This window comes from Canis lupus, chromosome 31 (genome assembly GCF_011100685.1).
Source record: "Canis lupus familiaris isolate Mischka breed German Shepherd chromosome 31, alternate assembly UU_Cfam_GSD_1.0, whole genome shotgun sequence".
NCBI classification, from domain to species: Eukaryota; Metazoa; Chordata; class Mammalia; order Carnivora; family Canidae; genus Canis; species Canis lupus.
Genome location: NC_049252.1, coordinates 18,998,213 through 19,070,301, shown reverse-complemented (window position 1 = coordinate 19,070,301; position 72,089 = coordinate 18,998,213). Strand labels below are relative to the sequence as shown.

Genomic DNA, 72,089 nt, shown 5'->3' with positions numbered 1-72,089 from the left:
ATGCATTGAGGCCTGTGCCTATGGAGTTACTGGTCTTACTATGATTCCTATCACTCTGAAACAAATAATTCGGTAGAAGAGTGGAATGTCCTTTCAAAGATTCATTAAGCATGGCATCTGGGTGACAAAATTTTGTTAGACTCGTGGAATGTTGAATTTGGTCTTGTATGCATTTATATATGGGTTCTAAGTATACACATATATGAGAACAGTGATAAGTGGAATGTTGTAAATACTTTTTTAAATATTTATTTATTTATCTATTTATTTATTTATTTATTCATTAAAGAGAGAGAGAGAGAGAGAGAGAGAGAAGCAGAAACACAAATGGACAAGCAGGCTCCATGCATCCATGCAGGGAGCCCGACCTGGGACACAATCCTGGGTCTCCAGGATCAGGCTCCAGGCTGAAGGCAGGCGCTAAACCACTGAGCTACCTTGGCTGCCCTGTAAATACTTTTTGAGGAAGGGGTTGCCATGAAAACATGGCATTGCGTATGTCTTTGTTGAGAAATTGAATATAGTTAAAGGATTGACTATGAATACTGAGTTCTTACCTTTGTACCATCACTCAGCTCTTCAACTGGATAAATTCTCTAAATCCCATTTCTATATAACCCAGGTTAGATTTTTGTCAATAAATTGACAAAAGCAGAAAGGACCAATATCCTTAGAAGTTTATGGATGATGAGGCTGGGTGGCTCAGTCAGTTAAGCATCTGCATTTCGCTCAGGTCATGATCCTGGGGTCCTGGGATCAAGCCCTACATCAAGCTCTCTGATCTGCAGATCCCTACGTTGATACTAGCTTGCTTTCTCTTTCATGCTCGCTTTCCTCTCTCCCAAATAAATAACTAAAATCTTAACAAAAAAAGGGAAGGGAGAGAAAGAAGAGAAGAGAAGAGAAAGAAGAGGAGAGGAGAGGAGAGGAGAGGAGAGGAGAGGAGAGGAGAGGAGAGGAGAGGAGAAAGAAGAAGAGAAGAGAAGAGAAGAGAAGAGAAGAGGAGAGGAGAGGAGAGGAGAGGAGAGGAGAGGAGAGGAGAGGAGAGGAGAGGAGAGGAGAGGAGAGAGAAGAGAAGAGAAGAGAAGAGAAGAGAAGAGAAGAGAAGAGAAGAGAAGAGAGAGAAGAGAAGAGAAGAAGAGAAGAAGAGAAGAGAAAGAAGAGAAGAGAAGAAAGAAAAGAAGAAAAGATGAGGCTGTAGAGACAGCCAGCTGGCATGTAGCTCCCAACATATCCTTGCTTTCTTCCCTTTCATACTATGTTAGGGTCCCAGAAGTGGCAGCTCAGCAGAAGCATTGGCTTCCACAGAATTCTCCATGAGTCCCCTCCCACCTTTGTAGTGCTATGTCATGACACACTTAATGTCTCTTGAAGTTTTCCATGTACTCTTAATTGCCCATCTGTTCCAGGGCTTCAGGCTTTCTTGGTTGTATTTTCTGATCTTCTCTTTCGAGTGTTTACTTCCTAAACACTAATATACATTTTAACCCCCTCATTCACATAATGCTTGGAGACACCCTCTCTTATCTGTACAGAAGAAATGATTGTTTTTAATAATAATATTGGCATATTATTATTTTGTGCTACTTACACTGTATTCTGTCAATTTGTTTTACCTTTGTAACTGGCTTACGAACTTACTAAACAACCAGACAAAATGTCTCTTAGTCCCCAAACTGAAACATTATATTCATTGTTTTATATTGTCATGCAATTACTTGATTTCAAATAACATTAATATGTAGAATATTCAGAAATCTTTTCTCAAGCTCAATTTCCCTGAACTGCACAAGAATACATTTGATTTGACATCTCCAGTAATATAACACATGGGCATCTTAAAGTTAACATAGCCAAAGGTGATCTTCTCTGAAGACTTCTGCAGCCATTTTCCTCATGTCCTTTGAAGGCATACCCATTCTTTTAATCATTCAGGCCAAAATCTTTGGTGATTTCAATAAAGCTGTCTTTCTCTCATCTTATAAAAAGTCTGTTTGAAAATTCTATCCAATTGACTTAGAAGATATCTGGGCTTTAGGCACTTCTCTAGAGGATATCTAGCATTTAGGCACATCTCTTCAGCCCTATCCCACAGTTCTGGTCCTTTTCAAGTCCTTAAAGTAGTAACATCTTATCTGGCCTCCTAGTCTTTCCTTCTAGTGCTCTTCAGTCTGTTCTCAACAAAGCAGTCTTCAGGATTGCTGTTAACACGTAGCTGAGCATGACACATCTCTGCTAAGAACCTGTTTCTCATTCCACTTTGAGAAGAGTAGGTTCCTTATCCTCTTGACATTTTCTACTTGTCTCCTGCTCAGGAAGCAACACTTCCATGACGTTGACCTCATTACTATTCTTTGACCAGAAACACTGCTGTCTCAGGGCATTTGTGCTTACTCTCCCTCCAGATACATGCAGGGATAGAACTGTCATTATTTTTTAGGTCTTTACCAAAAAATTCACCTCTAATATTAACTCTTCTCATAACCCAATGCAAAATTTTTAATATTTACATGGCAAAAATCCCATGTAAAAAACATACACTCTATAACATGTATTACTATCTAGTATAACATATATTTTACATAGTAATCTTATTTATTTGTTACCCTCCCTCTAAAATGTAAGCTCCCTAAAGCAAAGATTTGTCTTTTTTGTTTGCTGATAACTTCCAACACCTAGAACAGTCCTGGATACACAGTAATTATTTGATTTATTATTAAATATATTGTTAAATATGCATTTTTAAATATATAATAAATTGATTAACACTATTATTTAAGAAATAAAATCTAATCTGAATTAGGTAATCTGTTTAAGAAAAAATGAATTTTAGATTTGTCTGAAATCAAATAGAAACTTAAAATGTAAAAAAAAAAAATAGATCTTTCTTCAAATGTTTTATGTAAACTTGACTCTTTTTTCAAAGGTTTTTCTTCTTACCTTTGGCCTCCTATAAGTATATACTTAATATGGGCCAAGTAGTTTTTAATAGTTCTTTTTAAAAAAGATATCAGTAAGGCAGATAAAGGCTCTGCTCAAACTGAAATAAGTCCTTTATCATAGTACTACTTGACATCTCTTAGGAAAGCAATTTAATAATTTGAACCTTAAAAAATAACTTCAGAAAAGTCTGTGATATTTACTCACTACTCACATTAAAGTATTCTGAATAGGGATCCCTGGGTGGCGCAGCGGTTTGGCGCCTGCCTTTGGCCCAGGGCACGATCCTGGAGACCCAGGATCGAATCCCACATTGGGCTCCTGGTGCATGGAGCCTGCTTCTCCCTCTGCCTGTGTCTCTGCCTCTCTCTCTCTCTGTAACTATCATAAAAAAATAAAAAAAAAATAAAAAAAAGTATTCTGAATATATTCAATAAAATGTGGCACAAAATTATTATATCTTATATTTAAGTTATTCCATGAGTTTTAAACTATTAATTTACAATATTGTCATTTTTAATACAATTAACACCTGATTTATACTAAGATCTTTTGTTTATGATATTTTATAGCACACTTGTGGTATTGCATCTCACTAAAGTTGGGTGTGTTTTGTCTTTGTTTTTTGTTCTTTGAAATTTGCCAAAATAAGGAAGAAAAGTCTACAAGTGACAAATACACATGTGAAAAAATGCTTATCATCATTTATCATCAAGGAAATTCAAAAAAATAATTGAGATATCACTATATGACCATTTAAATGACCAGAATAAAAAACTTGACATATCAATTATTGGTGTGGATGTGGAACAATAAAAATATTCATTGCAGATAAGAATTTAAATGGTATACCTATTTCATAAGACAATGAAAGTTTTTTTTATAAAACTAGTCCTACAGGGATCTCTGGGTGGCGCAGCAGTTTGGCGCCTGCCTTTGGCCCAGGGCGTGATCCTGAAGACCCAGGATCGAATCCCACATCGGGCTTCCGGTGCATGGAGCCTGCTTCTCCCTCTGCCTGTGTCTCTGCCTCTCTTTCTCTCTCTCTCTCTGTGACTATCATAAATAAATAAAAATATATTAAAAAAAACTAGTCCTACAATGTAACTCATAAACTGTGCTGCTAGATACTTATTCAACTGATTTGAAATCTCATGTACACACACACACACACACATACACACACCAATTAGTCCACAAGTGTATATAGTATCTTTATTTATAATTGTCCAAAACTGGGGAAAAATATATACAAACTGTTCCCAGAAAGGAATGAAAACTCAAAGTAATCAAACCATGTTACTAATCAAACCATGTTACTAATACTTGAACAAAATAACTGCAGGAGGTTAGTGAAAAAGGTACTGACCTAAGAAACTTTGGAAATGAGTTGGGTCTGACAAACGAATGTTAAAAGGAGCTGTACATTAATACTATACTGTGGTTGATAAAGTTTTGATGGCAGCACAGGTTAACAATTCTAATAACAGTATAGATATACACTGGGATTAAAAAGTTAAGTAAATGGAAGCTAAATTGTGAAACCCAGGATTCTCAGTGTTGATATAGGAGATTACAGAAAACAAGGGGGAGAAGCTAGAATGACTCATGTGGTAATGGAGAAGACGTGGGAACACCATTGTGAACTCACATTTAGCTTAATATACATAAAAATTGATGGAGAGAGAGAGATCTATGTACACAGAGATCTACATATATAGATAATTGATCTATCTATCTATCTATCTATCTATCTATCTATCATCTATCTGACACATGCATGATGAGCTTCTACCAAACAATAGACTATTCAGAAGAGGAAAAAGCAAAAGTTTTAAGGCAAGAAACCTAAAAAACACTGTAGCAGCCAAGTAATTGAGGTTAATATCAAGAGTTATTAAGTGAGGTCTAATATTATGTAGCCTTATGACAGGATTAAAAAGCACTTTTCTTGGGGTACCAGGCTGGCTCAGTCAGTAGTGCATGCAACCCTCAATATCAGAGTCCTTAGTTCTATCCCCATGTTGGGCATGGAGCCTACTAAAAAAAAAAAAAAAAAATCCCAAACCCCCCCAAAAAACACTTTTATTTTGTGGTCTTTCTCTACAAAACCTATGAACAAGTATAATTGTGAGAAAAAAAATCATATAAATCCTTTTGAGGGACATATTTCAAAATATGTGATCAGTAGGACTTAAAATCATCAAGGTCCTTATAAACAAGGAAAGTCTATGAAACTGTCACAGCCAAGGGGAGGAATCTAGGTCAACATGACTAAATGTACTACAGTTTTTTGGGTAAATGCCTGGAATAGAAAAAAAAAAAAAAAAACACTACATAGAAACTGAGTAAATATGAATATATATGGACTTGTCTTAATAATTTTTTAAAATTAACAAAAATGTCAAAAACTGAATCTAGAGGAGGTGTCAACAAATGTGGAAAAGGAAAATATTTCCCAAGAAGCATTAAGAAATAAAATAAAGGGGCAGCCTAGCCTCAGCCTCAGTGGCTCAGTGGTTTGGTGCCACCTTCGGCCTAGGGCAGGATACTGGAGACCCAGGATTGAGTCCCATGTCAGGCTTCCTGCATGGAGCCTGCTTCTCCCTCTGCCTGTGTCTCTACTTTTCTCTCTCTATGTCTCTCATGAATAAATAAATAAAATTTTTAAAAAAAGTTTTTAAGAAATAAAATAAAGGTGTTAATATTGCATAGTCTTTTAAATTTGTCATACTCCATAATTTTATTAAGATTTTTATGCATCATTGATTAATATGTAATTAATGGAAACTATTGTGATAGAATGGAAATCACAAGGCTACCTTATAATTTCCATCTTTTTAAAATTTTTTGGAAAGTCGCAAAATCCATTACTGTACCATCAGTCAAAGAAGGGGCATAAATTTTAGCAGTTCAGGAGGGACACATTGAATCCCCTTACCAGAAGAGAAGAACATTTATGGGTCATATTCCTTTGTAAATGCAATCTTTATGTTTTCTGAAACTGGCTATAACAAACTATTTAAAAGCTTCTACATGACAATATATAATCTTTTGTGACAATTCATTTAAAAAATAAAGGAAAATTAAAAGAAAATCTATAGATTTTCTTAGAAAGTAAAATATTGCATGTATCCAAAGAACTGCAATTTACATGTTTAATTCACTGCAGATCAATAAGGCTTTATGAAGTAATAACCAATGTCATTAGAGATTTAAAATTTTGTAATGGGGGATCCCTGGGTGGCTCAGCCTTTGGCCCAGAGAATGATCCTGAAGTCCTGGGATCAAGTCCCACATCAGGCTCCCTGCATGGGGCCTGCTTCTCCCTCTGCCTGTGCCTCTGCCTCTCTCTTTCTCTGTGTGTGTCTCTCAAGAATAAATAAATAAAATAAAATTTTATAATTCATAAGCTTCAAAACATATCAGAATATTTATATAACTGTTGCAAAGTTTGGATCCACGTTTTGCCATGTAAATAAATACCTTCTTAACCAGAGGGTGTAAGCTCTGCAAAATATAGACAGAAATAAAATGATACATAGTAAACCAAGCACATGCAAACTATTATATACGCCATAATTAGAGAACTAATTACGCAATGGTAATTTTAATAAGCAAAGGCAACTGCAACATACTGATTATATTCTTGCGGAAAGTATATGGTTAGTAATGTCGGAGATAAAATCGTTCAATAATCATAAGAATTAATTTGGTGACACCTGGATGGCTCAGTCAGTTAAACATCTGACTCTTGATTACGGCCCAGGTCATGATCTCAGGATTTTGAGATAGAATCTGGAGTCCAGCTCCCACTCAGCACTGGGTTTGCTTGAGATTCCCTCTCCCTACACCTCTACCTTTGCCCCTCCTGCTATTCATAAATAAATAAATAAATAAATAAATAAATAAATAAATAAATAAAATATTTTTTAAAAGAATTAATTTGAATCATAATTATGCTTGACAGATCATATTCAGTGTCATTTAAGAAAATCATATTATGTTTAAGATGAGCTGAAAATAAAATATCTATTATAACTTACTTTTCTCACCTTTGATTTTTCCTTTCTGTTTTAATAGGTATTCATAAAGGTTGGCAATAGCATCATCCAATAATTAGTATGGCTGAAGATGTTATCTGATTCTCTTTCTTGTGGGTGGCTCAAAACTGCCTCTTATTTGTTATACTTATTACTTTGTAGCAATTTTATAAAGAACTTTAAAACCTCTCATTTAGTAATAGCATCCTAGCACAAAATTTCCCACTGACAAAGTTCACAATGTATTTATTAGTCAAAGTTCTCATCCCTACCAAATGTGTAAAATCTCTTGAAGTTTTCACAATGTTTTGTTAATAGTTCTATAAAACATCTAAAGCAATGTAGACTTTTCAGATTCATTTTGTTCATAAGAGAAATATTTTACTCCTTTGTATCTATTGCCGCATATAGTTGTGCTTTAAGTAAAACATCTTGGAGATCCCTGGGTGGCTCAGCGGTTTGGTGCCAGGGAATGATCCTGGAGTCTCGGGATCCAGTCCCACATCGGGCTCTATGCATGGAGCCTGCTTCTCCCTCTGCCTGTGTTTCTGCCTCTCTCTCTGTGTGTCTCTCATGAATAAATAAATATAAACCTTAAAAAAAAAATCTTGTAGAGTTCATGAACCTAACAATGAATACATTCAGGAACAGTGCAATCTCAGAATTACTGTGGGTTCATAGAGGGTCTTCACTCAGCTCTGTGATATTCTTTTAATAATTTTTTAAGAAATTGAAGATTGTAAATAGGGTTTTCAATTTAATGTCTATGCAGATAATCATAGATTAGGTAGGAAATCTCTTGAAAATGCAAGGACCACTTCCAAACATATCTGGCAAATCACTCTCCTACAAAAAAAGAAATATTTTCAATTACTTCATTAAATCATTTTCAGGTTCCCTGGTAATTAATTTGGTTATTGTCCAATTCCATTCTAATTTGTTCTGCTTTAGCACTACTCTGCTGAAGCATGATTATCATTTTGTGTGCTGAAGAGGAGACAAATGATGTGGATCTTTATGGATGAAAGACCAATAAAACCCACATTTTGAAGTTTACCCCACTGTGGGTGTCTAAAAGAGTCTTGTAAGGGCTTTTCTAGATCTTCTTGGTTCAAAGCTTCCTTCAGTTTTGATTACTAAAATTATGCAAGGTCAAAGAAATCATAATCCATTACCCTAGAGAATGTAAGTCTCCCCTGAAAGAAGAGTACACACGCACAAATAAGCTCTCTAAAAAGGGGTAACAATGCAAGCCAAAGTGACTTTTACTATTGTGTATAAGGTAGAAGTGCCTGTAACAGTACAAAAATATATCTGATGTTGAAGTGCATACAGCAGAAAAAAAATATATCTGATTTTGTACCATCACATAAAATATATGTGACACAATGTATCATAACACAGAATATTGAGATAAAAATGCTTTCTCTCTTTACACATAAGTTTTGGGATAAAACCAAAGAGAAAGCCAATCTATGTAACTTCAACATGAGAAGAATTTTTGGAAGCATGTGATGAATGCTTGCAAAATGTCCAGGGAATGAGTGAGCTCTAACATGCATCAAGTTTTAAACATCAAGATATCTCTGGTTGGGATGTTACTGCTGTCATCACTGCTGTTATCATTGGACACTTGCTTCCCTGACCATTTCCTCCTCCTGCCTCTGAAATCTCAGGTCAACCAATAAAACGATGAACTATTAGTCTCCCAACTGACCTTGAATTTTTATTACTTTCTCAATAATCATCTATCAGTTGGAGTATCCACTGCCTAAGCCTCAGGCTCAGGCCTATAGGTTAAGTTCCTAGAGAAGGAGGGAAGTCAATATACATTTTCATTTAACATATATTGTTGGAAGATTTTCCTCCAATAGTAAGGGTGTTTATAGGTTGTTTGACCAGATATTTCTGATTAACACAATAGTCTGCTACTTTGGGAGCTCAAGAAATGCATGCATGTGTTCCACCACAAATACACTTAGAGAAACTGATGTTGACATCATTCTCAATGCAAATGTCTTAGAAGATGTTCCACAGAAAATAATTTTATTATTTTGAGTATATCAATTTATTTCAAGGGAAATACTTTTCCTTGAATTTGGTCAAATCATAAGTTAATTTAATCATTTATTGAACTTTCACTACAAAATTAATCCTCCAAGACACTTAAATCATCATTCATTATTTTCTTAAATCTGGTATTGATCAAACTAACTATTTGGACATTTAAATTTATACTAATATAGGGCAGCCTGGGTGGCTCAGCAGTTTAGCACCTGCCTTCAGCCCAGTGTGTGATCCTAGAGACCCAGGATCTAGTCCCACATCAGGCTCCTTGTATGGAGCCTGCTTCTCCCTCTGCCTGTGTTTCTGCCTCTCTCTCTGTGTCTCTCATGAATAAATAAATAAAATCTTTTTAAAAATAAATTTATACCAATATAAAATCAGATTAATTATGAGAATGAGATTAATAATAACAGAATATGTTATTCTTATAAAATTTTGTATTTTAATGTTAGCTTTTGTTCAGTCAGTATATGATGTTTCTTTTTTCATAATCAGAAAAGAGTTCACATCATAGTTAGAGGTATTCCATTTGTATTATTGGACTAGATGATTTCTGAAAGATTTCTTGAATGCTGTACTGCAGCTCTTATTTTAAACTTTAGCTGATTGTCAGTTATCATTGATAGAATAAATATCCTCAGAAATTCCATGAAGAGAAGAAATAAACAATATTCAAAATTCACTTGAATTAGGGCAGCCAGGGTGGCTTGGCGGTTTCACACCTGCCTTCAGCTAGGGGCATGATCCTGGAGACCCAGGATCGAGTCCCATGTCAGGCTCCCAGGATGGAGCCTGCTTCTCCCTCTGCCTGTATCTCTGACTCTCTCTCTCTCGCTCAAGAATAAATATATAAAAATAAAACAAAACAAAACAAAATTCACTTGAATTCAAGAAGTAAGTTAAACAAATCTGTCTACAATCTACATTATAGAGTATATTCCTGTTACAAAAATTCCACAATGTAATAAAGTGGATTTTCTTTAAATTCATAAAACACAAATGCACACTTTCTATAGCCATTCTAAAGCAAATAGTCATGTAACTAAGGCAAAAGAATATTGTCAGAGTCCTGAAGGGCTCATATGCCTCTTACCACAGTTCCCTCTACTCTAAAGTGAGCCATATCCTAATTTTTTTATGGTGAGTCCTTTCTTGCTTTTGTTTTATGTTTTATGCCATGTAGTGTGTATATTATAAATCCAGCATTTAGTATGAAGTGAGTTAAGTAAAGACTTTGGGCAGCCTGGGAGGCTCAGCAGTTTAGCGCTGACTTTGGACCAGGGTATAATCCTGGAGACCCGGAATTGAGTCCCACCTCTGGCTCTCTGTATGGAGCCTGCTTCTCCCTCTCTTGTCTCTGCCTCTCTCTCTTTCTGTGTCTTTCATGAATAAATAAATAATTTTTTAAGAAAAAAAAAACCTTTTATGTAAATGCAATTAAAAATAATAGAAAGAAAATAAGAAATGCACTGAAGAAATTAACAAAGTTGTTGTGAAGAATGATATGAAGTTCAGAGTTCTACCTGGGACTTTAACGAAAATTCCTCATTAGCAGGTGAAAAACAGCAGAAGATTGCAGGTTTCATCCTTCTTACTCTCAGTTGTTAGGGCCAGAGTGGGAGCATTTGTTTTGCTCATTTCCTTCATTTGAGAGTAAACTTTGTGCTCAACTTTAAACTATACTGAGCATAGTCTAATATTTTAAGCTATATTCAACCTAAAGTAGCTAAAATATTCATGAGTCTGGAGACAAGAATGGATGGTTATCTGAGAAAATGAGATAAAAGGAGAATAGAACTAAAAATGTACATATCTCACAAGCACTTAAATATTGGTTGCATTAAACTTGTAATAGTAAACAATGTGCTTTATCTTTCATGTCTTTATTGGCTTTGACCTCTGGTGTAGAATGTGGAATACAATGGATTTCATTGTGTGCTCAAGTAGCCTGGCTAGTTAGCAATTCATCTCTAACTTGACCTCTAAGACTGGAGAATATTTAGCCAGCTTGTCTATTTCTTCTTCCCACACTATTGCAGAGATTCAGTGATTGGAAATTTGCTCTCTGAAATCTCAGCTTAGATTCTGACATGTTTAACTTTCCCATTTCTTGTCCTCATATTGAAAGGGGAGTTCTTGCTCTCTTGTTTAATTTCAAGGTGGTATGATAAACTCAGATTTATGACTTTAATCTGCTCTCACTGAAATTGTGAGATCCCATATCAACCATTTTGAAAAATTGAATTAATAAAAACATTTGTTTATATAGCCCTTTGGCCTCCTGATCTGATAGACCTTTAAAAGTGTTACTTGAAGGGATATGTGAGCTTTAGATAATCTTTCCAGAGAGCATTATGCAATGATTAAAATTCAATAAATGCTTGCAACAGAGCTGGTATTCTTCTTTCTCCTCCTTGAAGGGCAAAAAGGAAAGCTATGAAATCAAACAAGAGGAAATAAACAACATAGAACACAATGTTTCTGTTATATTTAAGGATCTTTGGCCCAGCAAGTAGAAATGCCAACTCCTGGTGCACCTTAGTGGCTCAGTTGGTTGAGTAAGGCCATTCGTTTCAGCTCAGATCATAATCTCCTGGTTATGGTCTCAGGGTCAAGGGATAGAGCTCTGCTTGAGGCTCCATGCTCAGTGGGGAGCCTGCTTGAGATTCTTTCTCTCTTCCTCCACCCCTGTTCATATGTGAATACGTTCTCTCTTTCTAAAATAAATAAATAAATCTTTAAAAAATTTTAAAATTAAAAGAAATGGAGGATTCCTGGATGGCTCAGCGGTTTAGTGCCTGCCTTTGGCCCAATGCATGGTCCTGGAGTCCCAGGATCAAGTCCCATGTCGGGCTCCCCGCATGGAGCCTGTTTCTCTCTCTGCCTATGTCTCTGCCTCTCTCTCTAGCTGTGTCTCTACTGAATAAATAGATAAAATCTTAAAAAAAAATAAAAGAAATGTCAACTTCTCTTTAAAACTAATAACCTGGCTTTGTTGAACCTGGCATGCTCCCCATGGTAACTTGACTGTCTTCATAAGGAGCATTACGGTAGCTGCTGGAACTAGGCAGACTTATTTAGCATGTACACTCTGGATATGTACTACCCATTTATACTTATAAAATAAGATTAAATCACTCTTTCCACCCAAAAGAAAAGTGACCTCTCTCACCACTACAGGTTAAATAGAGTTAGATATCCTGTCTTATTAGACTCTTATTTAGTATTTGCAAGAGTTCATTTGGGGTTTAGAGGTTAACAGGGGGCAGGTCTTCATTACAGACTTGTGCTTCATGTATTTAAATATATAAAATATATAAAGCTAGCAATTATTATAACAAATCACATTCTGCCCAGCTATCTTGATAAATATGTCAAGCCTTCATAAGGATTGTAATGCTAAGTTAAAGTTTTGAATTTTTGATGTCTCAAAGGTCTGGCCCATGGCTTATAGTCTAGCTGTTTTCTCTCCCCATACTGGAGTGCTCTAGTGTGCATAGGTGTGGGTGAGCAGCCAGCCTGAAAATCCACCTCTGTCTATGCCATTTAGAAATAGTTGCCTTTCAGCCACTGCCCAGGACTTGTAGGTATATTTTACCCTTAGGAGAATTGATACAAATAGAGGATTATGTATATCTTGTATATGTCCTCCATGCTATTTTTTTTTTTTTTGTCCTCCATGCTATTGAGCAAAAAGTTCTGGAATCAAAAATACTCAGAGAATGGGCTAGAAGGGAGGATGTTAGCAGAGCATACCTTGTTGGCCTACTAAGCCCCTCACTATGGGGGTGGGATACTGCCAAAGGAGAGCCAGAGTCAGTAACATCAAGCTTATCTTGCCTAGGTCTAAAGACAGTAGGCCATACTGTTTTTAACCTGACAGCAGAGGTTGTGTGTTATGTAACATATATCCTGCTTGTTATCTGATGTTCAATAAGTTTGTTTTGTTTTCATTATTATTATTGAATGAGAAGTTCAAACATAATTGTGACTAAGGCTATCTAAAGTACTGAATATCAAAAAGAGAATTCAAATTCTGACTTTAAAATCAGAGTCTTCTGGTTTCAAACTCCTTAGTTATTGTTTCATCTCAATTCCTTTACAGTAAAGCATGTAAAAGAAGAATCATAAGGCATGTTAAATGACCAGAGGCCATATATGTCACAGGATCCCAAATGAAGGGAATATTAGAATAGCATGTGATAATGAGGTATAATTTTATGGAGGAAGTATGATTGCTCTGAGTTTTTCTAGTCTGTATATAATTTAGATAAGAATGTAGAGAGAAGGGACGCCTGGGTGGATCAGTCATTGAGCAACTGCCTTTATCTCAGGGGATGATTCCTGGGTCCTGGGATTGAGTCCTGCATCAGGCTCCCCTCAGAGAGCCTGCTTCTTCCTCTGCCTATCTATGTCTCTGCTTCATGAATAAATATATTTTTTAAAAGGATGTAGAGAGAATTCTTAAGGGGAGAAGAATGACCAGCTCCTTATTTTATTTCCTTCATTTATCCAATATGTAAAAGTAAGATGTATTTAAAGTAAATCCCAACTCAAAAGAAAAGGAGTCAATGTTTGAGATAATAAAAAAGTCACAAAATTTTCTTAATTAATTTCTATCTCCACAGCTTTCTCAACAATAGGAATATATTTAAATTGAAATGTTTATGTATTATTTTGAAGACAAAGTCTAAGGTGAATCTATTTAAATTAGTACATTTAAAATATATTCCCACTCCCCCCCCCCCCACACACATACACACAAAATACCCAATCTAACAAAAGAATCTTTTTTATTTTATCTTCATGTTTAGGAAAATACTTGAGAAGGATATCCACTTGTATGTAGTGGGGGTTAAAAACTCTCTTTTTCTTTCTCTCTCTTGTGTAGTTGGATAAAGGTGATAAACAAATTGTGGTGCCAACCACAGAACTTTTTTTTTTTTTCCAAATTATTGTGAAAAAATCCCATTTCTGTGGAGACATGGGGTTTGCTTAAGTGTTTAACAGAACAGGACTTAATGGGGGACAGAAGGGATGATTCTTCTGTATTGTGATAACAAGTCCTATTTGTCCCAACTTACAGCAGCAGGGGAGGGAAAGATGTCCCTAATATGCAAATAAACGATCCAGGTGCAGAATGTGCATGAAAAAAGATAAGGAGGGTAGTGACTGAGTAATTACAGTAATTCAGAACATGTAAATATATCCTGTGGTCCAAAGAAACACAAATAAGTATAATAGAAATGGCACAATTAAGAAAATATTCCTTTAGGTTAAATAGCAGTACACATTCTAAACAAAAGACTCAGTTGCTTACAGGACAAAATCAAGGATAATGTGCTCATTTGAATAACAGCTTCTTAACATATTTCCAAGTCAGGTGTAAACCAAAGCCAAGTTAGGTGTAGCTGTTTATTTAAGGTGGAGAATTATATAATGCTCCATTCTAAGAATGCCTTTTTATGGGCAATTTATGCAATTGTATATTTCCTTTAATTTCTTTGGGAAATAGTTATGAATCTCTCAAGCAGACCTGATGGAAATAAATTTTATCAATGATGGAGTAAAGTAGAAAAGCATCTCATTTTCAGAAACACCATAACATAATGTCAATTAGTAAGCTACTTCTGAAGGGTTAATGTTAAGGTAGCAGAGTATACAGACAATTAGGGCTCCTGTTTTTCCAAACATCTTTAGTTCTGTGACAAATTCTGAAGAGTATTGGCAGTTATTAGAATACATTTGATTATTTAAAAAGTTGCTACTTAAGCCAAATGCATGCTCTATTGTGGATTCCCTAGAAATACTACTATTTCAGGTTTTAATGAAATTTATGTTAAGTTTTTTCAAAGTAGAACCTCAAAATAACTCACATTCAGATTTCCCTCACATATGAAATAATATGTTATACTCACAGAGCACTCTAATCTAGGGTCTTGCAAACAAGGGCAAATGCCCAAATAATATTACCTCAAGCCTTCTGGAGTAGTACACATAAGAGAAACTCATATAGAGACAATCAACAGCATATGTTCAGAGTTCCTTTTGCTCCCTTACACAGGGATCATATACAGTGATAATGCAAGGCAGGACCTCCGAATCAAGGAAAAAGAGCACAGCCATGAGTTTGTGGGATAGTTAAGCTGAATTATTATCAGAACAGTAGTGTCTTTCCTGCTAGAATTAGTGGCTAGGTTGTAACAGTACTACTTAGGGACACCTGTAGAAGCTACTACATACAAACCTTCTTTTCTCAGTTTATTATCTGAGGTCAGGAAAGCATCAGCTCCTCTCCTGAAATAATCAATGAGTGTATTGATATCTTATCCTGGTTGTGGACTAGAATTGATTATTGTAAACACTGGGGCTGTAGTCAGCTTCTACAAAGTCTTTCAGGGTGACTTACCTGATCAGTCTGTATATTATCAGTCTTGAGTAAGTAAACCCTTACTTACTCTCATATGGTCATTAACACCAACAGCATTTGTGTGCTGCACCTCTCTGCATGTATAGTAGTATGATGATAGGGGGAAAATGCAAAAAAAAAAAAAAATCAAGTATATGGTCATTTCCTTCAGAGGGCATTCAATATTGTATAGAAATGAGATATATAGAAAAAAAAATTACCACGGACAGTTATAACATTTTGGAGGAATAAACAATAGAAAAATAAAATGTGAACATCTCTAAGGTTATGTGTAGTAGCTATGTGTAATTAATTACAAATTAATAAATATCAATTACCATAATCTCTTTTTTCTATAGGAAGAGTAAAAGCAGTGGTGTGCTACAGTCAGCTCATGTAGGCCTAAGGGAGCTAATTATTAAATTTTCAGGTAGCTTAAAATGAGCTATGATGAGAGTATTTATATCATGAAAATCAACAAATCCTAAAAGTCAGTTTCCCCTATATATCCCAGAGGTCTAATTGTTAATTATTTAATGATTCATTCATGAGTACAAGTCAGAGAGGGAATAGTCTGAAGTTGACACTGGAATTGGTCATTTTTTCCTTAATTCTCAATCTTTATTTAAGTAAATGAGGAAGTTTATTTAAATGACCTATGTAAATTCAATGGAATGTAATAGAATGAGGAGTAGTTTCCTTCAATAAGTCTACGATATTCTTTGATTAGAATTTACATATATCCCAAACTGTAAGATAAAACACGATGTTCATATGGAATGAAAATATCATACCTTTGGCAAAGCACAGTATACTAGACTATTATGATTTTTAACATAAATACTTATCATCATTAGCAGGATACTTATTGACATCTTTTGGTAGTAATGGTATGTGATATGCTTTCCGGCTAAAACAGAGTGTTGAAAATTTGTAATAGATCAAATACCACATATAACTTAACTGAACTGCTTTTATTCTTTCTTAATTTTCCTTAAAATTCTCTGAACATTCCCAGTCCAAACATGATGGATGGAAACAAACACTAAAATGTTATACTTATCATATTACTTAATTTTACCATCCCACCAGACAAGCCAGAATGAGAGTGATAGCCTAGTTGCAGATGTTGTTGCTGTCAAGTGGCACATCCATCCGCTGACTCATGAGAAAATGGTGGGCTGAGTCTGCAGTTGTCAGACATCTGGTATCCTCCGCTGGGCAGGACAGAGGTTGAGGCAGCAGAGACTAACAAGTTTTGCCTGACCTTTGTAGTTTAGGCTTCTCAAATGTGGAAAGTGAACTTGTATTTAATTGACCATGATTTCCTTAACAGGACTTTTAGAATTTTGTCTACTTTCAACAAATTTCCCAAGGTCATTTCATAAAGTTTTATAGTACTGACTACATTGTCTATTTAATATTCATGATGATCATATTTTGAGCTAATAGCTACAAACTGGGTAATTCTGATGGACAATAATCTAGTTCATATGTAAATGATGATAAACAAAGAGAAATAATTTGTGTTTAAAGTCCACTAAGAGGGGCAGCCCCAGTGGCTCGGCGGTTTAGCGCCTGCCTTCAGCCCAGGGCCTGATCTTGGAGACCCGGGATCGAGTCCCGCGTTGGCTCCCTGTGTGGAGCCTGCTTATCCCTCTGCCTGTGTCTCTGCTGCTCTCTCTCTCTCCTGGGTCTCTCAAAATAAATAAATAAGTAAGTAAGTAAATAAATAAATAAATATTTAAAAAAATAAATAAAAAAAGTCCACTAAGAGTTTGTGGTGTTTTACTAATTTATATTAAGATATAGATAATAAATAAAGTTATGATAAATAGGCAATTTAATATTTTTTATTGTAATATATCATTTGGGTCTATTTACACAATCTAGTATTAATTACTCCATTTAAAAATCATTTTTAGTGATTAATTGTACAACAGAGGCAAAATATAGGGAGCACTATCCCTATAGGTCCATAAAAATTCTTATTTTTCTTCAGCTTCAAGTTGAAACTCTTAATTCCTCAGTTTGTTTAGCCCTTTTAGAATCTGCTTAGTTAATATTTATGGACCAATAAATTGTGAACTCTGTGCTCTGCTAAGTCACAGAGGTTTATGCATTGGGTTATCATGCATCTGGGTTTTCTTTGACAGTCCAGTATATGCCTTATTTCCTGACATGATGATGAATAGGCACCTTTTCACTCTCACCCCATTTTAACTCATAAATTATACCATCACTCATATATAAGGGACTTTTTCACTTCATGTGGCTGTACATTTCAGATTTTTTTTTTTCCTAATCCAGTTGTAAGCCAGGAGGGTTTTTTGTTTGTTTGTTTTTGTTGTTGTTTTTTGGGTTTTTGGTTTTTGTTTTTGTTTGTTTGTTTATAGATTTTTATTTATTTATTCATGAGAGACACAGAAAGAGAGAGAGAAGCACAGACTCAGGCAGAGGGAGAAGCAGGCTCCATGCAGGGAGCCTGATGTGGGACTCAATCCAGGACCGCAGGATCATTCCCTGAGCCAAAGGCAGACACTCAACCGCTGAGCCAACCAGGTGTCCCTAAGCCAGGAGTTTTAAAGCAAATGCTCAGCAATGTATGAAGTATCATATATGTTTACTTATAAAATAGTAAATAATAATAATTGAGATAGAACTCATAATTCCTTATGCAAACAGAACAAAATAATATTCTTTTAGGAATTTAAAAAAATTCAAGGAGAAAATGTTGATCTAAAACATACTATTACATTAGTAAAACACACACACGTTATATCTTTAAAATTAATTTCGTTATTGCTTCCCAGCTGCTGATTTTAGAAACTGTTTTAAATTCATATGTAATTGCAAAAATATTCAAGCAAAATTTCACAAAGCAGTGTTTGTACTTATACATTGACTTAATTTTATATGTAGGAATGAATATCCTCTTTATTTCAAGTCATCTGTTCCAGATATTGATTTTTGTTAGCTTCAATAACAATTTACTTTGGCGTTAAATGAGCTGACCTTTAACTGGCCTTTAGCTGGCCTCTTGGAGTGTCCCAGGCTCTTAAATCCTCAGACCCTTGCTTCTCCCTACTATCTTGGCTGCTCTAGTCCTGGTTCTTTACTAGTTTTAATATTCAACTTTTGTCTTCACCTCCATTACATTGCTAACAGCTGTACTGGTTTCTCTGCCTCTGATTTGCAATCATCTGTTTAGATTTTCAGTGTTTTCCGACCAAGTTTGAAAATGCTCCAAGGGAAAGAGGAAGCCAATGCAAAGTCTGCTCCCTACTCCTCAGTAACTAACCTCCTAAGTTCCTGGTTACCTAGGCAGCTATCTTATTTTTCTAAACAGACTTATTTTTGTATTTTTATCTAGGTTTTCTACTTGTTCTTGATCCCCCTGCATGCTACTCCATTTTATCCACATTTAGAATCCGAAATAGTTTTTTCAAGAAGCAGACTTTTGTAATTTTGCGATAAAAACTCACTGGAGAAGAGAGTGAACAAATCTTTCAGTCAATTGCAAAAATCTATGTTATGAATGTATGAGTACAAATGTTAGGAATATTTTATTGCACACTATTTTCTTACCTAGTGTATTCAATGCCTAAAGGAGTATATTTAATCAAGTATAATAGAAATATAAGCTACAGGGATGGCTGGATGACTCGGTTAAGTGAATGATTGTTGACTTTGGCTCAGGTCAGGATTTCAGGGTCATGAGATTGAGCCCCATGTTGGGCTTGGCATTGGTGTGGAGCCTGCTTATGATCTTTCTCTTTAACCTCTCCCTGCACCCTTCCCCAGTGCTTTTTCTTTCTCCAAATCCATTTCCTAAGATAGTATGATGGAAAAATAAAATGCTCTATTTTATTTTTCTTCAAATTTATCTGATTGAGTGACGCTATATAAGTTACTCTATAAATTATCTTTCAACAAAATGGAAGCTGAAAAGATATGCCTATGTTATTTGAAAAATATTTTTATATGATTCTAGGACAATAAACACTGTCTCTTTATTTTTACCTTTTCTTTTTCTTTACTAATCAAACTTGGATATTAAGTATTAGATTATTTTTTCTAATTAGCATTACTTTCATAATTCTACACTCAAAATTATTTTTTGATTTTTAATTTTCACTTTATAGATTGGCCCTTTCAAAGTGCACATGTATGGGATACCTGGATGGATGTTCAGTGTGGTTGAGTGTCTGCCTTCAACTCAGGATAAGATCCCAAATTCAGGGATTGAGTCCCGCATTGGGTTCCCTGCAACAAGCCTGCTTCTCTCTCTGTCTATGTCTCTGCCTCTCTTTCTGTGTCTCTCATGAATAAATAAAATAAAAAAAAAAATGTACATGTATGTCTTGATATAATTAGTTTTCTCTTTTAAACCCAGGGAAACAGAAAGTTTAATATTTAACCTCCACATAGTAATTAAGACAGTATTTAGCATATAATAAGTGGTTAGGAACTATCATTTTAGGAAAAGATTAATGACATTCTCCAATTTCAGTCTCCCCATCCTATCTATATACATTCTGACTGGACACCAATTACTTTTCTCTCAAAAAAAAATCTCACAATGTAATATTTTGTAACTATATTAATTAATGTAACCTTAAGTTCTGTTTTTCAAAATTAATCTCCATTTGACATATTTTTCTTAATGGAACATGTTATGAAATTTTTAGAAGCTTGCTTAATTTTGTTCATATTACAAATGTGCTTTGATAAATGACTAAGTAAATCAAAGAAGTTATTATGATTCAATTAGACACATCTTATTAACAAGAATATATAGCTAGCTGATTTGTTACATAAACTAACAAGAAAAAAAAAGCCCTGAATTTTTTCTCCAGGGCTTGATATTCTAATGTAATTACAGGTGTTGATGTTTCAATAATATATTCCTACATCTCTAGTAATGTGAGTTTTTGAGTGAGATATTACCCCTAGGTATGTAGGAAAAATCGCACTTGAAAAAAACAGACACTAAGTATTAAGAAAAATAGAGTTTAATACTATCCTGTGTAATAAATGATATGAAAAAGCTTTGTACAATCATTGAAGAGTTGTTTATCTTTCTCCCAAAGAAGGGAAAACATATTGATTTATTTATTAGATTAATCTAGTGTCTTCCTTACGAGATCAATTATATTTATTTTATTATAAGTGTAGAAAGGTATGTGAGATATTTGGATCTCTACATCCCAGAGAGCTGCAATTTCATTTAACTGTCAGGTACACATGTAACTTACAGGGTAAATTATTTTTTTAAAGATTTTATTTATGTATTCATGAGAGACACAGAGAGAGGCAGAGACATAGGCAGAGAGAGATGCAGGCTCTCTGCCGGGAGCCCGATGTAAGACTCAATCCCAGGACCCTGGGATCATGCTCTGAGCCAAAGGCAGACACTCAACCACTAAGCCACCCAGGTGCCCCTTACAGAGTAAATTAAACCAGAGAATTTCCAGTTACTCAATTGATGAATTTAACCTGCTTTTCTTCCCTTCTGGAAGTTTAACTTTGAATGGATAGAATGAATTCAATTAAATAATAAAAGCAAAACTAAATATTAACAAGTTTGATAAATTATGTTTCATAATTTGACAAAATAATTTGTTTAAAATTTAATAATTAAATGTGTGGATTTAGAACTCATGGCAATATGTTATCATTCCAATTAATACTTTTACCAGCATCTATTCATTCATGTATTTATTTAGCTTTTATTCATTTCCACATATACTAACTACTTATCATGTGCACAGAACGCTTTAAAATTTTCCAATTTGTGTGGTAAATTAGTAAATCAATACAAAACAGGGACTTTGGTAAACTCTCACATAATATATCATTTGGCATTCATAAACTTCTGTTATTACCTTTGTCTTTTCATACTTGCAACCTTTTTACCAATATTAATAGTATTATTTATAAGATGAAATCTGTCTAGTTCTATGCATTTAAAATATAAAAAGTATTTCCTATTCACATATGATCCGTTTTCTACTATTTTAAATTTAATGTTTTGTCTGATGAAATTTTCAGTAAATCACTCATTGTGACAACAAAACAACAAAAGTGTTTTGAAATAAGGTGTTGCAAAAATTTTATACTGGTGTTATTTTTGTTTGAGAGTGAATTTGTGTCAAAATGTAAATAAATGTAGGCAATGCTTAAAGATATGGACATGAAGTCCATAGAAGGCATCCATGCCTTAAATGAAAAAAATATTTCTTGAAAAATTATTTCAACATGTGTTAAAATACAATCTTTAAAACTTTCTTTAAAAATGTAGTGTCTGAAGTTTATAAAACTGTGTAAAATATAAGTTCCTATCTTTATTGATAACTTTTGTGAGTACAGGGTTAATGATTTTTAAAGTAATTCATATATAAGTGTAATGAGCTGCATGGACACTATTTTGGGACATATTTGTGAAGTGAATTTATAGTTTCTTTTAACAAATTTGTTCTGATCTTCTATTTGCACTCACTTAAGTTTGTCAAATTTAGAGAAATAAAAGTGTGGTAGCCCTTTTTTTACATTCCATTTTAAATGCACACAACTGTATATAGTGGCAGTCTGGCTGTAATTTAATGACTTAGAGTAATGTAAGTTTATGAGTGAGTAAGTCAAGTTATTTTGGCAAATATTTGCTATTGTGTTTTAGATACATTTCAATTGGTAATAATATTACTGTATCAGAAAGTGAATCTCAGTCCTATGAATACCAAAAGGGATAAAATAGAGTAGAAATAATCCTGTGATGCTCCAAACAGCATCCCAACTAAATAAGTTTATCTAAATTTTGAAGATGAATATAATTTTCTCATATTTGTTTCTTTTCCTCCTCAATCTGGTCAGTCTGAATGTGGCTCTCTATGTCTCTATCTGAAGATGATATCCATAAATAGGAATGCAATCTATCTGTTATCCCCTAGGGAATGATAGCATCCACATTAGGGTTCTTTGAATTACAACAAATTTTGAATGGACAGGTAATGCAAGTCTATTCTGGAAAAGAGAACTATTCCCTTAGAACAACATCAAACCACCTTGGTGTCCTTTAGACATATTATGGCCAAAGTTTTCTTGTATGAACTTAAAAATTTTGAAAATGCCAAATGTGTGTATGTCTGATATCATGAGCCTTTAATCTATTTGCTTTGAAACCCGGGGTCAAAACTGTTGTCACTGTGCATTTTTGTCTTCTGCAGAAGGGAAAATTAACCCCTTTTCATTGAGAAGTACCTCATGTTAATTTAACTTGGCATCAGGTACTTGATGACTTTTCATTGACAACTAGTAGAGTAGTATATGTATGTCACTATGTTGTCATTTTCACACATTTATTTCTGTTTTCTTATTAGCATTCCCTTTCCATATCTAGGTACTGAGGAGAGTGTGCCTGCTAAAACATAAAACTCAAAATAAGTGAGATAATCTACATGATGATAAAAACAAAGCTTACACAATGATAAAGGCCATATAATTTCAAGCCCTGAAGATTTTTCATAGTTGTTTTAATGAGCAACTATAAAATATTTCTACATTTTGAAAATAATTTTTAGTATATAAGTCAACATGATTTATGAAATAAATTACACTAAATGTACAATCAGTAATCATCAATATTTTCTAATTATTTTTAATTACATATGAATAATATTGTTTTGAAAATATGACTAAAATAAAAAGATAACATCTACATAGAAAATTATCATCACATGCTTTAGTTATACGAAATATTTTTTAAGGATTTGAATAAAAAGATAAAGAGAAAATTAGGAAAATACAAACCCATAAAAGACAGTAAAAAGAAGGTATGTAGTGCAGATTACTGTGTTGTGTCTATATTTCAACTATATATTGAATATCTATATTTGCTTGGATTGGCTATAGCAGGGAGAGGTAGGGAGTAGGTGTCAGTCATTTTGGATCATTTTGGAGTTTCACTGTAAATTATTAATAATTATTGATATTTATTTATTTATTTATTTATTTATTTGTTTATTTTTATTTTTGTGGCTCCTGCTTGCTTTACTTGGTCCCCACGCCCAGCACCTCCCCCTATCGATGTCTTTTTTTTTTTTTTTCAATTTTTATTTATTTATGATAGTCACAGAGAGAGAGAGAGAGAGAGAGAGAGAGGCAGAGGGAGAAGCAGGCTCCATGCACTGGGAGCCTGATGTGGGATTCGATCCCGGGTCTCCAGGATCGCGCCCTGGGCCAAAGGCAGGCGCCAAACCGCTGCGCCACCCAGGGATCCCCCTATCGATGTCTTTAAAGCTAATTAGCTCCCCAATGTTGGAAAATCTTCATATAAATTTACATTAAAATCTTTTTTAGGGACACCTGGGTGACTTAGTCAGTTAAGCATCTGACTCTTGATTTCAGCTCAGGTTATGTCTCAGGGTTTGTGGGATCAAGTCTTGAGTTGGGCTCTGCACTCAGAAGGGAGTCTGTTTATCCCTCTCCCTTTGTCCCTCCCCTCACTCTCTTTCTCTCTCTTTCAAATAAATAAAAAATTTTAAGCCTTTTTAATTGTTTGTTTTGTTTTGTTTTGTTTTGTTTTGTTTTGGAGAGAGCTGGGGTGGGGGCAGAGAAGAAGGAGAGAGGAAAAAGGGGAGGGAGAGAGTATCTTAAGCAGGGTCCTGCCCAGCACAGAGCCTGATATGGGGCTTGATCTCACAACCCTGAGATCAAGATTGGAGCCGAAATAAAAAATTACATGCTTAACTGGCTGAGCCACTCAAGCGCCCCTATATTAAAATTTTCAGTAGCTATTTTGAAAAGAATAACTTCTCCAGGAAAATTATCTGGACTCTATGAATATATCAAAACAAAATCATACAGGGACTTTGGAATTGTGGTCTGAAATCAAGAGAATTAATCACTTGGCATATTCCATAATAAACAGGTGATGCAAATTACCTCGATTTGCTTTCATTACCTGTGCATTCATGTCTGGGTTTTAGTATCTGAAAGTAGAAGATTGACAACCTTCAATTACTCTCTGATGTCTACTTGATAATCCTAACATCCCAGGAATTTTCTTTCTGTTTTCCCCAAATTGAGTCTGTATCTTGTACTTTTCGTGTTGATATTTAACGTTCACCTATCTAACCTTATTACATCAAGGAAAATACTATCTGTTGAAAGAACTTGCATTTTAATGCTTTCATATTTTAATAATTGTTAAATTGTCCCTTTGCATCCATCCACCCATCCATTGAACCATCCATCCATCCATTAATCCATCCATTCATCTATTCAAACATTTACTAACTATACATATAGCATATCTTGATCATAAAAAAATAAGACACTACCACTCCTCACAGAACTACGCCTCCTCACATCCTCTTTACCTGAAAAATTGTTTCCCAATGATTCAGCTTCATGTTTGATAAAGTCCTCATGCACAGGTGCAACTCAAAGATATTTTTTCCGAGTTTACTGCATGTAAAATATATACTTTCCACATATTAGGAATAAATCATGTAATATACTTTTACTATTGTATTTTGGTAGGGTTTTAATTAGATATTCATATCTTTTTGTTTGATCTCCCCGTATAAATCACAAGTTATTGAGATCAAGAATTATATATTATAACTCCTTGAAATCTAAGAGCCATTATGTGCCTATATCTCGCCCATAGAAGATTATCAGTGCTGCTAGTCTGTTACAAAGGAATTTTAGTTGCAAGCAATAGAATTCTTTCTTATTAAAGCATAAACATAATTTTAATAAAAGAATATTGGATGGGTTAATACTTTGGTAGGTAACTTGAAACTAAAATTTAGAAATAGTCTAAAAAATGATAAAGAACTGAAGTTAAACTGCATCTCAAGTATCACCCTCAGCACCAGACAACACAACTAAACCTACACTTAATAAATAGATGTTGAGTGCTAACAGTAGCATGTATTATGCAGCCACAGTTTGGGGGTACCTGAAGGAAAGCTCCAGGGGTTTAATTTTAGGAAGTAGGCATGCTAATGGCACTGGGCATAGGATAGCAACACTGATACCATAGCCACTGCTGCTCTTATAAATTGGATGTTGCTGTTGTAATTAGTGTCACTACTGTCCACATCTTATTTAAAAAAAGGTAAAATTTCCATTATGCATACTATTTTGTGATAGTAGCTCTGAATTGGAAGTAGGAGTTGTGTTCATTGGCTGCCTGAGCCTTAATCCAGCTCCAACATCCCAGGACAAGACAACTCAAGAAAGTAAATGCTTAGATTTTCAAAATTTCTATGGTGAGTTGTGGTCTCTTTCACTGACCAAGACTCACAAGACTGGAATATATCCAAACACAGTAAAGAGATCTTGATTCAGGGAAAGATAATCAATATCCATTAGTGTTGTGGATCACACTAATGTCTCCTTCTTTCTTTCTTGAAAATACATTCCTAAACAGAATTATCTCGAATAATTTGTGCTATGTGGTACCAAAACAAAACAAAACAAAACAAAATGAAACAAAACAAACAAAATTGTGTACCAAAACTTGTTAACTTGAAGCTATCTCCATTGTGATGAGATGTAAGTACTGCATTCATTAGCTTGATAAGCCTAAATTAAAAGTTAGTCTTTTAAAATTTATTCTAATAGGGATAAACTTACTCAACTTGGTAAAGAACCTCTACTAAAACTTATAGCTAACCTCATACTTAATGAGGAGAAACTAGATGCTTTCCCACTAAGCTCAGGAACAAGGCAAGGACATCCTTTCTCACCACTCAATTTCAACACTGTACTAACAAATGCAGTTAAGACAAGAAAGGTATTAAAATCTACAGATTGAGAAGGAAGAAAATATCTTTGTTTGCAGATGAAATGATTGTCTACACGAAAAAAATTGCAGAAGATCAGCCATAAAAAAAAAACTCATGAGAACTAACAGGCAATTATATTAAGGTTACAGAATATAGGATTAGTATACTAAAGTCAATTGCTTTCCCATACAACAGCAATGAATAATTGGAGTTCAAAATTAAAAACATAATACCATATGCATCAGTATTAAAACATTGAAATATGTATAAATATATACACTATTTATTATCTACAATTTTATTATACCAACAAAATACATTCAAGATTTATATGAGGAAATCTACCAAGTCTGATGAAGCAAATCAAAGAAGATCTAAATAAATGGAGAGATATTTCATGTTCATTGATAGATCCAATATTGTCAAAATGGCTGCCCTTCTCAACTTGTTTTTAGATTCAACAGAATCCATATCAAAATCTCAGCAACTTATTTTGTACATTTCAACAAACTTATCCAAGCTTATATGAAAAAGCAAAATATCAAAATATCCAACAGAATACTGAAGAATAACAAGGTCAGAGTATGTACTTAAAGATATACTAAAATCTTATAATAATCAAGACAGTGTGCTATATTTTGTATATTTGTATGTATGCACTTTTTAAATAAATATATTTTAACATTACCTCAAGATAATTAAAATGGTTATTATTCTTCCAATAATTTGTTTCTACAGTTCTGTGGTATTGAATGTTTCCATAGATTTCTGTGTTTCCTTTATGCAACAAAAATAATAAACATTTAAATAGCAAATTCATCTATTAAAGATAAACAAATTCACACAAGAAAATCTTCCCCCTATTTAATCTACTGCATTAGTAGTTCATTTGTCTTAGCTTTTCCTAAAATTCTTCTACCTAATATTTTCAAATCATATTAGATAGACTAACATTTTTCTTTATGGATAGGTAGGGGACTTGATCATTTTCCTTTTCTGATATTTACTTTCTCTAGTTTCTCCATAAATTCTTGGAAGAAGTCAGTTATTCATTTTCTTGTGAGCTGGTATTCTGTACTTTTAACCTGATTATATGAAGATTTGTAAAGGGCAGAATTTGAAAATTCCAAATAATATTTTACATCATATATTTCAAATCAATTTACTAACAGTTACTTCTACTTTTCACCAAAGAATGAGTGGCCTTCATCTATATAGAACAATCATCATATATGAGAGAAATCCAAGTGGAAAAGAGCAAACATACAAAGTTTCATAGAAGCCCTTCATACCTGGATGATCACTGGGGTTATGGTTGTAGAACCTACTCAATCTGAATTCTGGGACATATTTACACTAATCTCGTGGCTGAGCAGAATAAACCCTGAATGGCAAATCTGATTGTTATCCATATTTGCTAGCTGACTATTGCAATATCACGGCTGTCTCAGGTTTTATGAATGTGGGAATGGTTCCTAGCATTCCCAGACTCACATTCAATGCTAACATATCTGAAATTCCTTAAGTGCTATTATTTTTTTTTATTTTAATAAAAGCCAGCATTAGGTAAGAATTACTAGGTAGAATAAAATTAAATTTAGAAATCATTTGAACAAAGTGAAAACAAGGCCAGTACAGAAACAGAGAGTACTCTGTTTTTCAGTACAGAGTACAGAAAAACAACAACAACAACAACAACAACAACAACAACAGCAACAAAAAACAAGATGTCATTTATCTTTTGGGTTCTTTTTGGCCAGAAAGAGAGACAGTTAGGTCACTTTCTTGACACAACTCACTGCCTTCTGTAGTTCTACTATTTACTTGTGCTAAGCAGGGTAACTGGATTCCTGAATTACTAAATCTTCTATGAAAATCTTTGGATTTGTGGCTTAGCTGGAGCTGCTATAACAAAATATCATGGATTAAGTGGCTTAAACAACAGACCACTTACTTCATTCATTTACTAAATAAAATTAATATTTAATACTTTTATAATCTACTAATAATTTCAAAATAATAAAAGTTTATTTCTCACAGTTCTGGAAGCTATACATTCGAAATTGAAGTAGGAGCAAGTTTGTTTTTTCTGAGGCCTCTCTTCTTGGCTTATAGATGGCCACATTCTCACTGTGTGTTCACCTGGTAAACTCTCTGTGCATGCATGTGTCTGGGGTATCTCTATATCTGGAGTATCTCTGTGCCTTAATCTCCTCTTGTAAAGACATGAGATGGGATGCCTGGGTGGCTCAGTTAGTTTAAGTCTCAGACTCTTGGTTTGGGCTCAGGTCATGATCTCAGAGTCATGATCTCAGAGTTATGAGATCTAGCCCACATTGGGCTCCATGTTCACTTGGGAGTCTGCTTGAGATTTTCTCTCCCTCTTCCTCTGCCCCTCTCTGTCATGCTCTATCTCTCTCTCTAAAATGTTAAATAAATAACCTTTTAAAAAAGAAAAAGACAGTAGATTTATTGGATTAAGGTTCACCCTAATGAATCCATTTTAAATTAAATAGCTCTATAGAGATTCTGTCTCCATTCTGAGGTATTGAGGGTCAAGAGCTCCACATATGAATTTTGAGTGAACACAATTCAGCCCATAACAAGAGGTAACTCTGAAATTTACCAACACTCTTATTTGACACCTTTGTTTCCTGCCATCTGTCCCTTTCTTTTGCTGCCACCTCAGATTGTTACAGTATCAGCAAATCACGCAGGGCACAGTCTCAAAAACTCATTTTCCTGAATTGCCATGCTCCTGGCATTATCCCTCACTCCTGTAGCTTTATCAGTCTCTGCAGAGAGCCATTTCTTGCCCACTAAGCCTAATTAGCAAAGCTTTTAAAAACCATCAGATAAAGCAAATCAGACTACATCTGAACTTCTTTATGAGGCAAAACAATTCTTCATTTGAAACTTAGACAAGATAATTTCCAATCAGAAATAATCATTGAAAATTTAAGAAATATATTTATCAATTATTTTTTTTCTTGATCCTGAGTTTGTTTTAAGCAACTTACAGCTCTTGTTCTGTAGGATATACACATTACCATACACATGAATAAGAGAGACAGGGTGTTGTGGGATAAAAGGGGCTTTAAAAAGTACAACAAGTTTATTGTATTTATTAAAAATATTCAAAATTCAATGTTTCAACAAGAAGTGATTGTGTCCAGGCTGACACCTGAAGTCTACAAATTAATAAATATGTATTGGTGATGCAGAATTAATTAAGCCTGAGACAATAATGGGAGATCTCTAACCTTTCAGGGAAGTAAAAATGGAGATGAGAGAAATTAGAAAACTCAAGAAGCTGTTTTTCAAACTAGCTGAATCTTTGTAAATGACAGCACTTAAAACTAACATTTTAAGTAAATGATCTACCATAGTTGATGGGTCTTTTTCCATCTTCCAGTTTCTTTCCCCTTTTCTGCTCTACTATTTTAAATTCCCAAATCCTTTACAAAGGTTATTTTTTGATCTCTAAAGAATCTTCTGCTCTTTAGAACTCACCTTTTGGCAAGTAGTAACTAGGTTACTCACCTTAAAAATAAGATTAGACAATAATGCTACCATTAGTGAATTTTCAGCTTGTTCCAGAAGTGCTGATAAGGCATCTGGCAAGGCTTTGTCATGACCTTGGGAAGATAATGTGGCAGTCTCCTGACCAATAGTGTACAAAAACAAATAGTTCTGATGTAAGTTGATTTATTCCGCGCTGTGGAGAAAGTCATCAAACATACACTGAATTTCTGGTATTCGACTTAACTCATTAGTCTCCACCTAGAGTCAATGCTGTTTTTATGAAGATTCTTTCCTTTATATATTCTATGTTGTACAACAATTTTTTTCATCTCAATGAAGATGGATTACCCATCCTTTTGGAAATGAATAATGTTGATTTTTACCTCTAAAAAGGAAAATTTCACCATATCATTACAGGTCAAACTGGTTATCATCAAAGTTCATCTGGTCCTCTTATGATGCCTTTATTTCTTTTTTTTAAAGATTTTATTTATTTATTCATGATAGTCACAGAGAGAGAGAGAGAGGCTCAGAGACACAGGCAGAGGGAGAAGCAGGCTCCGTGCACCGGGAGCCCGACGTGGGATTCGATCCCGGGTCTCCAGGATCGCGCCCTGGGCCAAAGGCAGGCGCCAAACCGCTGCGCCACCCAGGGATCCCTTATGATGCCTTTAAATACAGTGATTGGTTTTGCTGTGGGATGGCCAGGGAGACATTACACTTACTGACTATAACCATTGAGGACATCTTCAGAAATATTCCTTCATAACAAGGTAGGCTAATTTCATGAATTGCTTGAAACATGACCACCTTAGTGTGTATCTCTTCCTATTTTGTGATTTCTATTGGGAGTCTATGTTCAGCTGCTTTTTGTTTATTTATTCTCTTATAGGAGTTATTTGTGTTTGCTTCCAGGTGTTCCCGTAGGTTTACCTGTAAAGAAACAATTGTGCTTTTTAGGATACAGGCCTGGCTGCAACACCAAACAATTAAAACATAATGGCATAATACTCTCTAGCTCCATCTACATCATTGCAAATGGCAAGATTTCATTCTTTTCTTACGGCTCAGTAAAATTCTATTGTGTATTTATACCATCTCTTTTTTAACAGTTCATCAGTTGATGGACATTTGGGCTCTTTCCATAATTTGGCTAAGCAAAATAAGTCATTCAGAGAAAGACAAATACTATATGATTTCACTTGTATGTGGAATTTAAGAAACAAAACAAACATATGGAGAAAAAAAAGAGAAGTAAATCAAAAAAGAGATTCCTAACTATAGAGAACAAACTGATGGTTACCAGAGGGGACGTGGGGGGAGGCGGCAGAGTAGGTTAAATGGGTGATGGTGATTAAGGAGGGCACTTGTCATAGGCACCAGGTGTTGTATGTAAGTGATAATCACTAAATTCTATACCTGAGACTAATATTACACTGTATGTTACCTGGAATCTAAATATAACTTGGGGAGGGGGATAAAACAATGGCAAATGAGATGATTTAGAAAGCGATTTCTCTATTTCATAATAATCTGATATTCAGCAGTCCTAGAAGGGAATATTGGTGACATTGTGTGAGAAATCAAGTTTCCTTCCATCTTCTTGCTCTGCTATTCTGAAATGGCATACCTGTGTGGTGGCTGGCAAAATAGAGCAGAGATGAGAGGACACAAGAGAAGTTTATTTGCTTGAAAAGAGAGGAAGTCTGCTTTCTGTCTTCCCAACTGTGTGCCCTGACATGGAACAGCGTCCATACAAAAGCATGCACCCTATTTCTCCTTTTCCTTGGCCAAACAAGAGCAGATGTTGGCTTTCTTTCTAGATGCTCCAAATGCTGGTGAACTTTTCTTTCACCCACGTTTAATTTCTATTTCAAAGGCATGAATTTTCTGGTGGGCAGACTTTCATGAGAGTGTGAAAATTAAAGAGCTGTTCTTGTAGCAGCTGTTTTTGAAATGTGGTAAATTCAGTTCCAATTTGGGCTTAGCAAATAATTGTGAACTACTGTAGTGAATAGTCACATACTGATCACTTTGTGTCCTTCCCTCTCTCTCATATTTTTATATATTTAAGAAAAATATTTATATATTTACATACTAAAGAAAAAATAACAAAGATTTCATTATTTATGAAGAATCAGAAGATTGCCAGGACAGATGCATATAAATAAGCAAAATTATGGGTGCCTAGGTGGCTCATTTGGGTGAGCACTGGTCAATGGTATCAGGGTCATAGGATCCAGCCTTGTGTCAGGTTCCCTGCTTATGGTGAGTCTGCCTGATGTTCTCTCCCTCTGCCCCTACTCCAGTTTGTGCTCTCTCTCTCTCTCAAATAAATAAATAAAATCTTTTAAAAAATAAATAAGCAAAATGCATAAAATTGTTCTTGTGAATACTTGCCATTTTAATATTTTCATGAACATACCACTTCTATTGAACTGAGAAGATTGACATCTGTTTTTACACATCCTGTGGAGAGGAACATAAAAATATGGCTAATATCCTAGAAATTGCAGTCATCAATATGATCTGTGAAGACAAAAAAAAAAAAAAAAAAAAAGAAAGGAAAGTAAGTGTCTACCAAAGCTGTAGAACCCTGGGAAAGCATTCAGTAATTAAATTTATTCAAACTCTTAAAAAAAAAAAAAACAAAAGCATAAAAGTTGATGGCCTGAGACACGTTATTTAAAGTTAATGGGGATTGTAAAGTAGAGAAAAACTAGCAAAGAAGAGATTAATTAAAAGCTACTACATTTTGAAGCCAATTCAAGAGAATTCAAGTGAAATTCATTGCTTGGCATCAGTGAGGTACATTAGAAATGACTGTGAGAGTCTTAGAGAAACATTCTCCAGTATAATAAAAAATAAAGCATCTTTACGATCTTACTCATTTTCAGATTTTTATTTAAAAAGTACAAAAGTAATAGGACAAAAATGTAACTCAGGTGTAAAAATACCTAACAATATATTAAGAAGCCTGTGGTGGAAATGACAAAAGCATAGTTCTTGTTAGTAGAGAGACCTGTTTTAATCACCAGGTATTCAGCATGATAATGAAGTGAACTTCTGTTTCCCCATTACTGCACTTCCGAAGTACACATTAGTATTTGCTTGACATTCAAGGTAGTTGATATGGGTAATGTATTGTGTGTGAAACATTTGGCAAATGGCTGTGCCTATAAATGGCAGGAAACATAATTAAATAAAATATGATGAATCAAGTCCATTTTAAACTATCTTATCTTATTTCTTTTCAATTATTTTATTTATTTCAAGATAACCAAATAATTCATATGTGAAAAATGAATGAGTTGATCAAGTGTTCTCTAGTAATTATTTATAGATTTTAATATCACTTCCAATCCTGCTTGTCTCTAATGAGTTCGACGACTTGAAGAAATTATATATTTCCTTAGGTCTTGATATCCCATCCCTATTGATTGACAGTTGTAAATACATAAGTATCAATTCTGAGAACATTTTAGAAAAATATTTGCAAACAGATTTTATGCCTATGTAGACACTTTAATAATTTAATAAATATTTATTACTTATTGCTTTAAGTGCATAGAATTTATTAGTCAGAATACAAAAATAAACAGATGATTAGAATAGGGGAGAGCAGAGTTCTCAGTGTGGCACAACCAAGCATTTTTTACTTCATTAAAAGAAAAAAAAATGTGAGCAGGTATCAGTAAATCACAATGGAAAGATATGAGATGAGGTGAAAACTGAGAAACTAACAAAGTTTGGATATTAGAGTTTCAGAAAAACGCATTATATAAAAAAGTTCAATATAAAGGAGAGAATAAAAGAAATAAGTGAAAAAAAGTGTTATGAAAAATTAGAATCTAACATGGAAGGGAAATTGAAACACTTGCTTTGGACAGTATATAAATTTCCAACCCACGAAGACGTTTATTCCCCTAGATTCAAAAATATCTCTATAAATATATAGATATATCATTATGTATGATGCAATTTTAATTAAAATTATAAACCCTCATGTTTAAAAACAATTCTGTTAATGGAGACTGCAAGTTGTTGTACAGGTGTGGCCAAAGAGACCTTGTATCTCTAGCTGAGAAGTATGGAAGTATCATCCTTCACAGAAAAACATGAGTGTTTGATGTGGGGGATCAGGTTTCTCGGGAACACATAAGCTTGAAGGAAGTGTACTGGGAGTGGTCTTGTGAGCAGCAAATGAAAGAAATGAAAAAACAGGACTGGACAGAGAGAGAAGTGGAACTGCAATTCAGTCACAATTTGACCTTTGCAAATCCCGTGGGACGCTCTGGAGCTTGATATCTCTTCAGTCTTGGAGTGGGCGACTTGGGTCTTCAAACTGCACCACAACCAGTAATTGGATGTAGGCTATTTAAAAGGGAGGAGACATGGATTTGAGCATGGTAGCAGACAATTCCAGATGCTGAAGGGATAGATCCCTCACCTTTTCAAGGGGGAATCTGGGCACTGTAGCACAGCACAAGTGAGAGACTGAATGTATAAATGAAAAATGGCTAGATGAGAGATGACAACAGATCTCTAATTCACAACCTCTCCAGAAACAAGCCCCAAAACCTCTGCAGCTATTGGCCTGGAAGAGTCAAGACTTGGCTAATGACTGCTAGCTTTCTTTTATTTTTTATCCTACTGCTAACTTGGGCCAAGAGAATGCCACATGGCTCCCCAAACCACATAAAATGCCCACTTGTAATTAGTGCATGCCCGGCTTCCTTATGCTAACAGTCCCCAGTGAGAGCATACTCTTAAGCCTTGTCTTTCTTTTTCATAATAAAGCCTTCCCACTCTCCTACCTGACTTTGAGACTCTGACAAAGGAAAGTGATAATATCTGGCTCCTTGTATAGCAAAGCCTGAACAGATAGACTCTTTTTGTTCTCATTTGAGTGGTCTTTATTTTCTACACCTGAGAAAAATTTGAATCAGAGCATATCTGATACATTCCTTTTTTCTTTCTTCTTCTTCTTCTTTTAAAAGATTTTATTTATTTATTCAGGAAAGACACAGAGAGATGCAGAAACATAGGCAGAGGGAGGGCAGGCTTTCTGTGGGGAGCCCAATGCAGGACTGGATACCAGGGCCCTGGGATCACTTCCTGACCCCAAGGCAGACGCTCAACCGCTGAGCCATCCACGTGCCTCCTCCCCAATTTTATTTCTACATAAGGCATCCCCACATCCCGACTGTCTCAAATCTCTGACAAACACAGGGATTGGTGGCTGATTTCCTAACCGTAGCAATCTCTGAATAAATAACTTGTATTTGTTTTTATTTGGGCAGTCTTTGTTGATTTCCAGCTTTCCTGCAAGCTCCACCAAGTTATGGTCTTCACTGTTGTTAAATATTGTGCTATATAGACTTTTCTTTCAAACTAATGGAAGAATTTCTTCATATCACAACCCGGACTGGAATATCTTCTCTTTAATCTTTAACCTTAATCTTTTTCTCTGAGGTGATTAGAAACTTCCTGATTATTGAATGTATTCATATTTTCACAAGAATGATGTTTACTTAATGGATGTGGTGCATTTGTACTATTCAATACACCTATGTTTCCCTACTTTTTTACAACTCTCTGTTCTTGTTTTTCTTGGACAATTAATATCAGACATTATCTTATATCTGGCTTTTTTAGGGGTGTATAATTTCCATTACTAAAATTCCATAAAATGAGGGATTATATTTGCTTTGTTCCCTACCATGTTCCCAGATCTCAAAAGAGCATGTGAAGCGTAATAATCATTAAATTAACATTTTCTGTGTGAATGGGTTAATGTATCAATCATTTTGTTGCCTGTATTTTTTTTTAAAGATTTTATTTATGTACTCATGAGAGACACAAAGAGATAGGCAGAGACACAGGTAAAGGGAGAAGCAGGTTACTCGCAAGGAGCCTGGTGTCAAATTCAATCCCGGAACTCTGAGATCACAATCTGGGCCAAAGGCAGACACTCAACTGCTGAGCCACCCAGGCATCCTTTATTGCCTGTATCTTAAAGTCACTTCTTTTTTTTCCCCAAACTCAGGTCTGCTTTCTTGCTGTGTTGTCTGTTTTGGTTAGTGGAATTCCCTCTCAGCCAATTATTCAAGTCAGAAAAATGTAAGCCATCTTAGAATTTCCATTTCCCCCATGGTAATAAATCATCAAATACCTTATTTTCTATTTCTTAAACCATTATTAATTTTATCTTCTCTACTACAAACCCACATCCAGAGTGAAGATATCGTTTTTCTTCATGAAGCTAGCTTTTCCCACCTGATCAGTATCTAATCTCAAGATTGCCAGAATAAGTTTTCAGATACCTAAATTATATGAATAATTTAGATGACAGACATCTAAAATTCTTGAGATGTATCTTAAAATTTAAGTGTTTTGTTTGTCAGTACATTAAATTTTATTAGGCAGATGCAAAAGTATTAAAATGATTGAATACCAAGAAGTCACTTATGGAGATGTAACAGATCATAACTACCATGATAATTCCAGTACTTATAGCTCATGGTATGGTTAATAATTAGTGGTTGATACTTTTGTTTCCTACAATTTCCAGAATTGGCTTCACTTATTCCATGAAAATTATACTAGAAACTTACTTATATTGATTTTCCATTGTATGTAGCACCACATTTCTTTATTCATTCATCTAACAGGGGACTTTGTGTTCTTTCCATAACTTGGCTACTGTGACTAATGTTGCAATAAGCATGAGAGTGCAGATTGATCTTTGAGATTCTGATTTCAATTATTTTTGGCATATACACACACAAGTGGGATTTCTAGATCATATAGTATTTCTATTTTTAATCCATTGAGGCACTGCCATACTGTTTTCCATAGTGGCTGCACGATTTTTCATTTCCACCAACAATGCACCAGGGTTTCACCACTCCTTCACCAATACTTGCTATCTTCGTTTGCTTGATAATTACCATCTGAACTGATGTGAGGTGATGTCTCATTGTGGTCTTGATTTGCACTGAATAGCATCTTGCCATATAACTATTTTCCATAGTATGTATTCTTTGGAGAAATGTCTACTCAAGTCTTTTGCCCATTTTTAAATCAGGTTACTTGTTTTTTGTTTGTTTTGTTTTGTTTTTGCTATTGAGTTGTAGGTGTTCCTTATATATTTTGAATATTAACCTCTTATTATATACACAGTTTGTAAATATTTTCTCCCATTCTGTAGGATGCTTTTTCATCATATTGATTGTTTTTCTTTACTGTGCAGAAACTTTTCAGTCAGCTGATGTGACTATAAACAAAGATCATAAGAAACTATTATGAACAATTAAACACCAACAAATTGAAAAGCCTAAAACAAATGGGTAAATTCCTAGAAACATATAGTCTATTAATACTGAATCACAAAGAAATTGAAAGACTGAGTAGACCACAATAATGAATGAGAATATTAAATCAAAAATTAAAAATATAAGACAAAACAACAAACAAAGAAAAGGTCAGGGGTGCATGGGTGGTTCAAATGGTTAAGCATCCAACTTCTGGGTTTAGCTCAGGTCATGATCTCAGGGCCTTGGTATTAAGTCCCCTGTTGAGTTCCATGCTCAGCGGAGTCTGCTTGAGATTCTCTCTCTCCCTCTCCCTCTGCCCCTTCTCACCGTGTTCCTGAGTGCTCTCTCTCTCTCTCTCTCTCATAAATCAACAAATCTTTAAAAAAAAAAAGAAGAAGAAGAAGAAGAAAGCTCAGGACCAGATGGCTTCACTGGTGAATTCTACCAAGAATTTAGAAAAGAATTAATCTAATCCTTCTTAAAGTCTTCCTGAAAATTGAAGAAGAGGGAACACTTCCAGACACATTTTGTGAAGCAGTATTACCCTGACATTGAAGGCAGAAAGGGACAGTACAAAACAAAACTCTAGATCAGTAGCCCTGATGAACACAGATATAAAAATCAACAAAATATGAAGAAAATCAATTGAGCTGCACAATACTCTTTCATGATAAAAACTTTCAACAATTTAGGTGGTAAAGATACTTACCTCAACATACTAAAAACTTTATCTGAAAAACCTACAACAACATCATACTCAATGGTGAATCTTAAAAGCTTTTTCCTAAGATCAGGAACAAGATAAATATCCCCCTCTCAGCATTATGATTAAATTTAGTACTAGGAGTTTTATTCAGGCAAGAAATAGAAAAAAAAAAGCATCCAAATCAGAAAGGAAGAAGTAACAGTATAATGTGTTTGCAAATGTTATGATCTTACATGTAGAAAATCAAAAAGTATCCACAAGAAAAACAAAGTTAGAAGTAATAAAATCAATAAAGTTACAAAATAGAAAAATCAAGAGACACAAAAGGTTGTGCTTTTATACACTAATATTAAATTATCCAAAAAGGAAATGAAGAAAATAATCCAGTTTACAGTGGCATAAAAAATATTCAGGGATAACTTTCATTAAGGAAGTGAAAGATTTGTACATTAAAACAATAAAACACTTGTAGAAGGAATTAAACAGAAACAAATAAATGAAGAGGCAACCTATGTCCATGGTTTGGAAGACAATATTATTAAAATTTTGCCCATACTACAAAAAAATAATCTACCAATTCAATGCTATCTCTATCAAAAGCCCAGTGTTGTTTTTTATAGAAATAGAAAAAAAAATCTTAAAAATCATGTGGAACCACAAAGGACCCAGAACAACCAATGTAATCTTGAAAAAGAAGAATAAAGCCAGAAGTTTCACCCTTTCTGATTTCTAATTATATTATAAAGCTAACGTAAGTTAAAACAGTATGGTACTGACACAAGGACAGAGGATAGAGATCCCTGAAAGAAACCCACACATACTCATCTTTCACAAGGACGCCAGTAACATGCAATGGGGAAAAGACAGGGTCTTCAACAAATGGTTTTGGGAAAATGGGATATCCACATATTAAAGAATGAAATTGGACTCCATCTTACACCATACACAAAATTAACTCAAAATGGATTAGACTTAAATATCAGATCTGAATCTGTAAAACTTATAGAAGAAAAGTGAAGTCAAACCTTCTTGACATTGGTCTTGGCAATGATTTCTTAGATATGACACCCAAAACACAGGCAACGAAAGTAAAAATAAACAAGTGGGCAAGAAGCTTTTAAAAAGATTTACATCTCAAAGGGGGACAGCATACACTTTCTAGAATAAATGCTTTAAGAAGAGGAAAGTCAGAGTCCTAGAATTAGCAAAACTGCCTTTTCTCTGTTACCTCTATGACTAAGTAAAGGTATTAATAATTCAGAGGGGCCACATTTTCCACTTGAAATGGAACTTTCTTTGAACACAGAAAGGAGGTAATGGTATTCTAGGAAACATGAATTACTAGCCTTTATCTATCACATCACTTCTATGTATTAGGCAGCCATTTTTTCAAAGGCGATGACACAGAAAGAAAGGAAGGATAGGGCAACTCATAGTTCCTTTTCCTTTCAGTCCTATCTTATGGGTAAGTCAAAGCTAGAGAGTATTAGTAGAAGGTGCAAATATCAAGAAGTGAAATAAACAACATACAATTGAGTATACACAACACCTCCACTATTATGGTAAGAACATACGTATCTACCAGCTATCAGTGTGAAATAGGTGACTTCGGTCATTTTTTATGCAAGATGTATGCTTGTTATATTAGCCTCTAAAACTGACTTTGCACAATGTGAAGATGGAAAGTAATAATCATGCTAATAACTTAAAATTTTTATTTTTATTTAATTAGAATGACATTAAGTAGCAAGTAAACTGGTCCCATAGCTGACCTAGAGAGATTATATTTTTTTTAATTTATTTTTTATTGGTGTTCAATTTACTAACATACAGGAGAGATTATATTTTAGTACCTAAAGAGTGTTGTTGAGAAGCCTGGGTGGCTCAGCGGTTTAGTGCCTACCTTCAGCCCAGGGTGTGATCCTGGAGTCCCGGGATCGAGTCCCACATCGGGCTCCCTGCATGGAGGCTGCTTCTCCCTCTGCCTGTGTCTCTGCCTCTCTCTCTCTCTCTCTCATGAATAAATAAATAAAATCTTTAAAAAAAATAGTGTTGTTTTCTTCCATTTTCAATAAAGTATTCTTCCATTTTTATTTTGCCCTGAGCCCTGCAGCTTATATAGCTGGCCCTGAAAAGGGTAAATTTTTGCTGGATCTGAATACCTTAGAGTTCCTCAGTGCTAGGTTTATATTTAGCACTTAGGACTTTGAATTCTGATGTTTGTATAATTCCTTGATAAAATATGGCTTCTAGCCTTCTATCACAGATGGTCTATCGTCTATTATTTGCTTTTTTGCTGTCTATGTATTCAGCGCCATAAATTCTCATCTTTCAGAGGGAGGTCTGCAGGGAAGAAAGGAACACAAGCTCTGTGATTCCATCTTTTTGTTTGCTTCAATGGCTGATGAATTCACGGTACTTCAGAGCAACATACTTGGACCAAAGTACTTTAAACCCCTCCTTTTTCTTTTCCTTTCTTCTTTCTTTCTTTCTTTCTTTCTTTCTTTCTTTCTTTCTTTCTTTCTTTCTTTCTTTCTTCTTTTTCTTTCTTTCTTTTCTTTCTTCTTTCTTTCTTTCTTTCTTTCTTTCTTTCTTTCTTTCTTTCTTCCTTCCTTCCTTCCTTCCTTCCTTCCTTCCTTCCTTCCTTCCTTCTTTCTTTCTTTCTTTCTTTCTTTCTTTCTTTCTTTCTTTTCTTTCTTTCTTTCTTTTTGTCTTTTTAAAGATTTTATTTATTTATTCATGAGAGACACACCACAGAGCGGCAGACACCTAGGCAGAGGGAGGAGCAGGCTCCCTCCCTGAGGAGAATCCCATGTGGGACCCAATCCCAGGACCTCGGGATCATGATCTGAGTCAAAGGCAAACAGACGCTCAACCACTGAACCAGCCAGGTGCCCCCTAATCACTTCTTTCTATAGCGTTTTTTTTTTTTTTTTTTTTTTTTTGTCTCTAAGGGCTGCATTTGAGAGTTTCTTCAGCCCACAACTGTGGATTTGGGTTAGGTTAGGTTCCTATTACACATGATTGCATAAACACCATTCTTCCTGACTATTGCAGTTCTCATGGGATCTTTCCTAAATTTACTTCTCTCTGGGTCAATTATGTGTATCTTTCATGTCTTCATAGTATAATTTTAATGACTACCTTTCTAACTGATTTTCTTAAGAATATTTTTGAATCATAGCATTGGAAGAATTCACATGTAAACCAATGAACAAGATTTTCTACTTGAAATCTATCTTAGAACAAAAAAGGAACTCATCTTCAACATCCAAGGACCTGCATTTTTTACTGTATGCTAAGGCTCTCAAATACAGTGAGAATTATAAATTACCCATGTAAAAGGCTGTAAACCTCAAAATAAAGAAAGGAGAAACATAAATAAATAAGCACCCTTATGTAGAAATTCTGGTCCTTTATATAAAGGAGAAATCATTTTAACATCAGGACATCATTCTCCTTTGTTTCCATACCACTGAGAGAGAAGATTTTTAGCTTCATAGGCTTGATGGAACTGTCAAGAGCCTAAAATATACTTTTTTGATACATGTTGTATAGTTCCTTAGACTTCTCTTTGTCACAGTGGGTTTTCCTATATCCTGGTTTATTCCACTTCTTTTTTTATTTTTTTAGATTTTTTATTTATTATTTATTTATTTATTTATTTATTTATTTATTTATTTATTTATTATTTTAGAGAGAGACTGCACAGGGAGAAGCAGAGAGAGAGGAAGAGAAGCAGATTCTGCTAAGTGTGGAGCCAGATGCAGGGCTCGATCTCATGACCCTGGGATCATGACCTGAGCTGAAATCAAGAGTCAGATGCTTAACTGATCTAGCCACCCAGGCGCCCCTCTACTTCTCATAGGGGAGATAATCCACCTTTTATGATAGTTCACATTTATTGTGGTCAGTTCTTTCTCACTTTTTATTCCTTTTTTCTTTCTCACTGCCACTTATCCTTCCTCTGCAATAAAGTTAAACATATAATAGTTCATTGTTTTTCTTTCACCCTCTAGTTTAGAACTATCTAACCGGGATGCCTGGGTGGCTCAGCGGTTGAGCATCTGCCTTTGGCTTAGGGCGTGATCCTGCAGTCCCAGGATCAAGTCCCACATCAGGCTTCCTACATGGAGCCTGCTTCTCCCTCTGGCTGTGTCTCTGCTTCTCTTTCTCCGTGTTTCTCATGAATAAATAAATAAAATTAAAAAAAAAAAACTAACCAAATAGACTCAGTAATATTCAAAGGAAAGAAAACAAAATGAAAATGTTTTGCATTAATAGCCCACATCTGGGCAGCCCCGGTGGCTCAGCGGTTTAGCGGCACCTTCCGCCCAGGGCCTGATCCTGGAGACCGGGTATCAAGTCCCCCGTCGCGATCCCTGCATGGAGCCTGCTTCTCCCTCTGCCTGTGTCTTTGCCTCTCTCTCTATGTCTCTCTGTATCTCTCACGAATTAAAAAAAAAAAAAAAATAGCCCAGGTCTTAAAAATTCTTGTCCAAATTGTAACTCAGAGAAAAAAGTTCACCCATGTACCCATGTATCTGAATAATGATTTTACTTCCTAGATCAGAAATCAAGAAGAAATAACCTAGTTACTAGATTGCAGAAGAAGAACTATCATACATTAATTAAAGAATGTCTATACATTTAAAACCAATACTAAGATTATATATTGTGGTAGAAAAGAGTTCTTGACATATTCCTATTTAATAGATAATACTTTGGATAAATTAGAGTCTAAACTTTTTTTAATTAAAAAAAAGCTTTTTGTTCTCTTTATGATATGATGACTATGTAAATATAATGGTACTATATTTTCATTATGTAAAACATGGATTTAATTCCTCATGTATATATCTGTATATATATGTATGTATGTATATATCTATACATATATACACACACACATAGACACACACATATGCCCATATGTATGTATATGTAATTATATAGATATACATGTGTGGATCTATAAGGATATATAGATATTACTTTGAGATTTTAAAAGTGATATAAAATGTGTCCTGTTGGAAAGAAAGAGCTAGACAGTTCTTGATTTCTTTCCATTTCTCATTTTCTCATCTTAATTTATCATCTTATAATACTCTGGATTACATTTCATGCTTTTGAAACTTGGTCATATTACATCATTATATGGTTTTATTTTTATTTAACTCTTTATACATTTTCAAATATTATATCATTCTGTATTGGCAAGAACAATATGTGACTGCTGCAATAAATCACAATCTTGGCATCAATCCCTTAGCATCTACTCAACAATATACTCAAGCAAGAAGGGAGGCTGCCACTTAGAATGTCAATGACAGTTTCCAAATACACATCTCTCTTTTTTTTCCCATTCACACGTCCATCCAACATGCATTTATTGGGTACATACTATATACCAGAAATACCAAAGTGTGAGTTTTATTCTTGGGGACTTATATTTTATCAGAGCTATAGAGACAATAAACAGAAAGGAAAAAAAAATAACCTGCTATGTGAGGTGATAAATGTTATGCATAAAAATAAGCAGAATAGAGCAAGATAAGAAATCTTGGAGTGCCAAAAATAAATAATGCTTTTTAATAGACTGTGAGGGTAGCCCCATTAAGAAGATGAGATTTCAGTAAAGATTTGAAAAAAATAAGACCCTATCTCTGTTCATATCTTGGAGAAGAGTTTTATAAGAAGAGGTTAACAGCCAGTGAAAACTATCCAAGGTGAAAATGTTAGATGTACGTAAGGAACTATAATATAATAAGAATCTATGAGGGTAATAGAGGGGAAGAAGTCAAAAATAATTGGGGTAGAGGAGTAAGGTACTGTCTTGTATGATACCATGGACAGAAGAGCCCTTGCGGGATTTTGAGGGAATAATGGTATGATCTAATAGCTATTATAAACAGCAACAACAACAACAACAACAACAACTGCTCTAGTTTCTTTGCTGAGAATAAATTTTAAATGAGCAGTCATAGAGGCAGAAAACAGAGGCTTTTACAGTAATCTGGGTAAATACTATACTTTGAAGGCTCATATAAGAATGGTAGCAGAGAGGTAGTAAAAATTAGTTCAATGTGGCTGTATATTTAAGGTAATCCAAGCCAAATTTCCTATCCCTCAGCCATAGTAAGAAGCATCTCATGTTATACCTAATTTTAGAGGTGTATCTACCTTTAAACAAGGCAAGGAACCATAGTGGAGAGGATGCCTACCAATCTCTTCTGTTCACTATTGTATATTTATATTAATATTAATCATGCCAATATTTAAGCCATATTACTCCCTACTTGGGTCCTCTTTAAGGAACACAACTTGTCAAATTACTATTTGCCAAGTCATCAACTACCTTACTTGAAATTTATCTTTGTCAATCTCTGAGAAAATGTCATCTCTGTACAAAAATAACATGAGTAAGTTTGTGGATTGATTCATTTACACGAAAGAGTACCCTATTAGGGAATGTTTAGCTTTCATGTGTTGATTTAAATTACAACCTGAAACAAAGTGATTTGCTCATAAGACTCATTCTCTGAATACTTAACAGTTATATAGGTTTAATTGGCAAAATCTGATCTCTTAAGGGTTCCTATGATTTTTCCTCACTAAATGAGTCATAAAAGTGGAATTTATATGTAAAGTATCTTAGACATGTTTTACATCTTTGCATATATGTGACTTTCTACTATTATATCATGTTCATATTTCAAACACCAGATTTATAACAATTGTGTTGACAAAAGTTTGCAATGTAGCCGAGGCTACATTGCATTGCAAATTTGCATTGCAAACTTTTGCAATGATTTACCTTTTCCTATCTTAAATATGAATATTGAACTACAAATTAAATAATTCTAAATGCTGTTTCTGGTCTAATGCAGCACATGTGTTGCCATCTGTTCCATTTACAATCATTATTTTAAAAAATAAGGCATAAAGTGAATCTCATTTTTAACCTTATTTAAGATATGTACAAGAAATTTCTCAAGATACATCATGGATTTTAAAATTATACATAAGCAGCAATCATGAGCACAGTAATTTCATACAGGCAAAATCTGCTTTTATGCATTTCCACTACTGTTAAAAAGAGGGAAATTACATAGCCATGCAACTATTTGAGATTTAATAACAAATACAGGTATCTAAACATCATATTTTTAGCATATTTTATACAAAAACACTGAACATATTTATGTCTTCTTTTCCCTGTAATTTTCAAGATATATTTGATTCTTAATATTTGTTCGGAGAATACAAAATAACTTTAAAAAGGCATAAAATGGCAACCTATATCAGAAAAACTACATATAATATGCACATGAATCTCAGAGTCTACTCATAGATGACTTTACATATTTAATTTTTACTATAGAAAATTCTAACATCTTTGCTGTTGCATTTTTAGATCTTATGAAATGAAAATTTAAATCCAGATTTAGTTAATTAAAAATCAAATTTGATAGTTATACAAGATATGTGATTATAGTTTATTCAATATGTGAAAATAAGACCCTCAATTTCCTAATTCGTTAATGTCACTATTTTGGTTTGCATACAATTATAACGTTTTTTAAGCATTTGAATTATATATTTGTTTTCACATATGGATGCATAATATTACCTTTGGATATATGATGTTCTTTATGTCTATTTCTATATAAGATATACCATCTGTGGTCTCACATCTATTCATGGGCACACACATAATCCAGCCAAGGTATCAATTTCTTTTCTGCTGAAGTCTTTCCAATCCAGTCTTCATATGTGCATTATAGACTCCCCCTTTTGAAATTTAGCTAAACTTTGCGGGAAGTACCAAAGTAGCAAGATTACACTCTGACTTTGAAAATGGAGGTCATCATCACATGGCCTACAAATGGCTACAGTTTTTAAACTAGCCATAATTTATATGGAAAATATCATCTTATGATATGGAAATATTATGTTGAATAAGAGCACATGCATTGGATTCCACAGGGATAAGTGAAACTTAGGAGGCTATGATTCGAGCACAGAAATTGCATACAATATTCTGTATGCCATAAAGGCCTGAACAACCTTAAATTCCTAGTAGAAGTGACTTCTTCAATATTCCAGGCCTAGAATTCCAAGGCCAACTTCTATCACTTTTCAATTGTTCATTCCATCCCACACATTTTAGTCTAACCAGATGCATGAAAGCCCAGAGTCTACGTAATTAAAGAGCTAGCAAGATGAGGAATTTTAGATTTCTACATATTTCAAATTTCAGTTGGAATTTAGAGTTTAAGTTTATGCATCAAAACAAACAAAAAACCAACATATGAGATATTTCAAAGATTGTAACATGTATTCATTCTTTTCTTAATAATACAAATTCATAATTAAAAGTACATAAAATTTTAATATGGGTTAAATGATTAAATAATATTAAGAAAAATGCTTAGGTTTCCATTTCAGGTTTGTTCAGTGTTTGCTTATTTTATACTACTTTCCTTTGCAACATGTTTTCTTTTCATGGCTTTATAAATACAAGAATTGTTGGTTTAAGGAGATCCAAATTAATGAATATTTATTTTCAAGTAAAAAGATATAACTAAGAAAGTGATATGTATTTAAGATACTATTTTCTAGAGTTATTACCTGCATACATTGGTTTGCAAGGACTGCTGTAACAAAATAACACAAACAATTCCTTATGCTACAGAAATTTATTGTCTCATGATTCTGGAGCCTAGAAGTGTAAGATCAAAGTGTTGGCAGGGTTGATTCCTTCTGAGAGCTATGTGATAAGATTTGCTCCAGCCCTCTCTTGCCTTGTAGACAGCCATCTTTACCACTGTCTCTTCATTTCATCTCTTCTCTATATGTGTCTCTTTGTCCAAATTTCCTCTCTTTAAACGGACACCAATAATATTGGATTAGAGCCTATTCTAATAACCTCATTACAATTTGATTATCTCTTTAAAGACAATATCAACAAAGGTCACATTCCTAAGTGCTGTTAAGTATGATAAGTATGTAACATAAGTATTATGTTAGACCACAATTCTGTGTGATTTTTGTGGGGATGTAATTCAAGCCATTATAGTGTACCTAATCCCTGCCTGATTATTTCACAGTTGCCATGCAAATTCACCATTACTCAATTTCCTTTATTCAGAGTTATTTACAATTTTTCCAAATTAATATACATGTTATTCACAAAGGGTCCTTTTATAATACAGACATTGAAAACACACAAATTCCGACATGTGAAAGGTTTTGAATCTCCACACGAAATTACATTTACTTAAAAAATATATAATTCTTTCTAATATAGAAGGATCAAACTTATGTATTATACATATTAATATTTGTATTAACATATAATTGCTGTTTTATAAAGCCAGTACATATAAATACCATGAGTGATTAAACTATAATAAAATGATATATTTCAAAAGCAATTTAATTTTAAAAGGCCATATCCATCATCTGCTGTAAGTTGTCCTTCAATTGCCTTATATTCCATTGTTGCTAACACATCATGCATGGAAACATGAATTCCCTCAAGTATAGAAATCAAGCATTCCTTCAAAACCAAGCTTACAATGATATTTTAAAATTATGTATTTAGTAAATATTCCAATTATTTGGCTAATCTAGATGTTGACTAACATAACCACTTAAAAATTTAACCCCCTATATATAGGGCCCCTTCAACACACACATGTAGTGGTATCAGCAGCCAATGTTTGGTTATAACTAGCTCATTATAGGGTTCATGATCATGAAATTCAGAGAGAAACATTACTGAGTTTAAGATTATTTAACTAAGTTATTTGTTAAACTCTGTCTCCATTACACTTGGATCCCATGAACAAAACATTGAGACCAAATCATTGGTGAGCCAGAAGTCAACCAGATAGTCTTCCAGACAATAGTTCTCTCTCGTCTTTTCCAACTAAACTCCCTTCAGTTTTTTTGTTTTGTTTTTACATCTCTTATCATTTGTAGTTCCACATAGAAGATTGTAAAGCAATTTATGCTTCAAAAGAAAAAAAAAAAGAGTTTGGCACCACGCAATGCTTACATTTTATAGTCCAACCTTTGTATTTTATAGGTGCTGGCCTTGAATACCAGACTAGCATTGTGAATTGATTAAAAAATAAAGAGCTCATGAGATTGACATTATAATGCAATCAAGTACCTCAAACTCCCTGTTCTATGCTCTTCTGTACCACTACTCAAAATTCAGCTGAACATTATTTGGATACACAACTTTCCCTGTGTCTTCTTTCATATTTTCAAATTTCCTTGTTATTTTACTTGGAAACTCAATGGAGTCAGTATTTCTATTGTATGTGTAGCTCTAAGCCAGCCCTTTCCTCACATTGTACCTTTTTTCTTTTTCAAGGAGCAGCCATGTCCATATAGAGACAAATTATGATGATTGATGCAGTGACATTAATAAAAATAATGAGTCTACAAAAGAAAAAAGTAAAATAACTCTGGGCTTGACCTCTAGTTTTGAATGTTGATTTCAGTATTTCCTAGGTTGGTGACCCCAAAAGAGTCATTTAAATTTTCTCTCTCTGAATTTCTTCATCACAAATTTGGTGGCAAAACCAACCAACTTCATTGACTAGTAAAACACTTAAAAAAAAAATATAAAAATCTATCCCTTAGTAAATACTCACAGAATTATTGTAATCACCGCAGAAATATTTTATTCTTTTCTGTGTAAATTATATGTATATATATATCACATATATAGCACATATATCCATATATGTCTATATATGTGTGTATACACACTTATGTACATGTATATTATATATATGATGTAAATATATGAGTGTACTGATAGGATATTTTTATTTTAAGACAAAATATATAGTGATAACTAAGAATGATTTTAAAAAAGATTTGGTATAAGTTGTATGAAATATTTTACCTTTATTTTATACTTCTCTGCACTTTTTGATGTTTTTTAAAAAATGTCATAAAAGAGCTTTTATAGATGATGTGGGGTAACCTTTTTTAAAAGTTCTTACACATTTCTGGAATTTTAAAGTGAATAAACCATATTTCAAAAAAATATTTTATGTCTGCTAAAAGAATGATCTGTTGTTTCCAGTTCGCTAATAGTATAAGGGCAAGAAATGGCAATTTCTGAAGTCGGCTGGACATTATTCTTACAACAATGAATTGTGATACTAAAATTAGGCTAGAGCAAGTAAAGTGTCTAATTAATCTCTGTTTCTAAGTCACACGTACATAGCATGAGTAAGCTTGTTGATACCTATGATGATGCATTTGCCAAATAGGAAAATCTTAGGTACTTTGAGCATATGTATCTTGGATGAATATATATAAACTGTTGGCCTTATTTAGAAGGAAAAGCTGGTATAAGAACTGAGTAGAAATTTTTTTCTGAGTAGAAATATGTTTGGTTAATTATGTGGCTAGAAAAATATGATATGATCTTCCGTTGAATTAGAATCAACACTGTGAATTTTAAATTTTAAAAAATGGAGCAAAGCTTGAGAAGACAATGAAAAGAACATTAATCTCTATGCTATAAAATGTAGAGATGAGCTATTGAGATTTTATCTCTTAGCAATGAGAACATTATTTCCTAATCTTAGGGAGAGACTAGTTTTTATAATAGAACTTTAAGAGTATTCATCATCTAGTCATAAGAAAATGAAATTGAGTTGTAGAGGAGTAAATAGGTTTTGTCAAAGATTATGTGTTAAATATGAGAATTTTTGTGCATTCACAGAAATTTTCTATAGCAATAATTGTGCACCCTATCTGAGAGTATAAACAGCCACAGGGGCCACAGTGGGAAGACTAAATAAATGAGTAAATTCTGCACATTCTGTGCTGGTGGCAGCAGAAAAGCCCCAATTTTTACCTGGTGTTGATTAATGCTGCTTCGTATTCTTTTTGTTTGAAGATCCAACTTTCGGTATTATATATATATCACCCAAAATATATATCCCCCTGCAAGAGGTAGAAAATAGGTTATCTGAAACTTATATTTTACTTTTCAAATGGGAAATTTAATAAATTGGGCTGGAGGGGGCCTGCATAATGAAAAAATGCATATTAATTCTACTGATCACAATTAGATAACAAGTATTTAAGAAACAACACTGTCTCTTTCTTAACGAAATTCTGCTCTGCTTTATGTTCTAGCTCGAAACTTCCAAGATTATCTTCAGGCTCTTCTATGAGAATATCCACCGTTATCCCTTAGCCTTTGTATTAACAGTGTTTTAAATCCTCTGTTACTTAATAGTAATCTCTTATATTTTCTTTTGTCCAGATAGATTTAGTTTTCTTTAAAATTTGATTTTTTGTACTTTTTTTGTTGTATTCTCAGTACTTTGTTTTTCCCTATATCAACTTAATAAAACTCAATTAACTAACTAGCAAACTTCATTAGTATTTATTCAAAGCCTAGGTAAGTGTTGGTTATAGTAATCACCCAAAAAAGAATAAGACATCAAAAGCTATATTAGTTAACTGAGGCAAAGGGGGAAAATATGGGTAACAAACATGCATACAAATAATTACAATTAAAGTGTGATGAGGCTAATAGACATATAAATAAGATCTTTAGAACCTGAGTTGACTTAGTAAGTTGTAATGTTTGAAATCACACACATGTTTGAAATCCTGGATAGGAATATGCATTAAGTGTTCTATGTATATAAGTTAATAGAAAAAGTAAATGAGTAATTCAGCTAGGTTAAAAAGAGAAATATGATTGTTATGAGAGAGAATTTAAACCGAGTAGTCAAATGGGAGTGTCTCAAACACAAAAAGAAGTCTACTAAACAATCACATGGAAAAGTGAAATAAAGCCATCTCAATTATTTCAGTTTGGGGGCAGAGAGCAGGATGTTTGTTTGCAGCCTTTTATTTTACCATTCCTGACATATTTTCTCCTTTTTATAAGATGAAGGTCTAACCTCTATACTCAAGAACTCAGTAGAAAGTTGAAGGAAGGAAAGAAAAAAGTGACAAATTCTGGAATTATATATATTGCTTTCCTCATCTCTTGGTTTAAACTTAGTCATATTACCACATCATTGGGCAAGGTTGCCTACAAATGAATTTTTTATATTGATGGGGTCCATCCAGAATGTAAAAGTTCATCAGAAAATTTCAGAAAAGTGGAATGAGAATAGCAATTAAGATGGTGCTAGTGGTTCCATGATACTGGTAGTAACAAGTGGAACAGCAGAGAAATCAGAAGTTTAACAAAGAACTAGGGGAAGAGATAGCCAAGAAGAACCCTGCTATGATCACAGTCATTGTGTTAGGGTGAACCAATGCAGCACATTGGGCAGACATGAAAACTTTCTCTAACCACATACAGATACATCAAAAATCAGCACAAGAGGCTGAAGTATTCTCTCTCATACTACACTGGCTGTATAAGAAGCTATTCTGAACTGGGGCAATCCTTGGGAAGCCAAGTTTAAAAAATAAAATTACATCTATTCTTGCAATGCCTGGGTGGCTCAGGCAGTTAGGCATCTGGTTCTTGCTTCAGCTCAAGTCATAATTTGAGGGTCGTGAGATCCAGGCCCGCCTTGGGCTCCATGCTCACTGAGGAGTCTGCTTAAGACTCTCTCCTTCTCCCTCTTTCCCTATTCCCCCATCCCTTTATAATAAATAAATCTATATTTTTGTAAATAAATCATTAAAAACCATTTGGATGAGTGTGTGGATACCCAGGGTTGCACCCTCTCCAAAGTAATCACAGAGGGAACATCTCCACACTAGTCCTTGCCTGAACATAGGAAGAGGGTACAATTTCCTTGAACTATGGTATTAGCCACCAAGCTACATATTCATCTGCAGGTCAAGGGTAAATATGTAACGAGCAAAGAGACATAGGTATGAACTTTGACCAATAATTGACTTACCCTGACCTAAGGGGTATTACCTAATTAATTCTCCTTTACTAAAGGCAAAAGTAAGGAAAGAAATGTGAGCATGAACATCAGAGGGGACACTCTGCAGTATAAATATATTTCACAGAACATATTAAGCCAAATCACTAAACAAATAAACAAAAGACCAAATAATCAATAATAATGACATCGACCTCTAGGAGAGAGGAAAGGGCCAAAAGTGTATCCAGAATGGCAATTATCTATTATTTAAAATGTCCAACTTTGAACAAATATTAAGATACCTGCTAAGAATGTAGGAAATGTGATCCAGATAAACAAAAGCTAAGTGAATTCATTAGTATCATACCTGCCTTACAAGAAATTCTAAATAGAGTTCTTCAGGTCAAATACAATTGATTTCAGGTAGGAATTTGAATGCACAGGAAAAAGCGGAGATCAGTAAAGACAATTATATAGGTAATTAAAATATAGCATAATTTCTTATATTTTCTTTTTTTCTCTTAAATTATTTCAAAGGAACTGCATAAAATATTATGTGCATAATGTTTACAGAGGATGCCTGTAAAGGAAGAATGGATCAACAAAAAGACATTACACATGTAAAAAGCAATATGCAAAATGACGGGTCTAAATTCAACTGTATAAACATAAGATATGTGAATGGATTAAAATATATAATTGAAAAGTTGATGATCAATTTGGATTAAAATAAAAACCAAGATCCAACTGTACATTGTCTATAAGAGATGTTAGATACAAAAATATTTTTAAAAAGGTGAAAAGGAGATTACCATGTCTAACTATACAAGAAATCTGGAGTAGCTACACTGTTATTTTAATGGTTAGATTTTCAAAAACCGTTTATTAAAGAGACTGCCCTTTTCTTATTGTATATTCTTTCTTTCTTAGTTGTAAATCAATCAATCACATATGTCTGGGTTTGTCTCTGGGCTCTCTATTCTGTTCCATTGATCTATGTGTCTGTTTCTTATGCCAATACCATGCTGTATTAATCACCATAGCTTTGTAATATAGAGTTTTTTAACTTTAAGTTTTTTTCTTTTAATCCCAGTATAGATAACACTGTTATATTAGTTTCAGGTATACGAAATAGTATTTCAACAATTCTATACATTACTCAGTGCTCATCATGATAAGTGCCTCTAATCCCTGTCACATATTTCATCAATATCCCCACACATCACTCCTCTGATAACCATCAGTTTGTACTCATAGTTAAGAGTGTGTATTCTGGTTTATGTCTCTCTCTTTTTTTCCCCTTTGTTCATTGTTTTGTTTCTTAAATTCCACATATGAGTGAAATCATATGGTATTTGTCTTTGACTGATTTATTTGACTCTGCATTATACTCTTCTGGTTCTATCCATGTTGTTACAATTGGTAAGCTTTCATTCTTTTTTATGGCAGAATAAAATTCCATTGTGTGTGTGTGTGTGTGTATCACATCTTCTTTATTTATTCACCTATTGATGGACACTTGGGCTACTTCCACCATTTGGCCATTATAAATAATGCTACTATAAACATACAGGTGCATATATCCTTTCGAATTAGTGCTTTTGTACTCTTTGTGTAAATACTGAGTAGTGCGATTAATGGATTGCAGAGTAACTCTATTTTTAATTTGGGGGGAAGCTCCATACTGTTTTCCATGATGACTGTTGCTATGGCTGATGTCAGAGACATTACTCCCTACGATCTTTTCTAGGACTGGTATAGTTTCAGGTCTCACATTTAGGTTTTTAATCCGTTTTGAATTTATTTTTGTGTATGGTGTAAGAAAGTGGTCCAGTTTCATTTTTTTGCATGTTGCTACCCAGTTTCCCAAGTGTCATTTGTTGAGGAGACTTTTCCCATTACATATTCTTGCCTCTTTGGTTGAAGGATAACTGACCATATAAATGACAGTTTGTTTCTTGGCTTCTATCTTGTTCTAATGATTTATGTGTTCATTTTTGTGCCAGTACCATACTGTTTTGGATATTATAGCCTTGTAGAATAACTTGAAATCTGAAATTGTGATACCTCCAGCTTTGTTTTTCTATCACAAGATAATCTTGGCTACTTGGGGTCTTTTGTTGTTCCATACAAATTTTAGGACTGATTGTTCTAGCTCTATGGAAAATGCTGTTGGTATTTTGATAGAGATTACATTAAATCTGCAGATACAGTTTTAAATCAGGGAGCTTTATGCCTCCTCCATCTTTGTTCTTTTGCAGAATTGCTTTGGCTTTTTGGGTCTTTTGTGGTTCCATACAAATTTTAGGATTTTCTTTTCTATTTCTCTGAAAAATGCTACTGGTGTTTTGATTGGGATTGCACCAAATCTATATATTGCTTTGGGTATTATGGATATTTTAACATTAATTCTTCCAATCCATAAGCATGGAATATCTTTCCATCTATTTGTGTCATCTTTGATTACTTATATTAATATACTGTATTTTCAATATACAGGTGTTTCATTTCTTTGGTTAAATTTATTCCTAGGTATTTTTTTTCTCTTTAATGCAATTGTAAATGGGATTGTTTCTACAGACACAATAAACAGTGGAAAATAGTATGGAGTCTCTTCAAAAAATTAAAAAAAAAACTATCATATTATGCAACTATTTTAATTCTTAGTATTTATCTAAAGAAAATGAAAATAATAACTCTAAAAGACAACTGCACCCTCATGTTTAATAGCCAAGATATGGGAACAACCTAAGCATAGACTGATAGATGATGAACTAGGAAGACTTAGTGTATATATAGATAGTGGAATACTATTCAGCTATAAAAAAGAATGAAATATCGCTATTTACAATAGAAATATTCTGCTATTTACAACAGCAGAAATGGACCTTGAGGGCATTATACTAAGTAAAGGAAGCCAAACAGAGAAAGGCAAATACCACGTGACCTTATATGTGAAATCTTAAAAAAAAAAACCAAAACCGAAAACAAAACTTAAAGATAAAGGACAGATTGGTGGTTGCCAAAGGTGTGGGCTGAGGGATAGGAGAAGCAAATGAAGCAAGAGTTTTTTTAATTTAAATAAATTGACAAAAAAGCCTTTGAAAAGCCAATCAGTGAGGATAATATAAAATTTACAAATATATAACCAACTAACAAAGATCTCCAAAATGCATGAAGTAAAATTGACAGAACTGAAGGAAGAAATAAACAATTGAACAATAATTGTTGGAGATTTCAATACCTCACCTTCGATAATGGTTAGAGCTACAAGGAAACAGAAGACTTGAACAACTGTAAGTATCCTTAAGAGACTGGAGGGCAAGTGTATGGGACTTGGTGTCAGCAGATTCAGCTGTCCATCGTCCCTAGCTGCTTGCCACCTTAGAGGGCTCTGTGCTGATGCTGACCTGCAGGAGAATATAATGACACTGGTCACCTCCTTTGTTCCTGGAGAACAGTCTCCAAGCCCACTGCCTCTCAGGAAAGCATTCTGAGACAAACAAATTATCTCCCTGAGGTGTGTCCCAGGCCTTTTCCAGATGGCTGTTTCCAGCTTGTTAGCCTGCCTCCTGACCAGGAGCGGCCCAGTGCCTTATAGGTTCTAGCCCAGCCCAGCTTGCTGACTTCTTAAATTCCAGGTTTTAGGGATGGCAGGGTGGGCAGGGACCTGCACTGGTCTTCTGGGGGAGGATCATACTGCACTGGGATTCAGGCAAGCTGGATCTCAAAAGACAGTCTCCCCAGAATGCAAGGAAGTGGGTTTTATTGGAAGTAAGTGAGGCAGCCTGTGCTGGTCCAGAGCTGCCTCCTGCTGGTGCCTGTATTTCTGCTGATGGGCTGGGAGAGAAAGGGTGCCAGTCAGCTCCTGTGGGCCCAGAGAGGCCCTTGTAGGAAAACTACCTCTCTGTGACTTCTCCAAGAAGTGCAAATCATGCCATATGCCCCTGGGGCTGTTTGCCTGTCTTCTCTCCAGGCACAGGGCAGTGCCCTCAGGACTCTAAGCCAGCCAAGCTCCCTGACCTTTCAGACTCCAGACTTGAAGCCCCATTGCTTGCAAGAAACTCAGCTCTTCTCTTTTTTCCCAGTAAATGGCTTTGGGTGTGGGTTCCTGCATGCCTTTCTGTCCCTGTCTTTCTATCTGACTTTCTCTGTCCCTGTTTCTCTTTCTCTGTGTCTCTCACACTTCTTTGGACCATGGCTCCTTCTCCTCCACAGCAGTCCTGATCCCTTTCTGCCTCAAACCACCTCTCCGCCCTTCCTACTTACTTCCATGAGGTTTCTTCTCTCCCTTTAGTTTTGGAATTTGTTATGTCAGTCTTCAGACTGATTTCTGGGATATTTAGGATGATTTGATAGTTAACTCATATTCCACGGGCAAGACCAGCCTAGGGTTCTCCTACTTAGCCACCACCTTAGCTCCTAGGGGTTACTTTTTGAGGTAATTTAAGTGTTCTAAACTTAGTTTTTAGCTACAGTTGCAAAAATCTGTGAATATACTAAAAAAACATCAAATTATACACTTTACATGGGTGAATTTTATGGTTGTAAATTATAGCGCAGTAAAGATGTTAAAACAAACAGAAAAACTAGAGTTTCCATTATTGCAGAAGAAAAGTAGAGATGATATTTAAGGGGCAATGAGTTTATTTGTTATAAGCATATTGTTCTGAGAAAACATTTTATAGAAAATATGGGTATAATTATGCTTTCTTCATTTTTGTCCTTCAGAGTCATTTGTATAATTCTGTGTGATTCATTATAGAGCAGTTTTTTTTTTTCTTCAATCAGAAGCTAGTTCGTTTTGAGTACTTGTTTTTCTCAAGCATGTGCTACACTGTGAGGGTATAGAGAGGAAGCATAGGACATAGCTAATACAAAATGGTGCAGATCAAACTTTTTAAGCCATAGACACACTTTTAATTGTAAACCACTGACTTTTAATTGTAACAGTTGGTATATTTTTTTTAAATAAATGAAAGACTGACATACTATGGTCTTCTTTAGAGCATCTGTTTGATAACATATTTTGTGATTATTTATGAGTCGCAGGTTAAATATTTATGAATATTCATATTTAAATATAATTTTTCAATATTCAAAATATGAATAGCCAAGACTAAAATCAGGATAGAATACAGCATATAGAAGAAACCTAAGTAATATTTATTTATAGTAATGGAGTCTTCAGAAAGCCTAAGTGATTGCCATCAATGGAAGCATAGAGAGAGCATCTGCCAAAGACCTGATCTTTGGGACCAGCTGTTTTGCTAGGTTCTATTTATCTCAAAAGAAATCTTGCTTGCCTGCTGTTTCTGAATTTTATTATTTTATCAATGAAATGAAGCTATTTGACAGATGAAAGCAATAGGAGGGCTTTGAGCATCACATTCTTATTTTCAAGAGCTAATTCTTAACATAGTCCTAAGAATCAGAATGTATTGATGACTGTGCATTCTCTTAGATGAGAAGGTAAGTAGGTTATTTGGAAAATGCAAAGGCAGGACAGAATGAAGAGATGGGAGGAAATTATTCTTGCAAAAAATCCTACCACATGCAAAATCAGAAATGATCACTACTCCTTATGTTACCATTAGCAAATTAATCACCTCCATTTTCTCACGTGCAAAATCAGAATAACAGTATTCATCTAATTAGGCACCATTGCTAGAACTTAAGTAAATAACATATATAAAATGTTCAACCCCTAGCAAATATCAAGACCCATGTTCAAAAGATATTTTGAGGATGGATCTCGGGGCAGATATCACTGTTAGGATGAGCTCCATAATCCCTACATCTTGGTATTCACATATGTACATGATCTCCTTTCTTTGAGTGTTTATTCAACCTATCATTTGCTTATAATCAATAGAATATGTTAAAAGTGACAGGACATATATAACTATATATATTTGATTATGTAGTTACGTTATATAATTATAGCATTTATTTTGATGAAGTCTCCCATTTCTATGCAGCTTTACATGAAGAGAATAGGCATGTTATAAGCTTATATGGCAAGAACCTGATGGTGGCCTCTAGAAGCTAAGGGTGGCCCCAAGAAGACAACCAACAAGTAATAGTATACACAACAATGCAAGTTTGTAAGTAAATTTCTACTCATTTGAGCCTCCAGATGAGAAACTATCCCTAGCTAACATTTTTATTGCAGGTTTGCATAGGAAAACCAGATATCTAAGTATGGGATACTGCCATAACAAATACCTCAAAATATGGGAATGGCTTTTTAATTGGCAGTAGATGTAGGCTAGAAGAATTTTGAAGACTTTGATAGACAAAACTTACTCTCTGTACACATCTCAACTTGGAGCATGCTGCCAGTAAGAGCTAACAAGTAAATAAAGAACATGCTCTTGGAATTAGAAAGAATGAGGATCCTCATTACATAGTTGTGAAACTTAGCAACTTTATTGCCTATAATAAAGTGGAAAGTAGAAAATGTGCTAATGAATTTGGTGACCTAGCTAAGGAGATGCCCAAGCAGAGTAGAAAAGATGTTGCCTGATTTCTTTTTCCTACTTATAGCAAAATTCAAGAAAAGTGAGATAAATTGCAGCAAGATGTGTTAAGTACAATAACAACCAGGATGAAAGGATTTGGGACATTCTCACTCTTCCAATGGGAAAAGATGGTAAAATTTAGAAATGACATCTTAGCACTGTCAAGAAAGCAATGTCTATAGAAAAAAGAGTGTGATAGTGTAAACTATTTCTAAATCATCAGAAAGGTTGAAAAGTGAGATTGAAAGTTTTCTTTTTAAGATATTAAGGGTGTGACTCATAGAATCTCTCAATCAAACCATGATATCTTTAGGAAACAAGAGTCATGTCCCTCAGCCAGCTCAGCCAAAGCTCAAAATAGACTATTTCTAAATCACCTCATAAAATGGATTTTGTGAAAAAAAAGAAAAAAAAAAAAGAAAAAGAAAAAAAAGAACCTGAGTTAGTTCCATGAGAGACCCACAAAGTTCTTGAGAAAATTATTTCAGCAAAAACATTAGCTGTTTGGAATGGAAGGGACAAGGAGAGTACAAACTAGAAAGATAGCCAAACACCCTAAATTCTATTGAAAAGAAGCAGGCTTTTTTTTTTTTTTTTTTTTTTTTTTTTTTTTTTAACTTACCTCCAATCTCAATGATGAGCTCTAGATTTTGAGAAGATGCTATATTGGACTAAAACTCTTGCTGGCATTTGGGAGAAAGTTGGTAAAATTATTTTAGGTATGGAACAGATGGGAGTCACTGGCAGCTAGAGAGTGGACTGGGATAGACAATCTCTTAGAGTGGCCCCAATAATCCAAAACGCCTTGTGTTCAAGCCCTTGTGTGATCCCTACTATTTGAATATTGGTAACATCTGTGACTCACTTCTAACCAAAAGAATTTGTAAAGGTGAAAGGACATCTCTGATTATGTGATTCATTTACATAAGGTTAAAGTGCCTATTTTGCTGGAGTTTCTCAATTCCTTGCTTTCTTCCTGGAACAAACAGCCTTTGTTGGAGGGTCCCTCATGGCAAGTAAACAAGAGCAGACTGTAGCTCATGGTCACAAAGAAATAAAGCTTTTATTTCTAAAGCCTCAAGAGACCAAATGCTGCCCAAAATCGTGTAAGCCTGGAAGCAGATTTCTCTCCAATTGAACCTCAAATGGTAGCCCAAACGACCAGCTAAATCACACCTACAGAAACTTTGAGTTAATAACTTCAGACATCTTGCCCTCAGAAACTTTGAATTAATAAATTTGTGTTTTTAAAGCCACAAAGTTTATGGTAATTTTTTACTGCAGCAATAGAAAACTAATACAGACATACTATCAAGTTATCTGCTTAGGGCTGCTGGTCGTGAGGTAGAGGAGGGCAGAGAACAGAGAGAAGAAAAAGGACAACTGCTGGGTTTCTCTTTGCTAACATCCCATGACAATCTTTTAGGCGTTGCTCCAACAGGATGCTTCCCAGTGTTTTGCAGTATAAATCTAGCAACTAGATTATTACCTAAACTATTGTTCCTTTCTCCTTTGTTCCCAAAGTGGAAACTCTGGAGCTATATTAACTTGCCCTTTTTGGAGGACAATTTGTAGAGGAGATGCTAAGAAAAGTTTAAATGTCATATTGAAGAGGGGAAAGAGTATTTAGAATTATAATATTCAAATAGGAAAAATAGTGGTTATTAGGTAAATAAAGCAATTTAAGAAATTGTATGTACTGAGTAATGAATTGCAGTGTTTGTTTTTTTCTGAAGCCTTAAAAGTAATAAAAAATACTTGAAATACAATAATTGTAGGAATAGGAGAATACTTTCCCTGAAATACAATAATTGTAGGAATAGAAGAATATTTTCCCATAAAATTCAGATATGTTTTCTTTATTGATCATAATTGACATTTTCTTAACTTAAATTCTATCTATATGTCTTTTATTTTATTCTTGAGACTTCTTTTGTACATATCTAGAAATAACATCTGTTTTACAAATGATTATACTTAGCCTAACATAATATAGCTGTCGCTTCCAAGATGTATGAATCCAGTTACCCTACCCCAACCACCTACACAACCCCCACATCTAGGGCAAGCCATTATTATTATTCCAGCAATTACAAAAATGTCTTCTTCCACTCTCAGCACATACAGTCTTTCACCACATAGAATCTATGCTAATAATACTGATCTCTTTTTTCCCATCATTTTATTGAAGTAAGAAAATTACAAATTGTAGGTGTAGAAATTGGTGTTTATTTTGGGATGTATATAGCAATATAGCCTCTTTCCATATCAAGAAATAGAATATACCAGAATCTCAGAAATAGTCAATTTGTCACAACCAAAAGGCCACCTCATGTCTATCAGCATAAGTTAATTTTGTCTTTGTTTGAACTTTACACAAATGTAAACAACAGTGTAATTTTGCATCTAACTTCTTTCCCTCAACTATATGTTTGGGAGAGCCATCCAAAAGAAGTGCCGAGTACACTTCTAGTACATTAATTTTCTTTGTGTTAACTACAGAATGATCTAGGCATCTTACTTTCTGTTGATGGGCATTGACACAGTTTCTTGGTACAGGCTAGTTAAGGATGGAGCTGTTTTGAACATTGTTGAATATGTCCACTGGTGTATATAGATGCTTATTTCTGTTGATGGTAACCTAGGAATAGCATTTTTACAAAGATGTGGTTTATAAAAATGTGCAGTTTTAATGACTACTGGTAGATTTGTGTACTGATTGTACCAATTTACAATCTCAGATTCCATGTTTCTTAATATAGGTCATGCCACATTGACCAGAATTTTCATCCTCCTGATGACTAATACAACTGTTCAGCTTTTTAGAAGTTTCTCAGCCATTTGGATATATCAGGATATTTAAATTATTTGAGAATAGTTACCTCTTCTATTGTCTGAAAGATTTTTTTTTTTAATTTCAAGATTAGAGCAAGAGAACAATCTTCTTAGCTCTTATATCATGTATTCTTCAACCCAGATTCTTAAAAAAAGTAACAAAACAAAAAACTCCAAACATTTACCCTCTTTTCTTAGGATAACATTCCTACACCTTAACTCAGCCTGAATAAATGATCTATTTTCCTCAATTCTGCCTACCTACACTGTCTCTACTGCAGTTTTCAGGCTACATCAAGTTTTTGTTCTTGCACCTGTTATACTTTTCTTTTTATTCACTACAGAATCTTTGTTCTGGTTATTTTAATCTTCTGATTACTGATGATCTCAGTAATTATGTCTCTGCTCAGTTGTCATGTAAAAAGAGATGCTTTACCTGATGAAGCTACCATTCCTTGACTTCGGTTTTGCTGAGGCTCAGTAATATTTTATTTTCTTCAATTCACTTAACACTATCTGAAATTACCTTATCTTTAAATTTCCCTCTTCAATGTATGTCAACAGCATCTAAACCTATACCAGGTACATAATAACTATTTGACATATTTTTAATAAGTAAATGAAAAATGGACAAGTAAAATTTTTTAATGAATATTTTTCTAAAAAAAAAAAAAAAGAATATTTTTCTGCTGACCAATATTTTAGTTGTTACATTCTCAAAAAAAAAAAAAAAGAGAGAGAAAAAAAATAAAAGATTGCTTAAACTTCCAGAATATTTATTCCACTGATACTTTAATCTGTCTTTAATTTAGAGGATTTAGGCCTGGTAAGCCTTCTTTCACAATTGAAGTAATGACTAAAGAAAGCTGTGTTATGGAAGTGAGAAATGTCTCATGTAAGTATCTATAGTCACATAATTATTTAAGGAATGCACAAAATGATCTATGCAAAGAGTGGAGAAGGGGTATCAAATGGCTGTTTATCATATCTTCATTAATTATCTATGAGATCTTGGAAAACACACTTAATTTTTCTTTATGTATCTGACATAGTAATTGTTCATGCATCTTTAGTTCTGAAATTTCATAGCTTTATGATCTAAATAGTCCTGTTTGAAACTCATTATCCAAAGAATGCTGGCCAATTCATGCAAAGGAGAATTTGCCATCAATTATTTAGATCTATTTATTGTGTTTCCTTACTGTTTCCTTTGGCATATATATATATATCTATATATCATCTCTATCTCTATCTCTATCTCTATCTATCTCTATCTCTATCTCTATCTATCTCTATCTATCTATATCTATATCTATAATCTATATAACAATATATCTATCTATATCTATCTATCTATCTATCTATCTATCTATCTATCTATCTATCTATCTATCATCTATCTATATATCACTAAAATAATCAAGTCTTTGTCAGCTCTCAGCATCAAAATTCTCCAGGTATCAAAATATGGTCACGTTAAGCAATGGCAACCACACAGCTTTGCAGTGATTCTTGTTCTAAGTAAGGAGAGAGTAAATGTGTGTGGATCTCATGGAGGGTCTAGAAATGCCTGCAGAATGAATAAAACAGTGGATGAAAATGTAGATGGTAAGAAGAGAAAGGTAGGTTAGAAAGTAAAATGAATATTTATAAGTAGGCTTTCAGCCAACTAAACTAGGATCCTTGGAAACAAAAGATAATGTTCTCTTTCTAAACAAAATGTTCACTTCAGGGATATCTTTACTTTCGGGATGCTACTAATTATAGTACAAATAAAAATTACAGCAAAAAATGTTTCATGGTAGTTTCAAGCTTTCTTGAGTTTTCCTACAGAGCCCAATCATCTTGAACAATTTTTCCCTTTCACTTTCTTTATTATTCCTTTGAATGAAAACTCCAAAGTTTTTGCAGAATTATAACTAAGTAGCTCCAGACTCTATGTTAGTCAAGGTCCAGCAAGAAGCAGATGGTTAAAAAGATTAAGTTCAGAGGATCTAACGTACAGAATGGTGCCTATAGTCAATGATACGATATTGTATACTTGAATGTTTCTGAGTAGATCTTGAGTATTCTCACAATGATACTTATTACACAATATATATGGATATCCTGTCATCACTTATATACTTCAAATATTTAAAATTATATTCATCAATTATTCCTCAAAAAGTTGGGAAGAAAATAAATTTGAAGAAAGAAATTAACCAAGGGACTATTTACAGACATGTGGATAGAATGTAGAAGAACTGAAACAGCACAATGTTCTAGGTAAGTGACAGCACCAACCTATTATCATCCTTTTATCTAAGGTCTGAAGAATCAGAAAAGGAATGGTTAATGAACTTGAGAGGGGAGTATGTGGGAAGATCTTCTATGATAGTGATATTAATATATTCAGCTCTGAATGGTAACACAGGAAATAAAATGAAGAAAAAATGGAACAAATTCACACTCTTCCCTTCTGATTTCTTGCCAGGGTTCCCCATTGGCCAACATCAACATAAATCAGAAGACAAAATATCCAGTTGATAAAGTCATGTGGGTCAGCCTTTAAGACACAGTGAACAGTAAAAAAGAATTAAGGAAAAATGGATCAGGTTGGGGAGGTCAGAAGAGCCAAGACAGACATTTGGGTCAATTAATGGGTCATTTGAAAACCTCTAGTGTATTTTGGTTTTATCTGAACCTTATTCCAGCCTTGGCTACCACAACAAACTTCACTTATTCTCAAGCACCAAAATTAGTGGAATCAACACTATCACATACTATCACCATCCCTCCCTCCTACCTTTTCTCTAAATCTAAAATTTCCCAACTTGCAGCTCCTCCTTTTTTAAGCTTCAGAAACATGCTCACATTTGCTTAGTAAGTGAATCTTCATATAATGAGGAGAGAGAGAGAGACAGAGACAGAGAGAGACAGAGACAGAGAGAGACAGAGGGAAGAAACAATAAATCCCTGTGCTACACGGATGGTCATTAATTTAGAAACTAGAATAACATACTTCAAATCTAGCATGAGATTGCCCCTCCTAAGTACATGCACCAATTCATTTTCCCTACTCCAGTGATCTTCCAATTAGTGAGAAAATTAGTGATTTGTCATCTATGCATTTCTTTTTTGGAACACTGGAGCATAAATTAACATTCCTTCCATCTACAGCATAGCTTATTTTGTTTTTCTTGTGTGTTTCATTGGAATTTATATTATTTACTATTTGTGTTTAGTCTTTCCATGAATCTACCTGAAAGGAGCCTTATCAGAGAGAATGTTGAAAGTTGACCTTTTCTTTGGAGATTTCCAGGTTCTCAGTAGCTGATTTTTGGTGATGTGCCAACCCCTGGTCCAGGTTTATATCTGAGTGCTTGGTTGTTATTGTAATTGAATACCCAAGGTACAATATTTGTCAAATAGTGTATACCACTTTTGTCTAATTGTTTCAGAAGATACATTAAGGATTATACATTACAATAAGGATTGTACATTAAAGATTATATTTCTTTCTAGTGATATCATCTAAAGTTATGTGTTTAATTTATTCTTTATATAAATGAAATAGATTTCTTTAGATAAATTAGTCAAAAATTATTTTCCTAATATGGATATTTGAAGTAGAATATTTTTTTGATTTTTGAATGCTCAATTAATATATCTAAATAGATCTATCTAGCTAGCATATACATTGTATGTAATATGTATATGTATATATACACACACTAATATATGTTGTAAACATGCCTTTATGTGTTTGATTTATAAATATACTACACTATCAATCAGTAAATTACATTTTAGTGGTGATAAAAAAGTGAAGTAACTGAGAATTGAAACTAGCATAATTAATTCTCTCCTATGTGACACCACACTGGGAATTGACATACTTCCCCATCCTTATGTTAAACAGTTTGGGAAACAAGAAAAATTAAATTAGCTGCTTGCTCTAAGACATAGGTTTTCCCAGACAATAAGACTGAATTCATTTGTTAATATCTTAGGGTTGCCATAACAAATTGCCACAAATTGGTGGACTTAAAATAGAAATTCATTGTTTCAAAGTTTGGGGGATCAGAAGTACAAAATCTGCTGTCCCCTGAAGGTCATAGCAGAAGTTCCTTTCTTGAGTCTTTATTTGTCTGGTGATTATTAGAAATTCATGGTACTCCCTGGTATGAAGATGCTGATTTTAAGAACCCCAATTTCTGCATTTGTTTGTCACATGATATTCTCCCTGTGTGTCTGTGTCTGTGTTTTCTCTTTTTACAGGGATACTGGATTAAGGCCACTGGATCAGGGCCTACCTTTACCCAGTATGACCTCATCTTAACTAATTGTACTGGAAAAGACTATATTTCCTGATAAGGTCACACTGACAGGTACTGGATGTTAGAACTTCAATATAACTTTTTAGAGGACACAGTGAACTCACATCAATCCACTATACAGCTTAATTATCAGAAGCAACAGTTTGCTAGTCAGGACTTACTTCATGGTCCTCTCTATGCTGTATTCACCAACCCAAAGCTATGATGTTATCGACTCTATTCAATTATAATCATTTCTCAGCTTTTCAAAACCCATATCAAAATCACCTAGCCTAAAATCTAAACTAAAACATGCTACCCTAATTTTCCATGTCAATACCCTATTAAGACAGTCAGTTTGATATCCTGCTTTACTACTGTCAGTTTAACAAACTGTACTTTGATCAACATATTGTGCTATTTTGGCAGGGCAGGGATTAAAAAGTCAACACACCTAGATGTCCCCTGATGAGTTTTGCTCATCAAGATTATTTTCAAGGCCCTTACTTCACTGTCACCTATGCTAGTATGACATAAACTTTGTATAATCTCTTTCAGATTCTCATCTTGCAAAATCTGATTTAAAATCAACCAGCTCAAAAAATAAATAAATAAAATAAAATCAACCAGCTCAGACCCTAAAACCTTCTGAATAGCCTTCCTTTATTTTCCATTTTGATATAATACTGTAACTCTTATAATATGCAATAGTATAACATAGTATGTGATGCAGAATCAATCCTCCATTACTCTAGTAAGTATAATAAAATTTTATATACATTCCATATTTTAATATATATATATAAATTAATAAAAATTTGGAAGTCATCTCAAAAAGTTCATGAACAGGAGATAGATAAATAATGATGTATTTGCATATGGAATACCACACAGAAATAAAACATTTTTAAAAACTATACATAAAACAGCAGCAAGAAACATCAATAATTAACCTAATTTCCTACTTTTACAGATCTGTTATATCAAATACATAAAGAGAAATTAAGTATCTTTAAGGTTATAAATAATGAAGAAGATTTGATTTCCAGCAATTCAATGTAGCATCCCTATCTTTTACATAGATCATCTGCTAAATTGGAGAATACTCATGCACTATGTATTAATGCAGGATATTTCTTAAATGTGGAATTATGAAATTATTAATAGCACTACTTCTGTATAAAGTAGTAAATAACAGACTCTCTGATTACCCAAATCTTCGTAAGGACCCATAGCAAGTATTTTCTTCACAATTATTTTTTACGTCTCCCCACTGTCAGAATATCACCAGCTCCTGGAAACGGATGGGATTACATGACTAGCTGAAACAACAGACTAATTTCTAATTGAAATTTAGTTCTTTGTCTTCTTCCATTGTGCCAGGTAGAAGATCCCTCATATAAATTGCTTGTATCTTGAACCTGTCAAGCATTAGAAGAAAATCTTTAGTTTGTTTTCCTAGAATTTTTTCCTATGGAAATGATTGGTGGTGTATTAGTTAGGATTTTCCAGAGAAATAGAATTAATAGAATGATCTGCAGGGTAGGCTGGCAGTATGCAAGCTGGAGGCCCAGTAGAGACAATGGTTCAATTTCTGCTCAAGTCTGGAGGTCAGAACCAGAAGAACCAATGGTATGATTCTCATGGGAAGGCATGCAACCTCCAGCCCCCAAAAAGCTGATGTTTCTGTTCAAGTCTGAAGGCAGAAAAAACACTAATGTCCCAGTTCAGAGGCAGAGAGATAGGAACAACTCTTTCTTACTAAAGGCGTGGTCAGCCTTTTTGTTCTATTCAGACTTAAACTGATTGGAAAAGGACCATCTGCATTAAGGAAAGCAACCTACTTTACTCTATCTCTAATTTAAAATGTTAATCTCATTCAAAAACGCCCTTGCAACAACATCCAGAATAACATTCGATCAAATATCTGGGCACCCCATGGCCCAGTCAGTTTGGCACATAAAATTAACTATCATAGGAGGCACATCCTCCGTTGGTTTTATTCTGAGATTTCTCAATGGCTTTGACAACCACATCTTTGCTTTGATTTATGTTTGAAGGCACAATTAGACTGCTGTTTAGCTAAAGATTTACGCAGCCTTACCATTTCCCTTTGGAATTGAAAAGCAGTTGCCTCTTGCACGGTTGCATTTTCTGAATTTATGTGTTCTCTCTCTTCCCTTTTATTCCTGCTTCCAAAATGATTAACAGCAAATGAAGCAACAGGAAGGAATAAAACCTACAAACATTCTAACTTCCAGCTCTTTGCCCTAGTTCTACAAGTCTATTAGGTAGATGATCTGTCTTCCAAATTTCTGCCTGATTACATGTACCACTACTATTATGTCCATTATTTTAAAATCGATAATTTATTTGGTGATCTCTACTTGAATATCAAGCAAAATTCAGTGACCTTGGGTTTTTTTACACTAACACAACATAGCCTTTAATTTATTTATCAGTCAGGATAGGATATGTTTATTTTCTACTCACATTACATGTCCTATGCAAGCCAACTGATGCTGTGACCATGTCTTCTCACTCTGAGACCAAAGCTGACAGAGCTATGTCATAGAGAACATGGAGACTCACCATGCAATAAAGGGTAAAGTGACAAAATTTTAGTTTCTTGGTGCTCCTCTCTAGAAGTGAAATACGTCACCTCTCATATTTTTTTCACATCTCATGTTTTTTAATCAAACTAAGATTCATGACCTTACCTATCTACTAATACTAATACAGTTTTAATGATTCTCTAAAAGAGAGGGAAACCAGAATATTTATGAATTTTCCTAATAACTACCAAAATAATTTTCATAGTTTATTGAAATTTTTCTTTCCCATAATATCACCAATTTTCTTCTACAAAGTAAGCTGGGACTGTCACACGGTAGTTTTCAAACTCTAGGGCTTAACTCATCTGTGAATAACAAAATCAATTATTTAACTGTGTTTCAAAGAGCATTTTTTTTAGAGGGGTGGAGTAGAGAGAGGAGAGAAAAAAAAATCTTAAGAGGCTCCATGCCCAGTGTAGATCTCAATGCAGGGCTCAATCTCATCACAATCCTGAGATCATGACCTGAGCTAAATCAGAGTCAGATACTTTACCAACTGAGCCACCCAGATGCCCCTCAAATATAATTTTTAAATTAAAAGTGGATAGACTAGAATAGGCCAGAACAGAATAGATCACAGCTCATCCTAGTCAAACAAAATTGTTCTTTTGTTAAATAATATATGCCTATATAAACTATATACATGCACTATATATCAGTCCAAAATTTACATTTATGATATTATTAAAGCACAAAATTATAATAACACAAACTGTAGTTCACAGCAAAAAATATTTAAAATCACAATTTTAATGTATGCATTGAGACTGTGGCAGCTAAGGATCTTATATTTTACATAGTTTTAGACAAACTTACATACTACACTGACATTTTACAGGCTCTTTCACATATATTTCATTTCACCCTTAAAACAACCTTATAAATATGCACAGTTATCTACAAAATGCAGAACTAAGTCTAAGCAATATGGTGACTTGACCAAGGGCATAATCTGCAAATAGCAGGGTGAGGTCCTATCACAATTCTGATTTTTAAAACCCATTTCTGCTACTCAATCACACTGCCAAAATCATTATGGCATATAGCTTATTTCAGAATTTACTCTCTTTCCTGGATTCATAGATTATCCCTTTGTTTATATTATTTACATATTAGAAATAATTATGAATCTTAAGATGGATTTAATTTTTTAATACATAGAATATGAGCCAGACCAGTATTAGATTATGTCTCTTACAATTGAAGACAAATAAAATCGAGAAATCTACTGTCTTTTAAGCTGCAGAACTCTTTAAGTGGTAGCAACTATTTAATTTTAAGCACTTTATTAGGGACTGATTGTACAACAATGAATGATATATCTACTTTGAAGAAACTTGATAGGGAAAAAGATGTGCACAAATAAAAAACAATACAATGTAGAAGTACTATTTTAGAAATATATACAGAATTCTGGAGAATACTGAGGACATGATCAATTCTATGTGAGACTTCATGACATATTGAGTAATAACGAGTTTGGCAAGGAAGTTTGAATCAACCCTTTGAAAATAACCAGAAAGACATAATAAGAGGAGGTTGGGAATGTCATAAAAACATACCAATTTGGCAGGAGAATCCATCCTCTTGGCAAACATTTGTTTAAAACCAATTATGTGCCAGTACCATTAGGCACTTGGAATATGAAGATTCAAAAATAATGTCCTTCTTGTTTTCAAAGACCTTATATTTAAATAGCAAGAGAAGCCAATGAGGTTCAAGCAGTTGTTTTGATGGAGACTTCAAAGAAAGAAAGGTAGCTACTAATTTTAAAGGGTCTTGTTATAAATATTCTGAAAACCACCATCATATGGTATTTAAAATCATGAACCATACAACCAAATTCTCTAGATTCAAATATTGGTTCTGTTCAAGAGCAAATTACTTTATCTTTCTGTGCTTTAGTTTTCCTGTATGTAAAATAAGTATAATAGAATTTACCTTGTTTCTATCAGGATTAAAAAATGTGTGTGTGTGTGTGTGTGTGTGTGTGTGTGTGTGCTTTGCTTACCATTTTAAAAGGAACACTATATAAGTAGTTTCTGTAATTGTTACATGTCAAAGAATCAAGTTTTGGTTTTGTTTTTACATTTCTTTTCTTTTTTTTCTTTTTTAACATTTTCTTGTGGCAATGGCTAGATCTTATAACCCTTCTTACTGAAGGGTTTTTAGGAAGGGGATAACTTAATTCATCCAAACTAATTTCTCTAAGCATTCATTCCTTCTTATCTTCCTAGATCTTTTTTTTTTTTAATTTTCTGAATATGCAGTTGATTGGATATTATTTTTTAATCAAAAGTAACAAAGTAAAAATATTTAATTAGTCTAATTGTGTGGATATGAAGCTAAAATACAACAGTGCACTACATTATACCAAATGTATCTTTGTATTGCAAACATTGCTAATTGATATTTTAAAGTTTGACTTTTAGAAAGTTTTAGTTTTGTTGTGTCAGATAATATGTATTTTTATTACATATAGTTTACATCCACTTCACTCAGATAATAAGAAGCTATATATTCTGAATTAGGATGCCATGATTTTCATTACCGTTTTTGCAGTAGCAATCACACTAACCCAACAATGAGTAGAGTAATTGGTTCCAACTTGCTTGACAAACATAATACAAACTCAGAACTTTCTTTGGTTATGGCATACAGTTATGGTAATAGATCTTATTTTCAATGCACTTTGTAGTCTATAAAACAATATCATTTGCATTATCTCATTTTATTTGTCTCATAACAATTCTATGTAGTGTTTCTTGTCCATGCAAAAGGACAATAAGCTTTTCCACCAGATATTTGAAAAAATTGCCATCAGCTTATGGTAGAAGAAAAAGTTTGATCATAAATGCACCAGTCTATACAATAAATGGCAAATGTATAATTTTTTTCTTGTTAAACTTGCCTTGTTGGTGTATGTTGGAATGAAGTATATTGACGAAAAAAAATTTAAAGCACATAAAAAAGGGGGCAAGGAAAAACATGTTCAGAGAAGATAAAATAATTTCGGGTGAAAAAAGTGGGTAAAGATCTTTATGAACATCACAGTATTATTGTGGGGAAATAGAATCCCATCAAATGCATGATCCTGTTCCAATTTCCTTGCAAACTTAAAATATCGTAAAGTTCAATAAACTTTTGTTGCTAGAGGAATTCTTACTAAAGAAATTTGGAGTAATAAAACACAAATAATCTGAAATCATCATATGAGATAACTCAAAATCTTTTTAGTCTTAATCAAATCTATCTATCAATCGAGTTACCAAGTCACTGGATGTTAACAAAACATTGAAATAATCGTATGAAATGGCTTCTGATTATGATTTCTATTTACAAATTAATTAATGTTTTTTTCTGTTTCTATATTCCCCATATGAAATTTAGATATTGTAAGTAAAATTCCGTATACTAAGAGGGATCTCTGGGTCGTGCAAGCATAGAGAAACATAAAAAACATAAAAAATTTACTCCAAATACAATATTATCTAGGTAATATCTACCTGTAGCATAGATACTGTCAGGCTTCATCAGGCTATTGGTTATATAACCCTACTACTATATTCATATCCAAAATAATAAATCATATTACTCCACTTTTACAGGTGCATGAATCATTAATTTTTTTATATAAAACCCCACAGATAGTAAGTGTTGGAGACAAGACTTCAAATCATTCTTCAGATTCAAAATATTATCTATTTTTTAAAAGACTTTATTTATTTATTCATGAGAATACACAGAGAGGAGAGAGAGAGAGGCAGAGACACAGGCAGAGGGAGAAGCAGGCTCCATGCAGGGAGCCCGACGTGGGACTCGATCCCGGGACACCAGTATCAGGCCCTGGGCTGAAGGTGGCGCTAAACCGCTGAGCCACCCGGGCTGCCCCAAAATATATCTTACATGCAGTGATCTTAAGGCAGAAAGCTGATGGAGAATTACATAGGATTTGAGAGATAAAAAGGAGTCTGTAAATATGACCCACTCTTTAAAATTTAGAGATGAGGAAACTAAAATTTATCAAGTTTGAGAGAGTTGTCTAACAATGGAAGCAGGACAATAACCTATGTTTTCTAATACAGTATCTACTAAATAAGATTTTATATTTCCA

General features: G+C 34.0%; 2 long non-coding RNA genes across 5 annotated transcripts; one reads left to right on the top strand and one right to left on the bottom strand.

Moving 5' to 3' along the window:
- Positions 1-30,437: 30,437 nt before the first annotated feature.
- On the bottom strand, positions 30,438-67,898 carry LOC111093551. Of its 4 annotated transcripts, XR_005381963.1 has the most exons (7): positions 67,854-67,898; positions 66,572-66,781; positions 54,950-55,110; positions 49,705-49,793; positions 32,806-32,959; positions 32,209-32,312; positions 30,438-30,716 (listed from the first exon to the last, which is right to left on the bottom strand). It is a non-coding gene; the product is annotated as an uncharacterized LOC111093551 (long non-coding RNA). The 4 variants fall into 4 exon arrangements; XR_005381964.1 differs by lacking the exon at positions 32,806-32,959; XR_005381962.1 differs by lacking the exons at positions 30,438-30,716; positions 32,806-32,959 and having other exon boundaries at positions 32,186-32,312.
- Positions 30,443-59,480, top strand: LOC111093550. The gene is made up of 3 exons (XR_005381961.1): positions 30,443-30,556; positions 57,682-57,807; positions 59,214-59,480. It is a non-coding gene; the product is annotated as an uncharacterized LOC111093550 (long non-coding RNA).
- Positions 67,899-72,089: the final 4,191 nt, after the last annotated feature.